Genomic DNA, 57984 nt, shown 5'->3' with positions numbered 1-57984 from the left:
CTTCATGTGGAAGAAAGGAATGCAGTGGTAGATAAAGTCACAGAAAACTGGGTCGCCCATTTCCAGCGATACCCTACTAAGCCTAAACTAGATCTGACCCAAACTTATTTTACCCAAGTCAATCACACGCCAGAAATGTAGCGCACAATGTTCTCTTTTGCAAACTTAGATGTTGTAAAGAAACTCGACATGAAGAATACAGAAGCAAAGGTGGGAAGTAGCGCTTCTGGGTCTTCGTCGATGAAGAAGGGTGGGTCCACGAGAAGGTTATCTGACACTAAACTTGCTCATAGAAGGAAATTAGGACTCTATTTTAAGTGTGCAGAGAAGTTCGATCCTAATCACATTTGCAAGAATAAAAGCTTACAGGTGATGCTTCTGGAATTAGAACTTGAAATGAATGATGAAGAAATGGCGGCAGTTTCTGAAGGTACAGATGATGGTAATGAGCCTAGAGAGGAAGGCGTGAGAATGGAGTTATCTCTAAACTCCATTGTCGGGTTTAGGAGTAATCACACTATGAAGGTAAAAGGTCAACTCGTAGACGAAGCTATTGTAATTCTCATTGACAGCAGAGCCACTCACAATTTCATATCGGAAGAATTAGTAAGCAAGGCAAAGATTGTGGTGAATGAAATCGTTGAATATACCATCATGGTTGAAGATGGATACATGCTCAAACAGAAGCAACAATGCAAAGGTGTGAGGCTAAACGTACAGGGACTTGCGGTAAATCAAACATTCTACCCATTCCCTTTGAGTGGTGTGGATGCTATCTTGGGAGTTGAGTGGTTGAAATCATTAAGAGAAGTGAAGATGAATTGGAGTCGGTTAACAATGAAGATTGGTGAAAGAGAGACAAGGTTTGTTTGTAGGGTGATCCTACCTTATCCAAGAATCAAATGACTCTCAAGTCTCTCATAAGATCAGTGAAGAAAAAAGGGGGAGTGTATCTAATTGAATATAATGGCCTAGTCAGTGAAGAAGGGAGTGAGAAGAGTCTAATTCCAAAAGTTCAGGCATTGTTGAAAGAATTTCTGAAAGTTTGCTGAACCCTTGAGGGATTGCCTTCACCGCGATCTAAGGACCATGCAATTGAAATCAAGCCAGAGGAGAAACCACCAAACATTCTACCCTACTAGTAGCCTCACTTATAAAAAAATGAAATAGAAAATATGGTCAAAGAGATGCTAAATGTTGGGATTATACAACCCAGCAATAGCCCCTACTTAAGCCCTGTCCTCTTGGCTAAAAAGAAGGATGGGAGTTGGCAATTTTGTGTCAATTACTGGGCACTGAACAAAATTACAGTCCCAGAGAAATTTCCTATCCCCGCCATTGATGAATTGCTAGATGAGCTAAAGGGAGCAACCATTTTTTCAAAGCTAGACCTCAAATTCAAATACCATCAGATTCGAATTAAAGCAGGAGATGAATACAAGATTGCTTTCAAGACACATGAGGGTCATTATGAATTTAATGTGATGCCCTTCGAGTTAACCAATGCCCCTCTACCATCCAATCATTAACGAATGAGGTGTTCAAGGAGCAATTGCGTAAGTTTGTGTTGGTATTCTTTAATAATATTCTCATATACAGCATTGATTTATCGTCACATTTGAAACATTCAGAAGTTATACTAACTTGTTTGAAGGAAAGCCGGCTGGTGGTAAATTTAAAAAAATGCAATTTTGCTTAACTGAAAATTGAGTATCTCGGTCATATCATTTCAAAGGAAGGGGTCCAAGCTGATCCTACAAAGGTAGAGAGCATGTTGAAATGGCCTATGCCCAAGAATGTGAAGTCCTTAAGGGGATTCCTAGGACTAACCGGGTACTACCGACGATTTGTCAAAAATTATGGAAAAATAGCAAGTCCTCTTACTGAATTGCTTAAGAAAGATGCCTTCAAGTGGACAACTGAAGCTAGTGTTGCTTTTAAACAACTCAAAACAGCAATGACTACGCTACCAGTGTTATTAATGCTAGACTTTTCCTTCCTATTTGAACTAGAGACAAATGCATCTGGGGCTGGTGTTGGTGCAGTGTTAATGTAAGGTGGTTGACCTATTGCTCATTATAGTTAAAAACTCTCTAACAGGGCACAACAATGTTCTGTTTATGAGCAAGAACTTATGGCTATTATGACGGCTGTTAAAAAGTGGAGGCACTACTTGTGGGGACAAAAATTTTCCATACGAACGGATCAAAAGGCTCTCAAATACTTACTGAAACAATGAGTTCTGGAGGAGAATCAGCAGAAATGAGTTTCAAAATTAATGCGATTTAAGTTTGACATATCTTACAAGCCCAATAAGGAGAATAGAGCAGTGGATGCTCTTTCTAGACAAGAAGAATCACTAGAAATGATGGGTTCTCACTGTGGCAGCACCATGAAATGGAAGAATGGGAGACAGAAGTGCAGAATGACTTTAAATTGAGCTAGATCTTGCAGCAGCTCATCACCAATCAAGAAGAAATTGAAGGGTACAGCTTGGTTAGTGTAACACCCTCAAATTTACAGACCGATTTTTCACAAGTTATTAATTCAACAAATCCTTTTTTTTATTTTTTTTTTCATTGAACCCTTATCATGGTAGAAAAATTTCTACCACGATACATCCAAGACAATATACCACAGGTTTTAAAATATCTAAAAAAAACAATTAGAACCATGAGGGACAGACATGATCCTCATAGCATGTTATTCAAATCAGATCATAAATCAAGAGGGACAGACATAATCCTCTTGGTCATATAAATACTTTTAATAAAAAGGATTAGAACATACCTGAAGAAAAAGAAAATAATCCCCCCTTGTGAGAAAACGCCGAGCAACGTGAGAGGAAGAGAGAAAAATAATATAAAAATGGGATTGTGAGTCCCAAAATTATATTAAAAAAAAACTATAGGTTTGAATTTAATTATTCAAACCTTTGGGCCCAAAGTTGCAATTTTCTCTAAATTGCATCTTAGCCTCTCATGCTTCCTAATGCACACACCCCCTCCTTTTTATACATGAAGGCACCTCTTCTCTTCCCTCATCTAACCAATGTGGGACTTAGAAACAACAACCTTCCACCCCCCCTTTTTTTTGTTCCTTCTACCTTCTCTTTTTTTTTAACACACACATAAAAAAAATTATTTATGTATTATATCTTAACTAAATATTGCTTATGTGGTTTTAAATTTAAATTTTTAAATTCATAATTAAATACCTAATCATAATATTATTTCTAAATAACCTCAAATAATATAAATTCCTATTATTATCATTTTTTTCCTCAAAACCTAAATTCCACAATTTCTTTATTATATAAAAATCAGGATGTTACAATTCTCCCCTCCTTTTAGAAATTTTGTCCTCAAAATTTAATAGATAAGCTTAGAAACTATGTACCTAAGCAAATAAATGTGGATAATCTCGCCTCATACTCTCCTCGGTCTCCCAAGTAGCATCACCTAGGGCTCCACCCTTCCAAATCACCTTCACGAGTCGGATGGTCTTATTGCATAGTTGTTTGTCCTTAAAGTCCTCAATTCGCTCCGGTTCGGATCTAAAGGTCAAATTCTCCCTCAATTCTACTTCTTCAGGTTCAATAACATGGGAGGGATCCGGGTTGTACTTCTTCAATTGTGATACGTGGAACACATTATGGATACCTGCAATCTGTGGAGGTAATGCAACTCTATATGCAGTAGATCCAATTCACTCCAAGATCTCATACGGGCCCATAAATCTAGGTGTCAATTTCTTTGCCTTAATGGATCTACCAATGCCTGTCACTGGAGAAACCTTCAAAAATACATGATCTCCTACTTCAAACTCTAACGGCCGTCTCCTCTTATCAGCATAGCTCTTCTGTCGGCTCTGAGCGGTTAGCAATTTTTGCTTAATCATTGCAATCTTCTGGGTGGTCTGCTCTACAATTTCTGGACCAATGATACTCCTCTCACTTAATTCTGTCCAACATAAAGGCGATCTACACTTCCTTCCATACAAGGCCTCATAAGGCGCCATCCTAATACTAGAATGATAGCTGTTATTATAAGCAAATTCAGCTAATGGCAAATGATTATCCTAACTACCTGGTAGTTCAATGGCACAAGCTCTCAACATGTCCTCCAAAGTCTGGATCGTCCTCTCTGTTTGTCCATCTGTTTGGGGGTGGTATGCGGTGCTAAAACTCAGTCTGGTACCCATAGCCTTCTGTAGCGCACCCCAAAAGTTTGAAGTGAACCTTGGGTCACGATCTGACACAATTCTAGAGGGTATACCATGAAGTCTAACTATCTCCTTAATGTATATCTCAGCAAATTTCTCTAATGTAGAGGTAAACTTGATCGCCAAAAAGTGAGCTGATTTGGTGAGTCGGTCTACTATCACCCAAATAGCATCCTTACTCGAGGGTGTTCTTGGCAGTCCAGTGATGAAATCCATAGAAATATCATCCCATTTCCACTTTGGAATATCTAACGGTTGCAGTGTTCCAGCTGGCTTCTGATGTTCTATCTTTCTTCTGACACGTTAAACATCTAGAAACAAATTCAGTTACATCTTTCTTCATTCCTGGCCACCACCAACCTCGCTTCAAATCATGGTACATTTTAGTTATACCGGGATGAATTGTATATTTGCTCCTATGAGCTTCTTCTAAAAGGATATTCCTCAATCTTGGATCATTAGGTACACAAACTCTACCTTTATACTTCATCACTGTGTCCTCAGAGATGGTAAAATTTGGGGCCTTACCTACCACTATCTCCTTCCTTATATTCCTTAAGTAGTCATCACTCTGCTGTGAGACTCTGAGATCTTCCCAGAATTTGCTCTCAAAGTCTGCTACCTGGAGTGCGGCCATTTGATGTTCAATCACATCTACTGGAACATCATGAAAACTGTTCCATAAATGATATTCATGAACCATCAAATGTGCAGCATGAATAGTCTTTCTACTTAAGGCATCAGCTACCACGTTAGCCTTACCCGGATGGTAATGTAATTCAAAGTCATAATCCTTAGAAATTCCATCCATCGTCGCTGCCTCATATTAAGCTCTTTTTGATCAAATAAATACTTCAGGCTCTTATGGTCACTGAAGATTTGAAACTTAGATCCATACAAGTAGTGTCTCCATATCTTCAGAGCAAACACAACTGCAGCTAACTCCAAATCATGAGTAGGGTAATTTTCCTCGTGTGGTCTCAACTGTCTGGAGGAATAGGCAACCACTCGGTCATTTTGCATCAAAACACATCCTAAACCCTTTAAAGAAGCATCAGTGTACAGATTGTACGGCACCACAGGGTCAGGAATAGTCAATACTGGAGTAGTGGTTAACCTCTTTTTCAATTCTTGGAAAGCAGCTTCACATTTGTCAGTCCAAATAAATGGGGCATCCTTCTTAGTCAGCTTAGTTAAGGGCATCGCAATTTGCGAAAATCCCTTAATAAAGCGACGATAATAACCTGCTAAACCTAAAAAGCTTCGTATCTCTGTAACAGATTTTGGCTGTTCCCACTTCATCACTGCATCAATCTTGCTAGGATCCACCGCAACTCCGTCTCTGGACACAACATGGCCCAAAAACTTTACTTCTTGGAGCCAAAATTCACACTTGTTTAATTTGGCATAAAGCTTATGTTCCCTCAAAACTTGCAAGACGATTCTTAAATGTTCACCATGAGCCTCCTCATCCTTTGAATAAATAAGAATGTCATCAATAAACACTACTACAAACTTATCTAAATAGGGTCGAAAGATCCTATTCATGTAATCCATGAATACCGCAGGAGCATTCGTAAGTCCAAACGGCATCACCATGAATTCATAATGCCCATATCTCGTCCGAAATGCTGTCTTAGGTATATCCTCTACTCTTACTCTCAATTGGTGGTACCCTGACCTTAAGTCAATCTTTGAGAAAACTGCGGATCCCACAAGCTGATCCAGCAAATCATCGATTCTCGGAAGTGGATATTTGTTCTTGATGGTTACTTTGTTCAATTGTCTATAATCAATGCACAATCGGAGGCTTCCGTCCTTCTTCTTTACAAAAAGGACTGGAGATCCCCAAGGTGAAACACTCGGTCTGATGAAACCCTTCTCAAGTAGCTCTTCAATTTGCTTTTTCAGTTCCGCTAACTCTGAAGGGGACATCCGATAAGGAGCCTTAGAAATTGGCCCTGTACCGGGTACCAATTCAATTGAGAACTCTACCTCGCGCTTTGGGGGTAAACCGGAGACTTCGTCTGGAAATACATCCGCAAATTCTTTGACAATTGGGATATTCTTCACGCCTTCATCAATCTCAGCTTGGATAGAGAAGAAAACCATGTAGGCCTGGCAACCCTTCTTCATACATCTATCAACTTGCGCCGCCGACAAGAAAACATGATCTTGAGTCTCGACTGGGGTCACCGATAAAGAAGATAAAGACACACTCCTCTCTCTACAATCTAGGATAGCACCATTTGCAGCCATCCAATTCATTCCCACAATTACATCCATACCTCTCAGTGGTAGGATAATTAAGTCCATAGTTGTTTTCCTATTTTTAAACTCGACTACTAGGTTAAGGCATGTCTTAGCAGTCCTTACAGATTCTCCCGCAGGAGTAGACACATTCATATCAAAAGGTAAAATACACACAGGCAAATCAAGGTTCTTTACACAAGTTTCAGAAATAAAAGAGTGTGTAGCACCCGAATCAAATAGTGCAACAATATCATGATGAAGGATTTTGATGTTACCTCTAATGGCATCTGGGGAGTTCATGGTGTCTGAGTAAGAGCAAACACACGACCAGAGACAGTAGGATGTTGGGAAGGGTTCTTCATATTTGAGCCCTGGTTGTCCCCACAAAACTTTGCAATGTGACCGGGTTTCCCACAAATGTAACAGACCCAGCACTGTCCGAAATGACGACGCCCGCATTTAGTGCACTGTTGAGAGCTCGCTGTACTCGGGGCAGGGGTAGATACTGTTGGGCTCCTCTGTGACCCGTGATAACTACTATGATAGCTCCTCTGTCCTTGGCCCCTTTGAAATGGACCCTTCTGCCTTCCTTGGTTCCATGAGCTACTCGAACCCTGATGGTTTTTCTTCATAATGCCTCCGGTGGGTCGAGGGTAGGTTGGGGGTCTACTATATGAATAACCCCTCTTCTCTCTCTCAACCTCCTTCTTACTGCGAGCTACTACTTGTAGTTTTATGCACATTTCATCATAATCTCGGATATCTAGATGAGCCAATTGTTCCCTCAATTCTGGTCTAGCCTTCTCCAATAAGCGCTTAGCCTTCCATTCGGAATCATCCCTATACTGCAGGTACGTGGAGTATCTAGATAACTCCTGAAACTTAGCAATGAATGTGTCCTCATCGAGGTTCCCTTGCTTAAAGGCATGGAATTCCGCTTCCTTCTCAGACCTTAACTCTGATGGAAAGTAATGCCTGAATAATTTTTCCTTGAATTCCTCCCAGGTGAGTGTAGAATCATCCCTGGGCCCTGCTGTCTCCCACCAATCTCTTGCTCCTTTCACTAGGAGCACTAATGCTACTTGTACTTTTTGATTGCTGGTGCATGTGACTACTCGAAAGATGGATTCGAGTCTCTTCACCCATTCCTCTACCACGGATGGTTTAAGGTTACCATCAAACGTAGGAGGGTTAAACTTCCTAACAGTTTCCCACACATCAGTAATGGTCGGTGGGGCTCTCTGTTCCTCCTGCCTAATTTCCTTCCTTCTAGACTCATGATCTCTCGGAGTGGCAGGATGTGAGGAACTGCCTTCCCCCACATGACTCTAACATGAGCCCTATCTCCATTTTCAGTTACCTTTTGCCTCTTTAGCTCCGTCAACTCTTGTTCGTATCCTTGAACCTTGTCTGTTAATGTTTTTACAAGCATTCTTAATTCCGCCAAGTCAGGCTCCTCATTTGGCAGTGGCGGTGGCAGGTGCTCATGTTGGAATCCTGAGTTACCACGAGTAACAGGCATTTTCTCTCCCCTCCTAAAGGATACAAGATATAAATAATAAAATTAGCCTAGCTATATAATGGCCATACAATGAGAAGCACCATAACAATGTATATTGCCAACCGACTATATGCAATGCACCATACATAATAAATACATATTAAATTCACACAAATAATAGTTTCAAACAAAAATTTAAATAAGTGTTACTCAAATAGAGGCTCGAAACATAATGCTCTGATACCAATATGTAACACCCTCAAATTTACAGACCGATTTTTCACAAGTTATTAATTCAACAAATCCTTTTTTTTATTTTTTTTTTCATTGAACCCTTATCATGGTAGAAAAATTTCTACCACGATACATCCAAGACAATATACCACAGGTCTTAAAATATCTAAAAAAAACAATTAGAACCATGAGGGACAGACATGATCCTCATAGCATGTTATTCAAATCAGATCATAAATCAAGAGGGACAGACATAATCCTCTTGGTCATATAAATACTTTTAATAAAAAGGATTAGAGTTTACATGCTTCACAAAGAAGATATGTCCTAAGTTGGCACAAGATACATTGTATAATCTAAAATAAGAGGCAACGTAAAAGATGGTGTCTCATACACCACAGTTACACCTCTGGTGCTTTCTCGGCCGGACTCGCTCCTGTAAAAATATTAACCACGGGGAATGAGACTTAAAAGTCCCAGTAACCAAAAATTAATATGTAATGATGCATGCGGATGTAACTAATCATGCGATTGCTAAGTGGGCACACAAAACATTTAACCGAACAATACTTTCAAACAAACCGAACAAGTATTTAATTTGCATGACTGCACCTTATATCCTCCTTTCGCCATGCTCGGACGCCAAATCACCCGGCCAAAGGTGAGTTGGACCAAGCGACACGCCACTCATTGGGTCCAATGAGGGCTTACCACGTGGTAATAATTAACCGAACAGAAATTCCCATTAACACCATACATTAAAATACCCTGACAAGTCATGCATCATTCAAATATCCAAACAGGAATATATCCGAACAATAATATCTCATCATGATAAACAAAAATAAATTTTTAACCCACTTGGCAATAATTTCAAACAAGTATATACAGTATTTATTTTCAATAATTCATAATTTTTCCAAACAACAAAACAACACATAACCATTCACAAACACACTCATCACAACACATTAATAATGGTTACCTTGTGTCTTGAATAACAAGTTCCCCTTCACAACTCCTTTTTCACCACTATCTTTGTCAATATAATCTACATAATTATTTCACAATACTATATATTAATTTTACATTAAAATAAATAACTCTAATTTAAAGAGTTAGAAAGTCTTAAATCTATAGTCCATATTAACACTAATTTAAGATTTATGCCTCATTTAACTTCCCAAATTCTTTTCTAAAATTCTCGTACCCTAATGAACTATTTTTTTTATCCTCAATTCACTTCTAGTATCACAATTTCATCCTTCTACATTCTAAAAATTCATCCAAAAATAAATTAAATTTTTAGAATTATCCTGAAGCCTCAAATCACCTTTCTATAACCTCAAAAATACCTATTCATACTTAAATAAATATTTAATAATCATAGGTTTATCCCTACGTCTCAGATTCCACATAAATTCAACCATATAGATCTAGATTTTAACTCAAAAATTCTTAAACATGAGTTTCAACCTTAAAAAAATATTCTATAATATTTTTTATATCCCTAAGAATTTTAACCTATATTTTTAATCCATCATATCATCAGATTAACTATCCTATAGAAAAATCCTAATCAAAATATTTACTCTATCCTACAAAATAATCATATCACTAGAAAGCTAATATTATTTAGAAAATAACTATAAAATTAATTTTGTAATTAAATAAATTTTTAAATGCTAATCTAAACAGGAAAGTTAGAACATACCTGAAGAAAAAGAAAATAATCCCCCCTTGTGAGAAAACGCCGAGCAACGTGAGAGGAAGAGAGAAAAATAATATAAAAATGGGATTGTGAGTCCCAAAATTATATTAAAAAAAAACTATAGGTTTGAATTTAATTATTCAAACCTTTGGGCCCAAAGTTGCAATTTTCTCTAAATTGCATCTTAGCCTCTCATGCTTCCTAATGCACACACCCCCTCCTTTTTATACATGAAGGCACCTCTTCTCTTCCCTCATCTAACCAATGTGGGACTTAGAAACAACAACCTTCCACCCCCCCTTTTTTTGTTCCTTCTACCTTCTCTTTTTTTTTAACACACACATAAAAAAAATTATTTATGTATTTATCTTAACTAAATATTGCTTATGTGGTTTTAAATTTAAATTTTTAAATTATAATTAAATACCTAATCATAATATTATTTCTAAATAACCTCAAATAATATAAATTCCTATTATTATCATTTTTTTCCTCAAAACCTAAATTCCACAATTTCTTTATTATATAAAAATCAGGATGTTACAGTTAGAGGATGTTTGAATTATAAAGGACGGTTGGTGCTTCCAAAGAATTCTACATGCATTCCTCTATTACTAAAAGAATACCATGCTTCCCCTATAAGTGGGCATCCAGGGTATTTGCACACATACAGAAGGTTGGCCAATATAGTGTATTGGGAGGGCTTGAAGAGAGACACCCAGCATTATGTGGCTAGGTGTGATGTATGTTAGAAAAATAAATACCAAGCCTTGTCTCCTGTTGGACTTTTACAGCCCTTACCTATTCCTCAACAGGTATGGGAGCATATTAGCATGGATTTCATTACTGGGCTACCTAAATCTAAGAGGTATGACACTATTCTGGTGCTGGTAGATAGACTTACTAAATATGCTCATTTTTTACCAATATCACACCCTTTCATAGCCAAAGATATTGCTGAAAAATTTGTGCTTAACATTGTGAAGTTGCATGGTTTTCCAAAGACCATAGTATCCAATAGAGATAGGGTGTTTATGAGTCAGTTTTGGTAGGAATTGTTTAAGCAAGCTGGTACACAACTTTGCCTTAGCTCTGCTTACCACCTTGAATCCAATGGGCAAACTGAAGTACTAAATAAGGGACTAGAAACTTATTTGTGTTGCTTTGCAAATGAGAAGCCGAACTAGTGGGCTTAGTAATTACCGTGGGCTGAATATTATTATAACACTCCTATCACAGCGCCACTAGAATGATACCATTCAAGACTGTGTATAGGAGAGATCCCCCCTCCTTTTTGAAGTTGAATGAAGAGCCATCTGCTATAGAAGAAGTGAACAATCAGATTCAGATTAGGAATCAAATCATTGCAATTCTGAGGGAGAATTTGACAATTGCACAGAGTAAGATGAAGCAGCAAGCTAACAAGCATCGAAGGGATGTACAATTAGAAGTTAGGGATTTGGTTTATATAAAACTCAGGCCCTATCGCTTAAAAACTATAGCTAAGAGGGTGAATGAGAAACTCAACCCATCCTTTTATGGCCCTTTTAAGATCATTGAAAGGGTTGGCCCAGTAGCATACAAACTGGATCTTCCCCCCACAGCCCGCATTCACTCGGTGTTTCACATTTCTCAACTAAAAAAAATCAGTGCCAATAGCTATAATGAATCGCACAATACCCTCAGCACTTTCTGGTGAACTTGAACTTCAGGTTCAGCCTGAAGATATTTGAAAATTCAGACAACTTGTGAATGGCCAATGTGAGGTACTAGTAAAATGGCGTGACTTACCTAAGTTTGAGAATTCATGGAAGAAAGCTGACATTATCTCTACACAATTTCCAAATTTTCCCCTTGAGGACAAGGTGAAGCCTTAGGGTAATGATAGAGTTGACAAGTTTATTAAGACCTATACGAGGAAATCAAGGGAGACCAAGAGGGCAGAAAAAGAATTCACCACCGGTTCAAATGTTTATCCCATGGATCCTGATGACAAGGAAAAGTAATGTTAGGTCACTTATGGTTTTAGGGCTACCTAGAGGTATAGTCTATGTTAAGGGATGTGTAAGTCACTTTTTGGAGTCCTTAATGTCTTTCGGATGCGAGGAGACATTCTATGGATTATTTGGTATTTTGAGTGTAGAAGGAGAGTCTAGCCTCTCAAACGCCAGTGGCTGTGTGTTGTTCTTGTGATTTATGTACTGTGGCTTTGTTGATTTTTAGTTGCCATTGTAACAAGGGAATAGGGTTTCAATAGAATTAGCGGACTCTTATAACATTGATTCTGTTTTCCAGCACATTTAAATAGTAGAAACCTCAATATTTTCCCTTATTACTTCCATCTGTTGTCTTTTTCTGGTGTTATTTTCTATTATTTCAGCAGGGTTCTATCACTATGTCATTGAATCAGAGACTACTCAAAGATACTATTTGTCCCATTTGAGAGAGAGGGGGAGAGAGATTACAGATACTTGAGAGTTGATAACATTGGGGAATATGTGAATTTTATAAATTATATCTTTTTTTCAAAAAAATATTTTATATTTTATAAGAAAGTAATAAAATAATTGGAAAATTTGAACGGTAGAAGCTATGATACGTTTCTTTGAGGGGAAGTGTGAGACGCATGACTCATGAGTAATGCAAATGGCCAAAAGCGGAAACCTGTAATGTTAATTTTTAGATTAAAATAAATATATTTAACTTTTTAAGAAAAATGATAAAAAATTTCATTTAAATTATATGAATGACATATTGATCCCACGAAATGGTATAATTTTTTTGAAGTTCCAAGAGATATTTCTGTCATTAAAAAATTATAAGAAAGGACAATTTTATCCTTTATTCATATTAAAAAAATTCACAAGTCGCAACAATTTAACAGCTATTTGTAGGTTTTGGTATATCAGGTGTTAAAAATTTGCAACATTTTATTTACAATTTTTGTTCATATGTTAACAACTTTTATTTTTAAATTCGCAACAATTCAATAGTCATTCACAATTTCACATCTGCAGGTCTTAATATACATCAGATGTTAAAAATTCAAAACTTTTTATTTACAACTTTTATTTCTAAATTCGCAATTATTTAATAGTCATTCGCAATTCTGCATATGTAGGTCTTAATATACATCAAGTGTTAAAAATTTGTAACTTTTCATTCACAACTTTTATTCCTATATAATAACTTTTGTTTTTAAATTCGTAATAATTCAATAGTTATTCGCAACTCTAAAAATTTTTGTTTTATTTAATTGCAATTTGGTCATTTCCTTTAATTCCCTCGTAACAAAAAAACTGTATGGAATTCCAAGAAAATTATACTATTTCATGAGATCAATTTATTATTTACATAATTTAAATAAATTTTTCTGTCATTTTTTCAACTTTTTAACTTTACATAAAATTTAAATTAAGTTAATAATTTTATAAAATGTCTTTTTTAGTCTTTTAATATTGATACATTTAGTTTGTTTTACAAAAAATTCCTACATTTAATTTTTAAATATTGACAATATATTATCAAATAGTAATATATGAAGTTTAATTTTTTTAAAAAACAATAATGATTTGACACAAAATTTAAAATTAATTGTATTATAGTTAGAAAACTAAAAAGATATTTTATAAAATTAAGAGACTAAATTGTAAAATTATAGGACTAAAAGTGCATTCTAACCTAGATCTTTATGCTATAGTATTTATTAAAGAAAAGATATGTAGATCAATTTTAGCTTAATTTCTTATTATTTAATGGTTAAATTAAATGAAAGCATTACTTACAAATCATGTTAGTATGTTAATAAAATACAGTTTTTCTCCGTGAATTTATTTTTCCCCAAAAAAATAATAATCAAAGCTTTTATGTTCAATCCATGAGAGTAACTTCATTTTTTTTATACATTATATTCACGTCAACTTTATACAACATTTGCAAAAATTTGAACTGTATAATCTGAAATCAAACATTACCTTTCAATCAATTAGATCCAAAGAATCATCAAACTCCTTAAACTTGTCATTTGCTTTGTCATGCTCTCTTGATTGCCTCCAAATCTCCAGTCTCTAATAATTTAATTTTGGGAAAATACAACTATTATCCATTTATTTTTGACATACTTTGGTGTTTGTCTTTACACTTTTGTTCATTATTCCAAATCCCTTAAGTTTAGTCTACCTATAATATTAATATCTATATTTTTAAATATAACCATAAAAACTTAATGGTGATTAATATATGCACAAGCCCAATTACTTCAGAACCAAGACATCAAATTTGAATCTTTTAACATACAATGTATGAAGCTTCAAAAAGAAGAAGAAGAAGACATGACAACTAAAACAGACAAAAAGATTAATCATTAATTTTATTATATAATATCTAACTTATCGGTAATTTTACCAAGTCGATAATAAATTTAATAGAATTATGTACACATTAACAAAATTAACTTCATCAATGACAATAAAAATTAACATTGCAAAGAAATAAAATTTATAAGAATTGGAGTAACCAAAAAAAGGTATGGGAACTAATATCAAAATATGCTAAGAATATAGAGACCAACAACTGTATTTTTCCTTTAATCTTCATGCAAAATGAATATAAACCTTTTAGTTCTATCAAATACACGTATGATTTTTTTTTTCAATAGAGTAATAAGAAGAAAATGAAACTAATCAATGGAGCCCTCAATGAAAATATCAGGGGGAGCTTATCCACCAGGCAAGAAGTAAAGACACATCTTATTTTGGGTCTCTTTTTGAGTTGTTGCTAGCAAATTACCCCAACAAAGAAATTTGCAAGTTGCAACTAAATAAGATTAAGGAACATATCGCTGATGAAATTTACACAATCATGTAATATATTTAATTTATACAAAAATGTCAAAAGTGATTACCAAATTTAATTTTACTTTGATGAAAGAAGGTAATCAATATCCACTGTCATGATTGTATCAGGAACACAAATTTCTCCCCAAAAACTTGTCCATGCAACATTAGTCATCTATTTCATCAACCACAATAAAATGTCAATAAGTTTTATTAAGGTTACTTTCAATTGAACTCTGCAATACTCGAATTTGACACAATTATAAACTTTATTAAAGCTATTTTCAATTGAACCTAATAATACTTAAATCTGACATAGTCAGATAATTATATATAAAAAAAACTACGGTAAAACCAAGCAATATAATAATCAATTCATGTTTGCTCAATGAAATGCCCCATTAAAAAATAGGTATCTTTACATGGAATATTCCAACCTTTTTTTTTTTTTATAGAATAATGGAATGTTCCAACTTTGAAATGTAAGGCAGGCAGCCAACAGCAAAACAAGAACAAATTGTAACTTCCGAATTATACAAGCGGCCACTTTATAAAATGTAAGGAAAGCAACATACAATTTGTAAATACTATATTTTATTCAGACTTTTAAGTGTAAATTAAAAATTAATAAAAACATAATAAATAAAATAAAAAAATAAAAGGAATAAAAAAGGAGGAGCTTTTGTGATAATAATAATAATATTTTTTACCCCAAATTTTCTTAATTATGTTCCCATTAAAGTTGACTTTTTTTAAAAAGGAAATTTAGAATATTTGAAATCTGATTTGAGAAAATTATGCCTTGACTAGGATTTGTTTTTAATTAATTAAAAAAATCTGAAATCTAAAATAATAAAAAAGATTCAAAATAAAAAATTGCCTTTTTTGGTTTGATCATATCATTAAATAAGAGAACCCTAATTAGCACCTATAAAAGGAGATAGCTGTGAAGGAGAAAAGGAGGAGGGAACAGATAAGAGATTTGAGGAGAGAAAAAAAGAAAGGAAAGCTGGGAGGAGATGGTAGAAAGCATTAGGCAAAGTGTTGAAGGTGAATGTTTCTTTTTCATTTCTCTAGCTTTGCTTGTTTAATGGGAAAAACTAAACCTTCTCGAGTCAATATTTAAACCCTATTGAAACTTTTCCCCTATGCACGTACAGCCGTTGATTTGTGGACTCCTTATTCCTAAACTTCACATATTTGCTTTTTACCTAATGTTAGCATCTAGTATTCTAAAGCTTAGTTTCTTATACACGTTCTTGGCTTTGCTTCAAATTGACTCTTCATAGTTTATTGTTTTTCTTTTGTTTTGTTTGGTTATTAATTCAAATCACCGTAGATCTTTCACCGTGAGCTTGTCCTAAAATGGTATGGTACCTAGACTCCTAGAATCATCAATTTATATATAAGAAAGTACTATAAACCAACATGACGTTGATTCTTCATTTTTATTATTATTATTATTATTATTATTATTATTATTATTATTAGTTTTTTTTTTTGATAAAAGTTGTGAGAATAATGTTATTATAGTTTATTACATAGTCTTTTTGATAATCAAGTTTCAAAAATTTGAAAAATATTAAAATTTATTGGCATTTTTTTTTTGGATCCACCAGTGATACTAAATCACCGTGGATCAAGAGAAATATCAAATAAGATATCGTGAGTGACATTAAGTCATCATTGGTATCAAACTTTGTATTTTTTAAAATTAAATTATTTTGTTCATTTTGAAAATTCCTTTAGGGTTTGTCATGAGTGATATTAAATCACCGTGTGCACTTAGAGCGTCAACCGACGAACTGTGAGTGATATTAAATCACTGCAGGATCAATACTGGTTACTTTTTCCTTTCCTTGTGCATTGTTAAAAATAATGAAAATAATAAAACTCTTAGCATATTTTAAGTCATGCCATGAGTGATACTAAATCACTTTGGATCCTTAAAATATCAAAAGAAAATACAGTAAATGATACTAAGTCATCATAGTTATCAAATTTCATTCCAAAATTTAATAATTAAACCATTTCATAGAAGTTTTTTTTACTTAGAAATTTCCTGCATGGTTTGTCATGAGAGATACTAAATCACCATGTGCCCTTAGAGTATCAACTAACAAACTGCGAGTGATACTAAATCACCGCAAGTTTCAATACTGATTATTTTCCTTTTATCCAAAGGTACTTCCTCACGATATTTTTTTATAAATATAATTATATAACACAATAATATTCTCTTCACAAAATAAATTAATAAAAAATTAAAAGAAAACCTAAATGATAATATTTCAAACTGCGTGGACTTTGATTCCCATTACAAGATACGTAGATCCTAGGCTTTGATCCTAGATCAAATCCTTCCATATAAATAAATAATTTATTTTCTTTATTTTTCCCGTGAAATAAAGGATAACTAAGATATTATTAAAAGGCCAATTAATTTTATACAATCAACCTAAAATAACCGTTCTTATAAACAAGTATCGTAGGATACCTAATATCTTCCCCATACACAACCGACTCCCGAACCCCACTCTAGTTATTATAGACCATTTTATTTTTTTAAAAGTTTTTAAAATTATCCTTTAAAATTTTGATGACGACTCCTACATTTATTAACTTTCCTTTTCGAGGAAATCATGATTCGGGCGCGACACAATCATACAAACAAAATTCGTAACACCCAAGAACTCCACAGTACGATAACTACTCCCATGTATTCCTGAATCCAAAACTTATCCTTATGCTTAAAGAAACAATGGGTGCAAGTACTTGTTAAATTAAGATAATCAAAAGGGAGAATTACACCCAAGTCTCCCATAATATAATTAAAATATTAAATGCTATAAGGTCTATTAACAATTGAGAATCAGATTCATTGGTCGTATATTGAAACAGAATAGGAGCACCATTCAGCAGCTACCGTTTTAGCGGCCACAATAGAGCACCGCCAACGCCTCCGTTACCTACGTCCGTTGCAAGAATAATGTTTCCATTTCCAATAAAAGTCTGCTGTAACTCTTGTAACCTCTGTAACCCCCATTCACTCTTCTGCTTCCGTTCAGAGTCTTGACAGTATAAATAGGTCCACCTTCTTCCACTGTAACGCACATCAAAATTTGAGAATAACATCGTTTTACTTCCGAAAAGTTCTTCTTTTCTGTTTCTGTGCCATATATTCTATAGAATACCGCAGCTTGAGTCCCAGCGGCTCACATCCATATGGAAATAACCCCTGTTGTCTTAGGCAAAATGACAACTCTAAACATAATTCTCCCTAATCAAAAACCAACGGCCAACCAAGAGTAAAACAACCTCTCTCCCAATAGATATGACTTAAGTGCATAGCCCTCAGCATCTATGATAAGGATTCACAGGACATCTCTGAAAGAGTGTCGAGCCCCAGGAAGATCCTTCTCAACAGTGAGGACCTCAGTCACTGGAAGAAAAAAGAGACAATGCATCAACATATTATCAGAAGTGAAAAAAGGGTCAGAATAAGAGGGGAAGCTACTCAAGCCATGATACAAATGATTCAAAATAATTCTAATGTTTGAAGTTATTTTCAATGGCTGCTTAATCATATACAACCCATTATTTGCATAACCACATCCTTCTATGAGTGTTCGCAAAAAAATAAAATATAATCACCAAGATGCATAAAACTTCCAACTCCAAAAGCCTTCTGACATTCAGGGCATACCAAAATTACCGTTTTACACTCAAAAATGATTTCCAAAGTGATTTTGGCAAGACCTTGCTTCCGGTCCTTTCCAAAGTGGTTTCATCCAACCAAATCTGAAACAAAAATAATATTATCTGGCACAAGTCATATTTCCAGACAAAAGGCTGAATTTTACAACACAGAACCTTTCAAAATCAGTTCTCATTAGTCAATTCTTCCCCCAAAAATAAACTTTGATTTGATATATCATGAAATGAAAGTATACTTTGCTTTCCTACTCGAGCAAATTTTAATTTGTATGCCCATAGCAAGAGCTAAGAAACTATTAGCCCCGAAGGTCTGAAGTATACCATGGATCAACACGGCCATGACAAGACAGGGTGTCTCTCAATGAGTTTCAGACTCCATCATTTTGTCCACAAACAGGACAGGATATTGGAGCTCTTTTATGTTCTCCATCTTCAATTCTTCTTGAAATTGCTTCAGATCTTTTCTTGTTTCATTTTGCAAGATCCTTTACCAGGGACCTTATGAGCAAGCATTTGAAAGGCTTCAATAGAAGCCATCCAGCAGCAATAAAGTAACAAATCAATCAAGGAAAGAGGATGATCCTAAATTATTTTCAAACCAAAATTTTGAATTCAATGGTACTAAACATTGATTGAAAATGCATGAGATCATCACCAATTTCAGGGTCTTGCACAATTCCAATCTCATGAATCAGGTAGCACCAAACAGTTATAGATGTCTTTTTTAAAAAAAAAAACTACTTTTTAAAAAATGCAAAAAATATAACATGCAAGCTTGATCCAACCAAAATAGAGTTATTTCCAGACTTGTGTATGTTTACTCTCATATTTCCTTAAAGAATAGAAAAAGAAAAGAAAATTGGATCACTTCATGTGTATATGTACATATATCTCCTAGAAGCAAACACACCATACCTGTATATCTATCTATAGAGCACATACAAGGACAAAACATAGAGCACAACCTCTACGCATTTGCTATCAATTTCTCAATAACTGTATCTTCCACTAAAGTTCCTCCACATGTTGGGTTTTTATTGGAATAAATGATTGCAAAACTTTAAGTTTTATCCATACAGCAATGCTTTGTCATATGGGATAAGTGTTTCAAGCAACGAAGCAAACATATTCATTAACCTCTTCTGGAATTGATTATAGCATTTTCAAAAGTTACTTAAAACGCATTGTAACAACTCAGGCATGCACTGAACCATCCACCCACAACATTTTGGGTTTATCAAATGCATAATGTGCAAAAAGCTTAAGGGCAATATATTCAAATCAAAAGTACACCAGAATAATGCAATTAATTTAAGGGATAAGATGACAAGGTATAATTTATTGTCTATTCTATTTAACCTTTAATATTACACATATACTTCCAGCATCCAATAGTCAAAACTCATATTTCACTGTTCTTTATAATGTGTAAGAGTACATACCAGCGACTCCAGGTGTTCCTGCCGAAGAGTTAAAGACTTGCAAAACTCTAGCTCCTCCTCTTCAAAAAGTCACTCCAACCAAAGTGCCTTTTCAAACAGGATGGCATTCCAAAGCACTTGATAGAAACTCCAGCAAGCTCTCCCTCCTCAATTTGTTGCTGATAGAAAAGCCACAAGTTGCCATCCAACCTTTTGTCCACATAGTGAGTCTAAAAGGACTTACTTATGGAATTTCAATTTTTTAGCTTTTAGAATGCCACGTTTCAAAGCTGAGATAATATGTGGGTCTAGTGCAACTCCATTAGAAAATATCTCACTAAGAAGCATAACACGCTTATCCATGTCCCCTCTATTACAGAAGCCAGAAACAAGAGCCATATATGTCACGGTATCTGGCTCTAGCCCATCGACAATCATTTCATACAAGAACATAATGGCTTCCTGAAGGTTATTTGCCTTCAAGTGTCCATCAATCAAAACAGTGTAAGTAACAACATCTGGTTTTGTCTCCATCTTCTGCATCTCCCTCAAAATGGTAGAAACGTCCAACATCTCTGTCTTGCTATTATTACAACCCAGGGAGGATTTCTTTCTTAAATTTGATTTCAAGTGCCCATCAAGTAAAACTGTATAGGTGATGACATCAGGTTTGATCCCTCTATGCTGCATATCCCGGAAGAGATTATGGGCTTCTTGTAAGCAATTTATCTTACAATAACTATTTATCATTAGTGTGTAGGTTTTAACATCAGGTGCAAATCCTCTCTCAACAAAAATATCAAACAAAGAATTGGCCACTTTCATATTCCCAGCCTGGCACAAGGCAGCTATAACTTTGCAATACATTATTTTGCTAGGTTCCACATTCAATAACAACAGTGTCTTCAGTAATCCTATAGCTCGATCAGTGTCACCTTCGTCACATAGTTTACATAGTAGCTTAAAACAGGAATCTTTTTCTACAACATTTCCTTCGTTTGACAGCCTAAGATAGAGTTCATAAGCTTCTTTGAGAAAGTTTGCTTCACAATATCCATCTATCATGGCAGAATAGATTTCAACACTTTTATCTTCTAGACTGTTCAAAAAAGCCTCAGCTTCTTCAACCTTGCCTCCTGAACACAAGCCTTCAACGATCATCTTGTGTGTAACAGAATTTGGCTCGACTCCTTGAGTCTCCATATAATCTAAAAGTTGCATTGATTCATAAACATGGCCATTTCTAGACAATCCAGAAACTAGTACATTATAAGTTACAATGTCAGGCATTAAACCCCTTTCCTTCATTTCTTCAAACATGTTAAAGGCAGGACTCAATTTACCCTGTAGACAGTACCCTCTAATAACGGTCGTGTAGTGTTTAATATCTAAAACCATATTCCTAAGTTTCATATACTCTAAAAGTTCTCTTGCATCATCTACTTTTCCCAGTTCACACAAGGCATCTAACACAACATTGTAGGCCACTGCATCAAGAAACATTCCAGATTTTTTAAATTCTTCAAATTGATCCACCACATCCAAATTCCTTCCCACCTTACACAAGCCATGGAGGAGGCAGCTAACAATCACACAATTTGTTTTTATGCCCTTTGAAATCATGTCATCATGCAGGGCTAAAGCTTTCTGCAGATTCCCACTTTTGCAGTATCCCCGAATCAATTCACTATAAAAAAATACATCAGGAACCAACCCTTGATTTTCCATGTCAAGGAAAACACTCTCAGCTTCATCTAATTTCATTTCATTACAAAATCCACGAACAACAGAAGTGTAAGCAAACATATCAATTGGGCCATAGGCCTTTCTCCATGTTTGAAGCACTTGATATCCCAAATCAGGTCTATGATGGGTGCATAAGCCTTCTATATAAGTTGAAAAACAAAAGGAACCGACAGGCATCCCAGCTTCCTCCATTTCTTGCATCACATCAACGGCTTCTTCCAATTTACCTCTCTTACATAGTGCCTTGATTACAATCGTATATGTATATTCATTTGGGCTTAAACCTAGCCTTTTGAGTTGCTTGTATATGGCAAAGGCCATATCCACCTTATCATGATTAACCAAGCGATTTATGAGGAAGTTGCAAGTAAATATGTGTGGAATAATCCCACGTCTTCTAGTTTTAAAGAAAAAATCGATAGCTTCATCAAACAAGTTAACACTGACATATGTTTTCACTAATGCATTAAAAGCTCTGAGCAAGTGCCGATTCCCTTCAACCCCAAAACCATCCAACACTTCTTCCAACAAATCCTCAATTTCAAAAGCTGGACACTCTTTAGAAAGAGCAATGAGATCCACAAACAAAGAATCCAATTTCCTACTCAAGCCCCAATAACATAAAATTCTAATCAGTGCCGCATAGGTTGAGATATTATGTTGGAAACCTTGTTCCTTCACTTGACGAAAGAAGGACAATGCAAGGGCGGGCTCTCTTAGCAAACAGTTCAATGTTTCAACCACCTTGAACGTATCTATCTCAAAGGAATTGTGTACTGAAGGAGAATCCCTATAGCAATCAGACGAGGATGATACAGCTTCGTCACAAGAACTGAGTTGGCTGTCGTCCGCGAAAGTGGTTGAATTCAAGTGGGCAAGTGTCGTTAATGCTAACTTACAGCTATTAGGGAATGATCCGGGGAAATTTGATCTGAGAAAGAAATCACATATAAAACAAGAGCCGTATAGATAGTAACGAAAAAGCACTTAAACTTAAAACTGCCGCCAACGAAACAAAATCACAAAATCAAAGAATCAGTCCCACTTTTTTTTTTCCCCTAGGTGAAGCCGCTTCTTACAAAGCCTTGCATAAAAAAAAAAAACAAAGAAAGGAAGTAGAAACTTAAAACAGAAGCCAAATCATTGGCAAAAGACGGCGATGTTACAGATCACACTGTAAAGCCATAGCATCAAAACTGAGAGGCATAAGCAAAAGTGTAAACAGGGAAACGTAGAACAAGGAATTTTGAACAGAATTGACGTAAACATAGAAAACGAATGTGCGCGCGCGGGCGCCCGGGCGCGCGTGAGAGAGAGAGAGAGAGAGAGAGAGAGAGAGAGAACAACTACAGTGATTGAAGGTGGAAGGAGCTCAGATGAATGGAAGTACCTGCGTACAGAGAAGGCGGAAGCCGATAATGAGCTAGGCAGATACGGCATGGACGGTGAGAAAAGCGAGTGCAGCTAGGGCGAGACTGAAGAGAGACCAAAGGATTTTCGGACGGCGGGTTATGTTTTGAACTGTGCATTAGCTTTACTGTAAAAGTAGTGTTGATGTTTTTTTTTTTTTTTTTGGAACTGTGTCCGTTACTTCGTGCCTTTTTGTGGTTTACTTCAGAGTGCCAGTAACCTGCAAAACACGAATTCGAATATCAACTCTTGCTCTTACCCGTGGATAAGTATATGCAAAATTTGGGATCAATTCATATATCACGTGGACTAAAAGGTAGGAAGGAACATCAAATATCTTTTTAGTATGATAAATGATGTCTCCTTCTTAAATTCCTTGTTAAATATGCATCTCCTAAAACAGATTCTTTTTCATACAAAAGTCTCTAATTTTTATTCTACTTCAAATAGTTAGAAGGTTAATCAATTACGCAGATATCTTACATGATTAATCACATCATTATTGTCCAACCTCCTAATGCTAATGCTGATAATGACATTATTTGTTGGAGGCCTTCTAATGATGGTAGTTTCACCATCAAATCTACTTATAAGGCTATTAATAATCATTACAACATTTCCAACTCTAAGATTTGGAAATGACCAATATATGAGAAGATTAAGACCTTTTTTTGAAAAGCGACTTAGGATTGTCTTCAACTTAAATTCACCTACTCTAATAGTGGCAATACTTGTCCTAGGCCATGCCCTTTTGGCTGTAACTCCTTAGACTCAACTACTCATATCCTAAGAGACTGCAAGAATTCTAGAAAGGTTTAGATAAAATTAGTTAAACAATCTAAAGTTAACCCTTTCTTTTCTCTCCCTCTTTAGGAACAAATACTTTGGAATGTAGATTATGATGCAAGCAATGTTTGTTCAAGAAAGATCCCTTGGCAGAAACTGTTCGCCCACATGTGTTGGAACATCTGAAAAGATAGATGCAAAAACATTTATTCCACTGAAGATAATCCTGATAAAGACATCGCATTTATCAACATTCAAGATATCCTCAATGATCAATATATTCAATAAAAAATTAACTTTCTGACTAAATAGGGCAATAGATCAAAAGCTAAATAGTTATGCTTTAAAGATGGATGGGTTAAACTTAATATAAATGGCTTAATCAATAATTAAGGTGCTACTTCCTACAGTGGATTCATACGAGATAAACATGGCAATTAGATCAAAAGCTTCTCCAAGTATCTTTGGTATCACCCATGTATGGGAGTTGAACTTTTGGGCATCTTGGAAGAACTAAGCATTTGTTGGGCCAAAAAGATTGACAAGGTTCATGTTTACTCTGACTCTATAAAAGCTCTTACATTAATATGCAACGAGTTCTCTATAAATCACCCTCTAACTATAACTATCAACAAAATTAGAGATCTTGTTATGAAAGACTAGACGGTCACCTTTGTTCACGTTTATAAGAAGGCCAACTTGACACATCAAGCTTCTATCGACAATCTTAATGTTCACATTTTTGACACTCTACGTCTCCACCACTTGGGTATAGAAATCTTTTGCATGCTAACATAACACAATATGTCATCTAGCACGGTGTCTCTATGGCCTTCTATTAAAAAAAAACTAGCTAGCATCCCAAAAAAGGGGCCAAAAAAATTCAAAAGGGTAATTATTTAAGAAAAAATGACAATAAAATCCCTTCGAATTATGTAAATGATAATTTAATCTATCGAAATGTCATAACATTAATGAAGTCCCTAGAAGCCTCTTTATGAATAACTTTTTTTAGAAAAAAGATCATTTTACACTTACTAAAAATAACAAGACTCAATCACAACTTTTGTTTAAAGAATTATAATTTTTATTTTGTAAATCACAAGAGTTGAATAAAAAATTATAATTTGTTAAGTATAATTTTTGTTATTAAAAAACAAGCTCAAATTACAACTTTTATTTAAAAAATAACAACTTTTGTTCTGTGTATATAATATAATTTTTGTTATTAAAAAACAAGCTCCAATTACAAATTTTGTATTGCAAGAATTGAAAAAAATCACAATTTGTCAAATATAATTGCTATTATTAAAAACAAGTTTTTAAAATAATAAAATTCATTCACAACTTTTATTTAAAGAATCACAACTTTTCTTCAAAGAATCGCAAGAATTAAATAAGAAATCACAATTTATCAATAAAGATAAAATGGTATTTTCTCTAAAAAAAAGTTATTGACAAATAGATCCCTAAAAACTTTATTGATATTATAGCACTTCGGGGGACAAATTTATTATTTATATAATTTAAAAAGATTTTATTATCATTTTCTCATTATTCAATGTAAGACGATTTAGTCACCAATTAAATAGTTTCCACCTTAATCTTTTTATTTGCAAAAATTATTTAGAAGAAATTAATAAGAGTCAGGTTCTTGACAAAAAATTTTAAAGATGAATTTGAAATATTGATTCAAATTAGAATTTTAATTGTAAATTAAGAATTATTTTAAAATTTAAATATTTTATTTAAAATTAAAATTTTATAATTATTTAAGGATAAAGGCACAGATTTAGTTATATACTATTTTTCGAGAGCATTTAATGGCCTAAAATATTAGATGATGTAAAATAAATCACAAACTTTTAAAAACAGAGCATTCAGTAGCTTGCCATTAACTTTAGCTAACAGATGTTATGTGGGGCCCATAATAACACGCGGCATGACACGTCAACATAGTAAAGGTGAAAATTTAGCCACAAACTATTTTTTAAGGAGCACTGGGTATCCTCTACTATAAAAAAAGAGAAAAAAATATAATATCTTCCCCTCAATTTTGATTAAAAATGTTTATTTTTATATTTATGAGGTCTACAAAGCATTAATTTCTCAAATCCTTTTTCCTTCGTTCTCAATCTCAGCTCAAGAAGAAAAGTTTTAAAGAGTTTTTATCTGAAGACATTCACGAAGACGACACTAACAAAGTAAAAGAAATAATTCATGATTAAATTAAGTTAGAATCAAGCTTCTCCCATGCATAGTAAAATCAAGCTTCTACTTCATTGGCATCGTCAAATGTTTTCAAATAAGAACTTTTTGAACCTCTTCTTTTTGAGTTGATATTGAGAACCAATGCAAAAAGATTGGAGAGATTAATGCTTTGTGGGCCTTACAAATATAAAAATAAACGGTGTTTGGTCACAATAGAGGAAAATGTGTTGGATGGTCCATTTTTTATAGTAGAGACTACCCAGTGCTCCTCAAAAAATAGTTTGTAATTAAATTTGCACCTTTACCATGCTGATGTATAGTGCTCGTGTCGTACCACATGTCATTGTAGGCTCCACATAATGTTCGTTAGCTAAAGTTAATGTCGGGCTACTGGGTGCTCCATTTTTTAAAATTCATGATTTATTTTGTACCATATGATAGTTTATACTACTAGATACTCCTCGAAAAATAGTATATAACTAAATTTACTACTTTACTCATTATTTAATTCCATATTTATAACTTATTTTTTAAAAAAATTCAAGATTAATTCTCTCTTTTAGAATACTTCTTCCAGTCTTTATTATAAGACATTTTCACCTACTTCACTAGATCAAGGAATGATAATTAACCCTTTTTTTAATTGAAAGGAATAACAATTAACTCGTTTAACTATCTCATTGACAATTATTTTATGGTTTTCAAAAAAAGTTAATAAGATCATAAAAGATTGAATTAATAACAATTACTCTCTTTAGCCATATTTATAAGGTGGAGAGAGAATATCTTTTTTTTTGGTTATATTTATGAGTCATCTTATTAAATTGTTATTTTAATTTTTTTGATAAAATATGTTAAAAGTAACTTATAAATCAGATTAGAGGAATAAACCTAAAGGAACACCACCTATAATTTGATAATTACATTGGAAACTTAAATGTTTTATTTACAATTAAAACTTTTAAATTTACAATTTTTTAAATCAACATTTCATCTCATTCTTTAAAACCTTTTTATCAATGACTTAAGTATTATTAATTTAATCTTTTGAGACTTAACGGGCATTCTTTTCCCATTCTTACTTTCTTTCTTTTTAAAATTTTAAAATAATTGGTTATTGGTTACTTTCATAAATACCATGTTCTGTGCTAGAAAATACATAAAACTCTAACTTAAGTCGGCATGTTTATATTACAATTACAATATGTTGAAATATAATGAAACTTTGGTACAGAACCATATCAAAGAGGAAATTTATAGCAAGTAATTTTATCTATTGTCTTGTCATGGAACGGAGCTTGAAGGAAGCATAAATGCCTACCACCACCACCAGAATTGCTGCACCTGCACATAAGAGCTTTTGTTTATCTTCTTCACTGAACTTGTTTTTCAATCTTGTTGCAGCTTGAGAAGCTGAGTTGGCCATATCCCTGATTCCTTTCCCTATTGATGATTCATTATTTACTGTATTTCCATTGTTGACTTTACTTGTTGGAACATCCATTTCTTTATTCTTTTCCTTCTTCTCTGTTATAGATTCTTTTCTTCTCTGATCCTTCTGACGAACTTCTTCCTCTGAATTCTTCCCTAGGGTTTTTAAGGCTGAGCTTTCTTTAGCAATAACCATGGCAGATTCTTCTCTTTCTTCTTTCTTACTTTTTTCTCTTGCCAAATACTGATCATTCTGAAATTCTCCCTTCTCTTCCCTCTTCTCTTGCTTTTTAAAGCCGGAACTTTTATCAGCAACCCTGGCTTGTTCTTCCTTTTCTTCCTTGCTTTTCTGTCTTGCCAAATAATGATCCTTCTTCTCAGATTCTTTTCCTGCATCATAAGTCTTTTGGTTTTCCTCATGCTTTTCATTACCTAATAATTAGAAAGTAGATTAAAAATATATAAAACTCAAGATATATTTAATCAAATGACTTAAGCTATTTTAATAAAATAAAAAATCAACAAACATACACTTCTTGATTTTTTTTACAAGTCACTTATAACTAACTCACCAAAACTAAAGTGAGTTAGAATAATAAAATTATCTTAAAAATAAATCATTTTTAATTTTATTTTTATATTTAAAAAAGATTGATTTGATATGTGGGAAGAATTTTTTTGAAAATTAAAATATTGCTCTTCTGTTTAGAATTTACTGGAAGGTATTTTTGAAATTATGCATCAAATGTTAAAAAAGCAAGAACAAGTGACTCATGTAAAGAGTAAATAAAAAAAAATTTTAATATGTGACTTATAAAAAAGATCGATAAAGTCTTGGTATAGTATCTAAGTGATTTATAAAAATAAAGGGTAAACCTCTTTGAGACTTGAAAAGTATAAAGCCAGGTAAGAAGAAAAAAATAAAAAGAACCTAAATTAGGTGTGTGTATAACTTATATGTCTAACTAAATGATATAGACAATTTTCAACCACACTAAATGTAAAAACTTAACATCACCTTTGATTTTTTCTGTGATTGAGGAATCTTCTCTTGCAGCACTCTCTTTCCTCTGATCATCCTCAAGATGTTTTTGATCATCTTGTGAATCTTTTTGGGGCATTTTAGATTCTTCAGTGGCTTCTTCTGGTGGTGGGGTTGGTGTTTTTTCATCTTTTTTCTCATCAAATTCTCTTTGACTCTCATCCATTTCTGATTCAACTTCAGAAGCAGATTTTGAAGTAGTGACCTGTTTGGATTCTTCTTGTTCTTCAATTGGTTCTGGTCCTTTAGGGGCAATAATTGAAATAGGTTTCTTTGGCATTGTAATGGTAATTTTTGCGCCGTCTTCAAATTTTCCCTCAAGGCTATCACCATCACAAGTTTCTGGAACTATATACTCTACACTGAAGCGTTGACGCTTATTATTTTCAAGTATTTTTCACCAAAAACCCTAATTCTCCTATAAGCTGCTTCATAGTTTGCACCAACTTCTTGTCTAGTAAAACCTGCAGGAAAAAATTATTTATTGGTAGTTTGTGTGCAAAAAAAATTGTTAATTTAATTAAAAGTTGCCTCAGTTAATTAAAATTATGTCTAATTATATCTCTTTTCCATATATAGTTACTGGATAATGTCCTTTTTTTAACAATAAAAAAGGGTCTAATGGTGTAAAAATATAGTAGCCAAAATGTTTTTAATATTGGTTTGTAAATAAAAAACCCACCAAACCTCTTCTCTCTCAGGTCCAACTAACCAACTTCAATGCTCATTGGAGGATAAACACCATCATTCTAATGAGATCTAGACCGTCTAAAATAAATTTGGGTAATCAATTTATAAAACTATAAAAAAATTTAATATTATATTTGAATAATCTAAATTACATCTAGGTTGTCCTGTTGATAATAAACAAATTTATTAAAATTAATTTTTTAGAATTTTTTTATTTTAATAAATATAAAATAAAAAATAAATTTTAAATTTTAAATCCGAATCATCCAAATAATTCAACCGGAATGATCTAAATTTTATCGTGTTGATGACCACCCTGTTGAGCATTGAAAATGTTTCCTTAGTTCTCTCTCTCTCATTTCCAAACAGAAATACTTAGATTTCTCATATTATTTCTCCTTTTTTTAAAAAAAAAAATCAATTCTCCCAGAAGAAACTTGAATGATGGGTTCTTTTTTTTTTTTTTTTGGGCAAAACGACGGGTTATTGTCAACAAGTTAAATTATTTATAATTTATAATTTATGAACAACTATATTTTAACATATTTCATAAAAAAATCACTTATTTTTTGAAAAAAATTATTTTATGAGTTGTTATGTTGTTAGTTTAAACTTTTAAAAATAATTAGAATCTAAAAAAAAAAAGTAGATATCTGATTATTTTAAGAAATTACTTTGAGTAGCTTTTAAAAATAATCTAATGTGGTAAATGAAAGAGAATGTTTTAAAGAGATGAGATATGTGAAGATATCATAAAATTTTAAAATAATATAATAATAAATTATTTTTATAAAAAATCAAGGAAGGTATCATAAAATATAAAAATAATCAATTTTTTTATTATAATCAAATATAAAATAATGTCTATTTTTTTTATAAAATTGCTATAAAATAAATCTCTTTTTATAAAATCTCTAAACTACTTAAAAATCACTTGTTTTTTAATCTTTAACAAATGGGCCCTATATTGCATTCTATCTAAAATATAAGACATTTTTTTATTAATTAGTGTTAGTCTAAAATATATGATATTTTACAATAAAAGGAGTCAATAATATTAAATTTTTCATTTTCACAAATGTCCATATTATTTTATATAGATCATATAAGAAATAAATTAAAGATAATTAAAATAGATTAAGTTTAATAGGAGGTAACTTTAAAAAGCAATGACAATTTGTTGCTATTTTTATTATAATAATATACACCACTTCTAAAATTTAAATGCTTATTTTAATCTTTTGAAGTAACTATATAGACAACAATAACGTAAATTTAAGGGAAAATAGCAATGAAGGACTGCTAAAACAAATTTATATCACTTAAATACTAATTATTATCAAAATTTAGATGAAAAAAGATCCAAATAACTTATTGTTAATTTAAAATTAGTCATTTTTAAAACTCAAATAAATATTTGTTGATAAAATATTAACTCAAATTAACAATTATATATTCAAATTTTGACAATTAGAGATCTTTGACTGATATAAATTTACTCTAGTGATATTTGATTGCTATTTTTCTTAAGTTCAATCAAGTAATTTGTCCCATCAATAGACAGACAAATTTTCTAGATGTTTAAAAATATTTAGATTTTGCTTAGGAGCTCTCCAACATTTTCTTTTAAATCAATACTTTTAATTTTTCCAAGAAACTTGAATGGTAGGTTTCTTGCTAGTCTGGCTTTGGTGATCATTAAGCGATGAGCTTCATCATTTCTGACAAGATCTAAATTATTTAGTGTGTTTGATTTTTAATTTATATTTGACAAAAGTTCACTTAAGAATATAACTATTTGTTAGATTTGATAAAAATACATCTTAAATGTAGTTTGAATATGCTCTTGAGGTTATCGAAACAGGCTCTTAGATTAAATTTTTTAATTTTTAATTTATTTTAATTTTAATAATTCTATTTATTACCATTCTGGACATAATAGATTTAATCTAATGGTTTAATTTAATATTAATTTTTTTATAATTTTTAAGAGTCAACTATGTAGATGCACTCTAAACAATCCATATTTAATAATAAATTTATTAATGGTAATTTTTATTTTGGTAAATATAATATTAAAAATTAAGATAATCTGCACTTCCCAAAAGAAATATTTTTTGAAAACAATTACAAGCTAACAATTTTAAATTTGAACCGTTCATAATAAACCTCGATAGTTAATTTGTAAAAATTTTAATATTATATTTGTACTATCCAAATTAAATTTAGATTGTTTAGATAAATGATAAACAAATTTATTAAATAAATTTAATTTTTATTTTAATGAACATAAAATAAACAAAATTAAAAATTAAAATTTGCTTGTTTGGTCCAAATCTCATATAAGATGATGAGCACCAATGCAAGACATAGTTTCATGCACGAATATTTGTTATAAAATGAAATGATTGGTATCTTTGCCAATCATGTAAGATAAAATGATACACACCAGGAAGATGAATAAGAAGAAGATGAGCGTCAGCAGTTTCTTGGGTTTCCATTTGTGGCTTGAAATCTTCATATTGTTGTTGGACATTGGAACCATCCATTTGTGTAGAAGACATTTCTTCTTGTTTGATGATCTCTTGTATCAGAAAAATATGGCAATTAACTTTATGTGAATTGCATTCAAGGGCATGAACTTTGAATATTTATAGTGGATGCATGATGATGCCTTCTTAGCTTTCTGGGTTTGTTTGTTTTCTTATCAATGAGACTATCCCTTTTTTGGCTGATTCACAAATGTATGTGAGGAAGTTGATGAACGAACGAACGATGAGTTTGTTTATTTCCTCAATGATATGTGAAGGATAGCTTGTTTCAGAAATAAAGGCAAAATTCCTTTGTTTGGCTCGCACAGTTGAACTTCTTTAGTTTTCTTCATAAGAAAAACTACAGGAAGGTTTCTTTTGGGAATTAACTTTTAACAATTTTTTACATAAAAAAATTAATTTTCATGTTTTTTTTTGCAAACAAAATGAAATAAGTCTTAAAATATTTCTTATCACCTTTGCTTCCCCTGCCTCTGTGTGTTTGGGGGTGTTTTTTTTTAAGTTTTTATTTTGTTGCCCGTATAAATTATATTGATGCATTTAAGATTTTTATATGTTTATTTTGTTATTATCAGTAAATGGGAGTAATTTTTTATTTTAAGATTTTTATCTTGTTAGCCTAAAAATGTTTTAAATTTAATTATATTTAAGTTTTTTAATCGAATAATTATTTTCAAATAAAAAAGATTTTTTGAATTAAAATCAATAACTATTTTAATTAAAATATAAAATAAAAATCAATTAAAATTGATTTAATTATTTTAATTAAATTATTATTATAGTCCGTCCTTTTTAAATTAGTAAAACAATCCTCTTTTGAGAAAAAGTACTGTAATCATAATAAGTAAGAAAAAGTTAATATGAAGGTCCTTATATTTTTGCTCAATTTTAAATGAGGTCCTTATATTTTATTTTGTTTTAATCAAGATTTTATATTTTGATCTATTATATATGTTAACCCTTAAAGTTAAAATTAATAATGAATTATTAAATTTCACAAAACAAAAATACTATTGGAATTTACAAAAAATTTAATTTAATATTTTTAGCCCAAATTAAAAAAATAAAATTTGATTTAATTTACTATTTAGATGTTTATTAATTTTTTATGAAAGTTCTATAGGTATGAAAAATATTTAGAAAACAAACTAATTATATAAATTTTGAGTTATAAAAATTATGTAATTAATTCTAAAATCATATAATCATTCAATAAAAATATAAAAGTTCTTAATTTTGTTTGTTTAAAAGAAAATTTTAATGATTTTAACCTTTGGGAATTAAAAAAAATTAATTAATCAAACTATAAGAGCTCAATTAAAATAAAGTAAACAATAGGGACCTAATTCAAAATGGAGTAAATTTGTAAAAATCTATGGATATGTTTTCCCAAAAAAAAAATACAATTTTCTGTAATATTTTGTATTAAACATGTACATAGTACACATAATATAATAAGTAAATTTTAAAAATAAAATTAATTTATATTATTTTATTATTAAAACTATTAGGTAAAAAACGTGCCTTTATTCACCTAACTTTGTAAAGGATTCAGCTTGATGCTTTTATTTTATAAGATATTTTTCAATTTTTAATTCTAATATTGTTAGTTTTTTAAACAAAAAAATGCTGGCATTTTAATTCCTTACAAACATAGTATGGAAATTTAGTATCAGTATATGGTTAGTATCTTGGTAAGTTTAATAAAGTAATCCACTCTCTATGATCAGTTTGATTATGATTAGGTTATGATTTTAACTACCAACTTTTGAACAAATGCCTCAGTGTAACGATGGTTGCATTTTTAAATGCTCTGCTTGCAAGTGAAAAATCAATATAAACTGCCTTGAAAAGGTGCAAATATTTAGTGTTGAATCAGTGAACAATAAAAATCTCTCAAATGAACCTTTTTGCTGGACAACTTGTGCACTTGACATGGAAATGGTGGGGTATGACAGGTGCATTTGACTCGCTCGGATCCGAAGTCCAAATTCTCAACCATATTATCTTTTCAGGACGGTCCATCAAACGCAGGCGGATAAGTAGGATCAAGCTTAATCAAATAAGCTAGCCCACCTTGCCATCGTTGCGCTCTTCACTTCAGTGGCTGGCTTTCTTTCCCAACCTCCTAATTCCCGAGATAATCTTTTCCTGTAATAATAATCGAAGGAAAGCATCAAATATGCTAGCCCGTGCCTCTTCTGGGGCTGCTCTGGGTTGGCGTAGAATCCTGAGAAAATCACTGTTTCATTCTTGGTCTCTTCCATCTTCGTGTGCTCTTCTTGGCCCCGACCTTCCTGATATTTGGGTTCCCAAAAAGAACACTTCTTCTGATACCCATTTCTCAGAGAAACCCAACTATGAGTTTGTAGGTATCCACTTATCAAATTACTGCGCTACTGTCATGTAATCCTCTGTTTTGGTCACTTAAGTTATTTTTTTTGGGGGGGGGGGGGGCGGTTTCTTTGGGGTTAGTTGTCGTGCAAAAGGATGAGCATATTGCCGTGGTTCTTGTGTTCTTTAGAGCTCTGCTTTGGTCTCCTTTGTTAATGGGTTTTGTTTTTTGTTTTTTGTAATGCAAAAGAGGCGAAGTCTAATGCTGCAATTCTTGGAGGTAAATCAGTTGCCCAAGATGTAAAACAAAAGGTGGCTGAAGAAATAGGCAGAATTAAAAGGATAATTGGGAAGTCCCCTAAATTGGCTGTGGTTCTTGTTGGTGATAGAAGAGATTCTCAGACCTTCATCCACATTAAGTTAAAAGCCTGTGAGCAAGTTGGCATTGCAACATCGGTGGCTCTGTTGCCTGAAAACTGTGAAGAAAAAGAACTGCTTGATGTCGTCGCCAGTTTTAACAAAGACCCAGCTGTACATGGCATCATTGTGCAACTTCCTCTTCCTCAAGTAATTTGAATTCCATTTTTACTGTTTACGAATTTACTGTGCTTATTAATCTACAGCCCTGATTCAGAGCACTCGGAGGCTTCGCTTGATCTAAATCAGTTCTAGTACTGTGAATAAGTTGTTTTGGCCTCTCATAGGAATTTTGAGTATGAAAATTCTGATAATAACAATTGATGGGATTATTTGGTTCAATGTGGATGTCATTATTATTGACTTGGTTATTTGAAATTAATATGCAGCATTTGGACGAGGAAAATGTTATCAACTTTGTGAGTCCAGAAAAGGATGTTGATGGCTTTCATCCCTTAAATATAGGAAACCTTGCCATGAGGGGAAGAAAACCATTCTTCATTCCTTGTGCCTCCAAGGGCTGCATTGAGTTGTTGCTCAGACATGGGGTTGAAATTGGTGGAAAAAGAGCAGTTGTAATTGGAAGAAGTAAAATTGCTGGGTTACCCACTTCGTTGCTATTGCAGGTGAGTACATATGTTGTTGCTGAGCATAATGTTCCTGTAGCCACATTGCTAATTTATTGTCTTTGAAGTAGAGGCACCATGCAACAGTAAGCATGATACATGCATTCACGGAGAACCCAGAACGGATAACTTCTGAAGCTGAAATTGTTGTAGCAGATGTTGGAATGCCCAATATAATTCGTGGCAATTGGTTAAAGCAAGGAGCAGTTGTGATTGACATGGGTACAAATCAAGTGAAGGTACAAACTTTCTGTCATTTCAGGTAGGCTAAATGAGCAAAAAGGCATTAACAATTTCAGTTTTATAACTGTCAGATTGCAAGGCTATTTCCAATCAATTATCAAATTTGTCTTGAAAAAAAAAAAAGAACAGAAAATTGATGCAAATGGAAGTAATTACAGCCAAAAGGAAGCCTTGGATTCTAATTTCTCTCTTTCACCATAACTTTTACTTCCTCTGGAGATTTTTTTTTTAATTATAGAAGTGTTTGTATAAGTTTTAATTTCATGAGAGTAGGCTATGCCTACCTCTATTGTGTTCTTATAATTTCACAGTTTAATGTTAGGTTTTACAAATGTTCATTTTCTTTTACTGTCGTGATTGTTCTTGTTGTTGTTTCAGATACGGTTATAATGTACAATGAGGATAAGTCTAACATTTATGTGTAATTTGACTATTTATTTGAGCACTTTTTTTAATAACTACAGTGTTCCTTATTACAAATGAGGGATAGTTAATAAAACTTCAGAATTTCTGTCCTCCTTTCCTTGACCGAGTGCTCGCTTAGTAAAATTCATCTCGAGTTGCTATGATAGTTGACTATGCTCTAACTTCTACAAAAGGTAGCATCCCTATAAACTAAAATGGAGTAGGGCATAATGAAAAAGAAAAAAAAAAATGAAAGGACCTGGAAATAGAACAGGTTAACTAAGAGAACTTCCATTAGTCGTAGGCCTTGAAGGGGCCTCAGGTTATATAAAACTGGTACACTTGCCAAACATGACCAAAATTCTGCTTGCTGGCTTTCAAAAGAGAAGAAAGATGAAGAATTATAAGAGGGAAATACGTGCTTTTGGGTTGAGTAAGAGAGACGATGCTTCTTTAAGTAGGATTTAAACTTTAAATATTATGGTTAGCGCAAAAAAAAAAAAAAAGGAAAGATAAAAGTATAATGAGAGAGCTATCCTCCATTTGGGGCCCGACATTTGAGCAATTTAGATTCACTTGTAATGTTAAAAAACCCAATGGTTATCACAAAAAGGGACCAAAACAAAAAACAAAAAGAAAAGAAAAGAAAAAAGAGAATCTTGCTACGAAGAGATAAGATAAATTTCCTTGGCTTTCTATTCATTTCATGTACTTAATATAACTTGCAGAATCCTGACAAAGAAGGCTTTCGTACCATAGGAGATGTTTGCTATGAGGAGGCAATCAAGGTGGCATCAGCCCTTACTCCGGTGCCCGGAGGTTTGGGACCAGTAACAATATCAATGCTTCTCTCTAATACCCTTGATGCAGCAAAACATGCATTTGGGTTGGTTTGAATCAAGCGGTTGTTCCATGATGTAAGCTCTGTTTTGTGTCTGGCTCTGTACAGGGATACTCCAAGCTATGTAACCGAGCCAAATCAATGTGAAGTTCCTCTTGAAAAGCCAATACATCTTGAATGGATCAGTATGGGAGTCTGCATATTACTGGAGCAGTAAATTCGAGATTAAAGTGGGTAGGGGACCATAAGATTTTAAATATCTCAAGAAATTGGGGTCCATTGCATAGGTTTTGCACATCAATGAGCCATATTCTTATGTAGCATTTGAAAGCTAACTAAAATGCTTTATGTGCTTTGCATACCAATAGGGAGGTGCTTTGTTTCTGATAGCTACTCTTGGCTTCATTTGTCTTAGAAAGTTTGAGCCTTCCGTGCACGACTAGTAAACAAATGGCATTTCTTATTATTTTTTTCTTTTTATAAAAAATGAATATCTGTTTGAGTTGATACAGGAGGAATCAAATTCTGTTTCTTGTCTCTAGCTTGTACAGCCATATAAAAGCATCACTTGGAGGCATTACTTTTGTGGACAGCTAATTTGCTATGCGTTTGTATATCTACTAAAAAAGGAAACACGCACTCATGGACTTTCATCTGTCAATCTATATAGCTTTGAACTATTGCCTGGTGTCGTCTCCTATATTGAATTTTGAGCTGTACCAATCTGTGCATCTATATGCTTAGGAGGTTGGCATATTTTTCTTCTTTTCGAACTAGTTGATTATTTATTGTAATTAAGCCTAGATAAAGGAGGAGGATTGTATTAGGCTCTTGGTAGGAAACATAATACTCTGTTGAAACTCATATAGATATTGATAATAAAAAAGCCATGTAGCTAACCCATCTAATAGAATATGGCTTGTCGTCAAATTTATATATATTTGCAGTCAAGTAATTAAATAATTAAATAAATTTGCATATATTCTGTCTTTTAAGAGTGTTTTTGGTGTTGGTCAAACAAGAGAAAAATAAACAGGCTGAAGTATACTTTTAGTCCTTTAACTTTATATAAGGTTTCAATTTGGTTATTTAATCTTGTAAATATCTTTTTAGTCCTTTAATTCTAACATATTTAATTTCAAATGATTATTTTTTATGTCAATCATTGTTATTTTGAAAAAATTAAACCCAATATGTCAACATTTGATAATATTTTGTCAATATTTGAAAGTTTAATGTAAAAATTTGTTGGAATAAAACTAATAGTGTGAGGGTCAAACGACTAAAATGATGTTTTATAAAGTTAAAGGACTAAAGTAAAATATTGTGTAAAGTTAAAAGACTAAATGTATACTTTAACCAAATAAAAATGAAAACAATTTTTTTTCTCCTACATTATAGCCAAGTAAGCATTATGCCTCCGATTTATAATAATGTTTTTAATCAACAAAGTGCTTTATTTGTATGTATAGGCCCTGTTTTTTGAAGATCCTTTTGTGGATGGAAGCATTATGCCTTACCATGAATTTGGGCTATGGATTTGTTAGTAGAATATTGTATTTCAGGCTAAAGACTTAGAACATAATTGACAATTGTTGTTCTGTAGATGATGAGTTGCTTTTGCGTTAACACAGTATTATGAATAAGCATTTGAGCATAGAACTAGATCTAGGTTCTCTATGAAGAGAACCTATAAAGTGCATAGATTCCCACAGCTGCAAGCACTAGAATTGAGGCACCCATGTTCAAAAGTAAGGACTTGTCTTCATCATCCCATTTCCCTCCTGCAATTCTTGTGAAAGCCTGGGAAGCAGAACTGGTAACGTCTTTGATTCCCTTCCCAATTGCATCAATCATATGATCATTGAGGTTCCGTTCCTCCTGTGGAATTTTTGGAACAGGTCCATCTGTTTTGGGTAACTCTCTTCTCTCTCTGATTTCTTTCTCTGTCACCATACTCTTCTCCTTCGCACCATTCCCAGCCTTTATTGACTGAGAAGGCTTCCCTTCTTCTATAATTTCTTTGTTTGAGATCCCTTCTTTCTCAGTATCCTCACCCTTCTTTTCCCCTGTCTTCTTACCTGATTGGTTTCCAGAAACTGATGTTAATGTGGCACTTTGATTTGTTCCCTCTTGACTTGTCTCTAGTTTTTCATTCAATGGCTTTCCGGGAACCATTTCTGATGTGGCTTTTGGCTCAGTGTCCTCTTGACCCTTCTTCTGAGGCTTTTCATCCGCTGTATTATTTCTGGGAGACATCACTAATTTGGGTTTTGGCTCAATTTCCCGTTGAACCTTTTGAAACTTTTCATCTTCTACTTTTCCTTCATCCAATTTTATAGTGGGTTTTGTCTCAGTTTCCTCTCGAATCTTTTGAGTCATACCATCTGGTTTCTTTTCTGGTGCTGCTGCTGCTATTGCCATAGTTAATTCCTTCCCTGTCTTCTGGCTATCAACAACAGGTCTCTGAGGAGTCTCTTCCTGACTCTTCTGTGCCTTCAAGTCTGCACCAGAGATTGATGATGAAGAAGCAGTTTTCTCATTATCTCTTGGTTTCTGTTGTTGTTGTGTTGCAGATTTTGATGGAGGAATGATGACTTGTTCAGCTTTTTGGGGCCCTTCTGGTGCTTCTTGTTCTTGGGTGGGTTTCACTTCTGCTTGTGAAATGGTCATCTTTGGCATTATAATGGTGAGGATTCCCTGAAAAAAGTTGCTCTGAATTTTGTGTGTAATGCAATTTTGAGGAACCGAGTATGCTTCTCTGAAGCGGCTCCTTCTGTTGCCACCTTCAATAGGTCTTTCCCCCTGAACTTTCATCATTCTAGATGAGTCATCAAATTGAACCCTTATGCGTTCCTTTGTGAAGCCTTCAGAAAGAAGCATGGGAGAAACATAAGTGGATAGCCGGATTTGAATCTCCTATAATTTTAATTCCTTCTTTGTGGATCCCAAGAATCAGCATCTATTCCATGTGGCTTTGATAGGAATTCTGATTCCCGTAGAAAAAACAAGCATGCACATATGATATAATACTTCATCTGGTATAAAGTATAAATATTTTTTAATTAATCTTGATCTAAAATATAAAAAATTCAGTATTTTTAAAAGTATTTTTTTATTTTTTATCCTATATTTATTAATCTAGATTATTATATGTAAAAATTTATGAACTTTTTTTATATCAATAAATTTATTAAATACAATTAAAAATTTTATTTTTTTCAAAATAAAAATATAAAATTTTAAAAATACCATTTATTAATATTTTTTTTATGAGACCCTTCATTTAATATAATAAAAAGAGAGAAGGATGAAAATTAAATAAAAAGGAGATAATATTGAAATAAGTTTATTTAATAAAACTTTAATATTCTTAAATTATCTTATATTTTAAAATGTTGAATTTTAAAAAAATATTTTATAATTGAGGATGAAAGTAGTATATATTCCCTTGGAAACAAGGATTTTATTGGTAATGTAGATTATTATTCAAAGTTGTTTACTTTTTTGACTGGAGGGAGACAATATATTAACTTGGGTAATTGGGTGTCTAAGAGCATTTAAGACCTTAAATCTTTTTTTTAATACAATTTTGCTCTTTAACATTTAAAAATGTTACAATATTTGCCCTTTCGTCAAATACAAGAACGTAGACTCTTCAGTTAAACTTTTTTTTTTTTCTTGTAAGACTTTATGGTTAACGTTCTTATATTTGACCGAAGGGAGCATATTATACTATAAGGATAAAGTTATCATTTTACCTTATTATCTTTGTTAAAGACATCTTTTACAAAATCTAAAAGATGGTTAAAATTTGTATCGGTAAAAAAGGTAGTTAACTTGATTTTCTGTAAATAATGTTGATTAATCTAAGATTCAAGCCTTGTAAATAAAAGAAAAATGTAAGATAATGATAATTAAGTCCTAGAAGAATAAATTAATATAATAATTTTCTATGATTCTTGTGTACAACTATTTGAATTGATAATTGTAACTAATTCTTTAAAACATTTTATTAGAAACCTAAGTATTATTAATTTAATCCTTGGGTACTTTGCTATGATTCTCTAAAAGAAATCACATTAAGAAAGTCCTTCAACTGGCACATCCTCTTCTCATCCCTTTCTCTCCTTTTCTTTTCTTCATCTCATCTCCATTTTTAAACAAAAAATGAATGGTTTCATACTGAACTGTTTTATAAAAACATTATAATAAAAAAAAGACAAATAAATTTAAACTATTAAAATTTCACTTGCCACGGTCCATAACTAAAATAAAATTAATTTATAAAATTTTTTAACAGCAGTATATAACGACTGTGTGGGTCAAATTTCAACAATTTAAATTTATTTATTTTTGTATGATATTATGATAAGAAAAAATGATAGAAAAATTAATTTAAATAATGTAAATGATAGATTGGTCCCAACGAATAGCATAATTTCCTTGGAATCCCATGAAATTTTATTGTCATTAGGGAATTAAAGAAAATAACCAAATTACCCTCAAATAAAACAAAAATTCTTAAAGTTGCAAATGACTATTGAATTATTGCAAATTTAGAAATAAAAATTGTTAATATTTAAAAAAAGTTTTGAATGAAAAGTTGTGAATTTTCAACACCCGATATGCACATCAGGACCTGCATATGTGTAGTTACAAATGACTATTGAATTATTGTGAATTTAGAATAAAAATTGTTAATATATGAACAAAAATTACAAATTTTCAACACCTAATATATATCAAAACTTGCAAATGCGGAGTTATGAATGATTATTGAATTAATGTGAATTTAAAAATAAAAATTATTAATATAGGAACAAAAGCTGTGAATAAAAAAGTTACGAATTTTTAACACCTAATGCATATCAAGACATGAAAATAAAAAATTATGAATAACTATTAAATTGTTACAATTTAGAAACAAAAATTATTAATATATGAAAAAAATTGTGAATAAAAAGTTATACATTTTTTTAATATGAATAAAAGGGCAGAAGTATCATTTCTTATAATTTTCTAATGATAAAAACATTCCTTAAAACTCCAAAAAAATTATGCCATTTTATAAGACTAATATATTATTCACGTAATTTAAATAGATTTTTCTATCATTTTGTCTTATGATAATAATTGTCTCATAAAACAATTAAATATGAACCATTCATTTTGTTATCTAAAAGTGGAGATGGGATGAGAAGAAAAAAAGGAAAAATGGAATGAGGGAGGATCCAGACCCGACAAATTAAGAAGATATTCTTGGGAGAGGAAATATCAAGATAGACAGAAGAAAGGAATATATAGAGATGTACCAGGAAGCTGAATATGCAGAACGTGAGCTTCGGGATTTTCTGTCATGTCTGACTTAGGCTTGAAATCTAGATACACAGGACGAAGAGCAGGCTGCGTCCTGAAACTACTCGGCCTTCTTCCTCTCATCGCCATATCTGCTTTCCCTTTCTTTTCTTTTCTCTCAATAACTTTCGCTCTTTCCAAACAGTATTTTCAATAACACACAAGTCCTTGAATCCAACTCTCTAGGTATATATATAGACACACACAGACATAAATTCTTGAAAGTGTTTGCCTTCAAGAAGTCGATCACCTCAGCTTGTTTCTTTCTTTTCTTTTCTTTTCTTCTTTTTTTTTTTCCTTTTTCTTGTTAAAGAGACTATTCCTTTTTGCATGCTTTGGTTTGTTAATAAACGTGATAGGGATTGAAAAAACTTTCTCTTTGTGAGAGGTTTTGAGGTATAACGTGTTTGGCAGATAAAGTAATTGTTCTTTGTTTTGCATATACATTTGCAGAGAGCAAGGCCATGAATTCAACGGACTTAGCTGCTTATTGCCATGGCTTTTCACCCTTCTTTGTTTTTTATTTTAAATTTTTTGGGTAAACTAGTCTGTTTATTTCTTTTTAGGGATAACATAAAAGGTTAAGTTTTCTGTTATACATATAGTAATGAAGGCTAGACTTTAAATGGATAACAAAATCATAAAGTTAAAATAACAAAGATGAGAACATATTTGAGGTAAATATGTGAGTATACAAGAAAAGAAAAGATAAGATTCATGATAATAATCATATATGAGAAAGAGTATGGCATCTATTGAAAAGACAATATTAAAAAATCGTTTAAGATATATAGTTTGGACATATGTACAAAGAAAGATGTGGGGGACGCTAATAAGAAATGTAAAACAAACAGTATTAAGCCCTTCAAAGAAGAAAAAAGAAAAATCAAAGAGAATACTCAATAAAATTATTAAATGAGACTTTTTAGTTAACAATATATTTAATAATTCAGATGTTTGACTGTTGATAAAATATAATAACATAGTACAATTTATATAACCAACCTTATACGGTAAAATAAGGGTTTATTGTTGTTATTGTATAGGTGTGTGCAAAAGAAATGAAAGTATAATCCGCAGTTCTATTGTAGGAGTCCTCGGACCAGCTGACCACTTTTTTTTTTCCCCTTAAGCAAACTATTTTTTATTACTTATAAATATCTCATTATTGGAAGCAATCATATTCAAAACATGGTTGGATACTAAATATAAGTATCTCTCCTCATAAAAATTTAAACATTAATTTGTCACATTATGAAAGACTAACTCATTTGCTATATTCCCAACTTCATTAGTTCAAACTATCTTTTATTAATAAACAACATTTGCCTAAATGACTTTCAAAAACTGTTTTTTTTTTCATTCATTTAAACTAAAACTAATTTTTTTAAAAAAAAAATTATTGGCGCAGGTGTTGTCTTTTTTTCCCTTCCCATGATTACTGTACAAATTACTTCACATGCCTCAAATAAGATTACATCCAATAACAAGATAGTTGTGTATAATAATAATAATAAAAAAATACTTTGACGTTTTTAGTTCATTCCGGAGCCACATGTAATGCCTCCCCCTTGGAGAAAATTGTACATATACCAGATACATATGTTTTTATATTTTTCACCTCTTCTTTTCATATTTTACACATACGTCTCATAAACAATGTTTATCTATTACTTGCATCTTGCCATCATTTTTTAGGTAATGTTTATCTATTACTTGCATTTTGTAATCATTTTTTATGTAACCGTATATATTATACTTGGCAGGAAAATTCAATTTACATATGACCTTTTCACTCATTAGGTAAAAAGGAAAAGCAATATATATTTTCAAGAGAATACAAAATTTATTGGTATGTGGATAATTGCTCAAGGCTGCTTATATTTTAGATTGGAAGTAGTGCTTGGTTCACAAGGAAAAATAGAGATGAGAGAAAATGAAATAAAAAAATGGAAAGATATAATTTTCTTTCCATGTGCTTGGCTGAATGAGAAAAAATGGGAGAAGAGAAAAATTATAAATTGGATTTGGACAATAAAAACATTATTATTTGTAGAAAAAGATATAATTTTATCAGATATTATTGAATGAATAAAATTAAAATATAATTGTAAATTATTTTATCATATGCTTGCAAAAAAAAATTATTTTTTCCAATTTAAGTTTTAGTTCTAAAATTATTAAATATATGATAATATGAAGTTTAAAGTAAAGGAAAAATTAAGATGAAAATAGGGGGAGGTAATACGCGAGGAAATGAAAAGTTTTGTTGGTAAACTTGAAAATTGAATTTTTTCTCTAAAATCTCTCAATATTTGGAGAGAAAAATTGAAAGAAAAGACATGTAAATCTCACGTGTTATTTTCCTTTTAATTTTTTCTTTCTCTCATTTTTTTTTTCATTAACCAAGCGTGAGAAAATGTCATTTCCCCTACTTTTCTTTCTCATTTTTCTCTTTCCCCAACTTTCTTCTCTCCCAAGCATAGGTGAAGTTCAATTTACAATTAATAATTAAATGACAATACTTCCTTTCAAAGGTGGAGACATGGGGCACCGAGGGCTATGATCCCTTAATTTTTTTTAATAAATTTAAAAGTTATATATTTTTACTTCCTAAATTGACACATTATAAAAGTTTAAAGACACTAAATAAAGTTCCCATTTCAATTCCATTTGTAGTTTTTTATGCATGTATTGTGCAAATGTTTCAGTTTTTGAAAATATTAACTATCATAGAATCTATCTACTTATTTTCAAAGAGATAATGTTATATATGTTTTTAATGTATTGATGTAATTTGATTTTACTTTTTATATTTGGTGAAAAAATTATGAGAATTATTACTGATAAACTTTATAAAGTATTGCAATAAAAATTTCAAAATATATTGAATGTTATGTACTTAATATATAATATGAAATCACTTATTCAAAAATTAAGAGATTATGGTCAGGATGTTCTTCTAAAAAAAATTTATGTTTTTTATAATAACAAAGCAGTTGAAATTTATGGTCAAATTTTACATTCAATGTTCAAAAGGAAGATAAAATTTTCAACAATTTAATGATAGTTGATTTTGAGAAATAAATTGATGAAAAGTTTATTATAGACAAGATAATTAATCATTTTTATGCCATAAAAAATCAATGAGCAAAATTTAAAAAATGAAGATGCATATTTATTTTTGTTATATATTTGTAAAATTAAATATAAATATATGCATTGAAATTTTGTTATCTAAATGATATATATATATATATAACTTTTCTTCTATTATTATATATGCCTTGTTATTGTGACCCCTGAATACATATTTTGTCATTTTAATCATATTTATAAGTTACATCATTAATTTTTTATAACAATGTTCTCATTTTACCTTTATTACATGTTGGTAAGAGATATGTGCCATTAAAAATCTATATTTAATAAAGACAAATTTAGAGAATTATTAAAATTTTAGATAAAGTTAATAAGTTTTAATATTTTTCTTAATTTTGATGAAATGTTGTAAAAGTGATTTATAAATAAAACTAGATGAGTACTTAACATCTATCCCAACAATGATCAATAATTTACATAAAGAACATGAAAGTTGAGAATAATTCTTATGATTAATTTCAATTAACTTTTCATAGAAAGGTTGTATGAGATTAGTTAACGATACTTCCGATCTGATTTTGGAAACTAGCATCCGTGCACAAAAAACATAACGAACAAAAAAAAAAAAGACTAACATCTTTTGGTTTCTTAAACTTATCTTTCTATTAAAAATAATTCTATTTGAAGCACTATTAGATACTAAATACGAGCATTTCATTTAGTGAGAATTCAAATTTTGATTCATTACATTGTTAAAGACTAACATCTTTTGCTAGACTCAACTCATGTTAATATAGTGCAATGAGATTTAATTACAAACAAGTAATAATAATAATAATAATAATACTAATAACAACAGAAAATATAAATTTGAGACCCTACACTTTACTTGCATTTTGCTATGGTTTCTTGCACTTTTTTTTTTAATATTTTAGGCTCTTGTACTTTTATTTTTCAGTGTTTTAGATCCCTCTATAAATAAAATGTAGAGACCTTGAAAGAATATAAAGCACAAAAAATAAAAATAAAAATATAGAGATATAAAACATCAAAAAAAAAATATAGAGAATAACAGCAAAATAGCAATGAAGTGTAAAGATTTAAAGTTATATTTTTTAATAATAATCACTATTAATACTTTTATCAATTTTTTATTTTAAAAAGCATAAAATAAAATAAAAATTAAAATATCAATCTGGATCATCTAAGTTTATAAGATCCAAATCTATTTCAATAGCGGTGGAGGGGGAGGAGGGAAGCCCAGACCTCATATAGAAACAACGTTTTCATGAATTCTATAAACCAATAACAAGAGGAGATGGTACGCAATAGAGCTAGCCCTACAAAATCAAGAGGACTTGGAAGATTACTATAACTAACAATTCCGTAATTAAGTAACAAAGCACTGGAAAATCCAAGAGCCCAATAGCATGCCCTCTTTGATCCATGAAAAAGAAACTGAAACACCTTCATAAGTTCTTGCCTGTCCGTCCATTTCCATTCCTCTCTCAATCCTGGCAATGGCTTCGTGATCACAGACCTCATCCTCAGTGCTGAAACCAAACACAACAATGGAAATGGAAGTGTCATCATGGTGAGCGTAAAGATCTCAACACTTGACATTCTCAACAGATTCTTAATCACCCAGAATGAGGAAACCCAGTAAACCACATTGAGAATAATAGTCCCTCCAAAAACTATCGTAGCAACATAACAAAACCCTACGAATTCCGTCAAGAAAGCATCCCGTGTGGTCATCTTCAATGAGCTCATTTTCTTCATACAATGGCGAATCATGAGAATCATCGACAGCTGGATTCTAATGATCCGAAGCTCTGCACTAGAACGCTCGGATAAATTTGATCGGTCATGTAAGCGATCCAAGCTCCAGAGTTGATCTCAACCACGCTAAGAATCGCCAATGCGTTTTTCAAACCCTCAATGTTCTTCGCCAAATTTAAGAATGACTCTCGCATCTCTCTTTCCAGTAATGAATTGTGGCTTTGTCTGGGGAATCGATCCTCACAGATATCAGATTTTGAGGGGAAGCCTTTCCGATTAACTGGCGAAGACGTAGGCTTCCTTGGTCCCTTGGAAGAAGAAGTACCAAACGAAGACGATCTTAGGAAATTATGTTCCGGGATTTTGGGTTTCTGCAGAGCGGTGATTGATGATGGGGATGAAGCAATTATAGAAGCAAGAGGGAGAGAGAATTGATAAAGTGATTTTGTAATTGTGTCGCAAGGCAGAGATTGTGAGCGGAGAGAAAATGAACGAGAAGATGTTAACAGCTTGGAGCCAAACCTTCGTGAAATCAACGATGCCATGACTGTAAAATTAGTGAGATGCGGTTTCTACAATCAAAAGATATGAAAACCCTTGGTACGTCTTGAAGAAAAGGTGTCAATGAAGAAAAACATGATAAAAGAAAAAAGAATACGGGTAAAAGGCAACTATTAAGAAGACTGGTGAATTAATGAAATAGTTCTATGATTAATTGAAAATTTTAAATGAGTTTATATGTTATAATTTTATTATAAGGTAAAAAAATAAAAATACTTACAAAGTCGAGGAGCATTCACTAGTTTAAAATAAAAAAAATGCTTGAATATCTATAAAATTATTTTTTGAGGGGCATTTATGACTAAATTGTTAAATTTTATACTCATAACTTAATAGTCAACATTGTTAACTTTTAATAGTTTGGTCAAAGATGTCTTAAAAAAATAATTTCACAAGTGCTCATGCACTTTTTCTTATTCTAAATTACTGAATGCTCCTTACTCCTGTGTGTGTGTGTGTTTTAGGTAAAGTATAAATTTAACTACCAATTATTTTTTAAGGATAAGGATAATTAGATAACTTATACTATGAGGTGATACAAAATAAATATTAAAATATTAAAAATGAAGCACCCAACATCCCCCATTAATTTCAAGCTAACAAACGTTTATTTTAAAATGGTGAGATCTGCATTCATCATCTCTCTTTGTCTTTCCACTGCAAAAACTTCTCACGAACCTCATCTTCCCCCTAAATGAAAAGACCATCAAGAATCTTATCTTCTCTACCTTCATCGTCACTATGTGCTACTCTGCTTCTTTGATTTCTCCTCTAATCTGTGACATCAAACTTTGTTTATCATAAGAATATTGCTAAAGATTGGTCATATAGTTAGAGAAAGAAATAGTGTCACCTTATTATGACTCTTCCAACAAAGTTCTAGTAGGCACCTGTATAGGCTCTTCACTTATTGTACACCTTAATTGTCTTGTTGGAAAGATCTCTAGGGTTATCAATGTTGAACATGAGTGTCTCATTCCACTAAGGATTCAAGTCCTTGAGCTTAGTTTGAGTCTTTTGCTTTTGCTTGTCAAATTTTACTTCCACAAAGGGGCTAGTTAAGCCTTCTCCATCTTTAGGTATCAAGTCACTCACATCTAGAACTTCCACCACAAATGAGGTAGATTGATGCTTTTATCCCTTGTTATGATGATTAATGGCCTTATTATCATTTTTGTGTGTCTTTGTAGCACTCTTGACTCTGATGTTCAGACACTAAGCATTCTTTGCCTAATATTAGGCATCCATTAAGTTCATTGATGGGGATGTGGTCTTCAATCTTTTTATTTGACTACTAAAGTTGATATTTCTTAATGAGGGAGCAATGGTATCAATGGCGATCAAAGGAAGGAGGGAGGAAGGAGCAGTGGCATTGATGGTAACAAAACCAAGTCTGTGTGAGAGAGACAACTCAAATTTGAGGGAGGAAGGGGGGGGAATCAAAGGAAGGAGAGAGTAATGGCATCAATAGAAGCGACATGTGTGAAGTTGACGAAGAAGAAGAGGTTCACAATTTAAGCAACACAAGGGGTCTGTGGTACAACCATTTGTGTATTTTGAGTGAACCTCATCATAACAATAAATATTTGTTAGCTTAAAATTAATAAAAATTATTGGGTGTTTTGTTTTTGATAATTCAAGATTTATTTCACACTATCATGAGCTATTCAGTGATTCTTTAAAAATAGTTAATGAGTAAATTTATATTTTTATCCTTTTTTTAACAATCAAAATAAGAAAAACTACTCTTGTTCTATCTCTTCTTATTATTGATTACAATTTTTCATAAAATGCATTCAAGAGTGAGCTAAGATAAATAATTCAGCTATTCTATAGACGATATTTTTAAAAATATATGTTCTAATCATAAGAATCCATAATGCTGTCTTGGTCTGACACGTGTCCCGGGGGCATGTAGATGTGGCCATGCTAACTTTCAGCCGTCATGGCTGATTTGGACAAAAAACAAATTTAAAGTGACTTTGTACCCAAAAAAATTCAATTTGAACTCACAAGCAAATTATCAATAATGAAATTAAATTTAGTTAATTTTCAGCATAATTCAAATTTATTAACAATTAAATGTCCATCCCTTTTTTTTAGTAAAATATTATGTAGTTTTAATAAATACTAAACTGTTAATAATTAAATTGATGTAGGCTAGCAAAAAAAAATTGATGTAATTTTCAACATATTCAAATCGACACCATAAATTTAAGAGACGACTAATTATTTTCAGCCTAAAGAAATGATCAAGGAAAAATATGATAATATTATATTTTTTTTAGTTCTTATAGTTTTATTGTATCATGTCTGGTCCCTTAAATTTAATTTGCCTATAATGTTAGTCCTCATAATTTTAAAACAAATTATTGTTGTGTTTTCTCAATAATCAATTACACATGTCGGTTTAAAAAAAGAAATAACTAAGAAAATTGAAGGAAGAAAAATTAGAATACAAAACCATACAAAATCTTTCATGTTTCATATTCTTCAATTTAAAAAAAAACTAATATATTGAGAAATAAATTGGGTCAATAATACTGTTGTTCATTTTGTTCTTAACAAGCAAAAGGCATTGGAAACCGAAATCAATTGGGCCTAAAAGCCCAGTACAGGCCCATAACTGATGAAAGAGTGAGTTGGAGAAAAGGACAAAAGATTCTAACTGACCCTGTTGTGCACAGTGGAATAGCTCCCGCCACCTGATTTTTCGCCTTCTTCCGTTATTCTGCAATCCTGAGTTGGCGAGTGTGAGTTCGTTTATCTGTCGTACCACAGCGAATGGAAGAGGACAAGAGGGATTCGTCTGCCTCTCACGGAGGCGGCAAAACTGTGAAACAATGCGAATCAATGATTCAAAGAGGCCGCCAAACTCCAATCGCAAGGTTTTTGACGGAAAGCATGGAGAAAGCCGGTTGTCCTGTGGGGAACAATTTCTTCAAAGCTGTAAATTGCACGAAGAACGTTTCCGGTGGGTACGTCCCTGGTTATGGGATAATATTGTGTATGAATAAGATTCATCTACAAGATGAGGTCAACCAGGTGATAGCTCACGAGCTGATTCATGCGCTGGACGAGTGTCGTGCTGCCAATTTGGATTGGACTAATTGTGCTCACCATGCTTGTAGTGAGATCCGAGCTAATCACCTGAGTGGAGACTGTCATTTCAAGCGCGAATTGCTCCGAGGGTACTTGAAATTACGCGGCCGGGAGCCGAATGCGTGAAACGAAGAGCTCTGTCATCGTTGTCTGGAAACCCTCATTGCTCCGATGAAGCAATCGCCAAGTACGCCATGGAATCCGTTTGGGATATTTGTTACAATGACACGCAGCCCTTTGACAGAGCTCCATAAAGTTATGTGTAATATCACTGTTTTAATTGCTTTGGATAATTTTTAACAAGAATTACGTATAAATCCCATACAATACATTTAAATATTACAACTTTTATTAAAATTGTCATTTTTCATTGTTCAAATGTCAATGAACTTCATAATATTTAATTAAATTGTCATTTTTCATTGTTCAAATGTCAATGAACTTCATAATATTTAATTGTATTGTCTGAAATTTCAAAATAATTCTCTCTAATTTTTATTTGAAGAGTAGTCATGTAAGATTGTCATTCACCAATATGTGGAGTGAAATGTCTCCATCATTTGACAAAATCAATCAATTTTTTTTGCCTTGGTGTAATTAATCTCATATTAAAGAGTCTCACAAGTGATATGAATTTTATAAATTTAAAGGATTCTCTTTTTAAATGTGTAGTTATAATATTAATGCTTTCATTAAGAAAAAAATCTAATGAAGAGTGTCACTTATAAAGCTTTCTCACCAATAAGACTTTCAATGAAGTAGAGTTATCAGGAACATTAACTTTTAAATAAACTGACATTGTAATGAGTCATGCATCAAAAAGTGTCATAAATGATGTGGCCAAGTTTATGAGCTCATGAGTTCTCCCACCCAATAAAATCTTTTAGAATAGACTCTCAACTACATGCTTGGGCTAACACTTCCTTGCATCCCATTCAAAGTGAATTGTTTCAATGGACGTTGGTCAATTTGGTTTTCACAATCCAGCATTGGTGAATGTTGTTTTGCATGTAGGGCTCAGTATGATTCAGCTTGCATTTACAGCATTCATTATCTGTTTTTATACTTCATAATTAGGTTTGGACTGTATAGTGGAGAAGCATATCAAAGAAGCTTCGAACAGGTAACAGGGGTAAAAGTTGAAACGGGACCTGATTGGAAAGCTAGAGGACTTTTTTCTTTTTTCTTTTTTTTTCGCTTGTAGCTGCTCTATTTTGCTGTTGCTAAGTTTTCTTTTTCCGGTGTTGCTGGATTCATATCAACTCACTTCGGGAATTTGACAGGTGCTTTTCATTTTACTTCTGAGAAAAAATTTTATTAAGGTCTCTTGAATGTAATATTATTTCAATCGAATCCCAAAAATTTTAAAATTTTACTGTAGGCCCAGAACATTGAAATAAGATAAATTTTCTTGCTTGAATGAACAAATTGCCCTTCAATTATAATTAAGATTTATAAAAACAGTAAGTCAAGTTATAATTTTTATAAGTAACATAATTAAAATAGTAAGTCAAGTTATGATATTTATAAGTAATATTAGTAAAATAATAAAATAAATTATTTTTATGAGTAGCACAGCTATAATATTAAGTCAAGTTATAATTTTTATTATTAATATTATTAGAATAAAAAGTCAAATTATGATTTTTATAAGTAATATTATGAGAATAACAAAAAATTATATTTATTCTCTTAATATTACTTGTAACACCTATAACTTTGACTTGTTATTTTGGTAATATTACTCATAAAAATTGTAAGTTAATTTGTTATATCAGTAATTCTCTTCACTGTTAAATAAAATAATAAAAAATAATAACAAGCCAAATTTTATAAAATAGATTAAAATAATAATCACTTTATTTTTCAAAAAAATTGTAAATCATTAAATCATCAGTTAAATAATAATATTCCACCTCATGGTCTAATGGGTATTAATTAATCATTCTCAGAAGATCTAGAAATAATCATCTATGGAAAGAGCAACTTTATTACTATTTCCGGCACATCATACTATAAAGTATATTTTAGATTCTACTTGATCCGAAATATGTTATCCATTCAATATTATAAAATATTTTTAACTTAATTACACCCTCAATAAATTAATTAATTATCTTTAAAATATTTTTATACCTGCCCTTATTTAATAAAATATTTTAATTAAAAAACTTAATTAATTACAGCATTATTAATTAAGGATATGAGAGTATAATTAAAAAAATATAATTTTTTTTAAAATTAAAGTTTTATCTAAATTTTATCTAAAACTGTAAAATAAATACCAATACTCTATATCGTAATCTAAAAAGGAAAAAAAAAAAGAAAGAAAGAAAGAAAGAAAGAAAAGAAAACAATGCTTAATGTTTGAGCTTACTGACAAGGAAACATCCATGTCCAAATCAAAAGGATACATGCATGCAAGGTTGGCTGTATGAAATAACAATGATTAAAATAACGCCTAAGGAACCCAAGATACCAGTGACATGAAATATTTGCTCATTTAAGTATTTCCTTTTGAAACTTACTTGTATTATATGTGTTTGAAATCATTTTTATGAATACCAAAATTTAGTTTCGTTTAATTAGTAAAAAAGTTATATTAACTTAATGAGTTAAGGTTTAAATTTACCCCTATATTTATTTTTTAGAAGTATTAGGCACCCTATACTTTTTAGTGGGGCAGTTTTTCTCTTGAAGTATTTTTATGAGGTCTAGAAAAGCTATTTTATTAGGAGGCCGTGAAATCCACCGTGATATCATGACATGGCAACTCATGGGGCCTAGGGAAAATCTAAGGTGGCTTAATAAGTGTGGATTTTGACTTTCTAACCATCTAAGCCAGCATCTAAATAAGAGAAGAGGACACATAAGGGAAAAAAAAGAAAAGAGCACTCCATGCACGCACAAAAGAAAAAGCAAAAATGAAGAAAAGAACGAAGAGAGTTAAGGCATTTCAGACTTTAAGAGAGAGTAATCGATGAGATTACTTAGGACCCATTGATGATTAAGGGTTGAGATTGTGCAATTTGGACGAGAGTTGCAAAGAGGACGATGCGATTTGGATGAGAGTTGACACGTCATGATATTATGGTGGATTTCATGACATCTTAATAGAAGGGCTTTTCTGGACCTCATAAAAATACTTCAAGGGCAAAATTGCCTAACTAAATATAGTATAGAGCTTTTCTATTTTTTTAATCTTATTTATAAGTTACAACATTAATTTTATATCATAATTTTTTTACCCTCCCTTAAATATTGGTAAAAAATATATTATTAAAAAATATATATTTAATTAGTATAAAATTAAAATTTTATTAACTTTTGAGATATGGTTGACAAATTTTATGATTTTTTTTTTTAATTTTATCAAACCTTGTTAAGAGTATCCATCCAGCAACCCAACATCATTATCGTAACGTAAGATTGGCTTCTGGAGCATGTTGAAATGTTCAAAATCTGGCTCGTTCCCTACGGAATGGTCATTTTTTTTTTTAGTGTAACTATAATTATAATATACATAAACACGAATTAAAAAATGAACCCATACAATACCAGGAAAAAAATTATTCATTTATTTAAAGTAATTAAACTTATTATATAATTATTTAAAAATTTCATATGCCAGTCACTGTCATATTTCAATTAAAGAATTGGATAACAAATTATATAAAAAAGGTGTTTAATTCTGCTAAATTTCCAATAGTATAATGTGAAGTCAGGTCAATATATACTACTCCATAGTCATTAATCAAATACAATGAACTCAGGCACCCGAAGTATTTAATTTAAAAAATAATAATCATTTAATTTTTATAATTTTAACTTGATTATAATTTAATATTTAAACATTAATTTTATGTAATTTTGTCCCTATATTTTGTACTTGATTGAAATTAAATACCTGAACTTTTATTTGGTTATTGGTAAAACTTGGTCAATATAATTATAGTAATTCTTTTTGTCCAGAATAATTTTAACATTTTTAAAAGATTAGTCTATAAATTTTAAGAAATAATTTTAATATGGTACAACTTAGTTACCATAATTTTAGCATTAAGTTCTGAAAGATGCTTGGTTCAACTGATTGAGAAAGTTGAATCAATTTATCTTAAGGTTTTAAGTTTAAGTTCCTGTAATATAAAATCTTATTAAATAAATACCATGATATCATTAGCATATTATTGTGTGTGAGTGGTAAGGACTCTTATCACTTACGCAAATAATTAAATATTTGATTCTAATGCTTATGTATGTATTAACTTAGTTGAAAGGTAACTTATGCTGTTGGAGGAGTTTACTTATTATGCTATCAAAAACATGATGAGTTGCACCATATAAGGTTGTGAAATTTATAAATTTAAGTAAATTCATGATAGAAATGTAAATTCGAACGTAAATTCATAAGAGTTTATATTTATTAATAAATAGCCATTAAAAATATATAATTAAATAATTAAAATATAAAATATAATTATTATTTTATTTAAATATATTTTGAATACAAATAATTAAAATCAAATCCATTTATATCGATAGATTGTTATGCTTAATATAAAAATTTTAAATAAGACAACTTATTTTTATATTTCTTATTTTCTCTTTTATTAATGTTAGTTTTTGATCTTTGATTTTTATTTTTATTTGAAGGTCTTACTATTTTATAAACTTAATTCTACAAAGTATATATTGCCTTAGTTTTAAATTATAAGTTAATTCAAGACATGATTATGCGTAATAATAAAACACAATCATGACACTTCATAAACTTATTTTTTTAAAATAAAATTATAAATTCTCAAAAATGCCCCCTCTACAAACTTAATCATTACTATGTTTTAATATCATTATAATTTTTTCTCCATTTAAAGGGTGATATTTAAAAAAAAAAATTTATGAAACCTTATGTTTTCTAATTGTGTTATTTTTTTAGATAATGAAATTTCTTCAAAATTATTTAAAATTTGAGATGAAGGGAGTACTTTAACTTACTCAACTCGATAAAAAATCTATAAATTTAACAAGTTTAACTAAATTTACATTAAGTTTATAAATGAGTAACACAAATTTTTAAAATAGAAACATAAAAATAATAAACTCAGGAAATTAACTCAAGAGTCTAAGAACAATAATATTAAAATTTAGAAATTGAGTTTTAATTGAATTAACATTATGATAATCAAATGATTATTAGTATTATTATCATTATTTTATGGTCAAAGTTAGACCGTGGACCAATCTTCGACCGAGTCCGTTTGCAGGCCATCCCAGTTGCTCGGGTGATATCCGCACACCATTTTTTAAATGTCTTATCTTAAAAAGCAAGACAATTTCTTGCTCTTTGCATGCTCCACATTTTGCAACTCACAAAGCAATATTGAATGTCGTTGTATTCATAGCAATCTCTTTCCATGTCATTTTCATGTACTCGTTCAACTTTGCGAGCTAAGTCACCATAATTCGTTTTTTTTTTTTAAATGGTGATGTAGTGTACTGGTAGAAATAAAGTGGTGTTTGGTTGAACATTTGAACTCAATCTTATGACACTTTTGTTTAATATTAAAGAATAAGTACATTTTAGATAATTTAAAATTTTTTGAAAAGAAATTTATTTTGCAGATATTTTATAAAAATAGAAATATTATTTTACATTTTGTTACAATAATTAAAGAATTATTATTATCTAGCTATTTTGGGATTTTATTATATCTCAATGTATATTTTTTTATTAAAAAATATTTCTTATTTAGTTATTTTCTTATTTCAAAATTTATGGTATTATCTCCATATTTTGTTGACATTTTTTTTATATATGGAATCAGATTAATTTTAGAAACTAATTAAAATAGTTTCTCAAAACAATCAATTTTTTGAATCAATATTGATTATTTTTAAAAGTTTAGACAAATATAATAAAAAATTTACTAATAGATTTTTTTAAAAAAGTAAATAATTTTTCCATGAAAATTTTAAACAAACGTGGCCTTCTTTCCTTTTCATTTTGCATCATTAATAGCCACCATTTAACCTTTTTCATATGTGGAATAATTAAGGTATTAAAAACTAAATCGATCATTAAACCGGTCAAACTAACAGGTTAGTGATTCAACCTGGGTTGAACCAGAGGTCAACTTGGAGGGCAAACTAATCATAATTTAAATAATATAATTTAAATAAAAATATATTAATAATGAAAATATTCAATCAAATTCAAGATTAATTTCTAATACAAGATACAAATACAACAATAATTATAGAATTACAACCACCCAAAAGTCTAACAATAATAAAATATTACTTTCTAAATATTCATTCTTACAATTACAATTTACAACCCTTCAATCATTAAAAAGTTCAAAACTAATCATCACTAACACTAAATTATCAACAATGACAATCATAATTCATAAATACTAAGCAACAATAAGACATATGAACAACAACAAAAATGAAAGATTAAAAAAATTCAGGTACAATTAATTTAAAAGAATATTGAATTTTTTAAGTTCGAGCTTACAATTAAGGCTCTATATTCAAAGTTCAAACTATGAACAATGAAATCTAGTTTAATTATCTTGCCCTCCATTGCCTCACTTCAAGTTAAATTTTTCACTTCTTATTTAGTTTTTACAATTAAAAAAATTAAAAAAGTGACCCGGCTGACCTAGCAATCCAACTACCAAATTAGCTAGGTTATCTCAGGTTGACCTCAGGTTAGTCAAGTTACATTAGGTCAATGGCTAGCCAATTTAGATGGAAACCCAGATTGAAAAAGAGATTGAGTTATTGGTTTGGTTTGGATTTCCGTACAATGGGAATAATCTTTTACCCTTTTATGTAATCACACTTTATTTTATTATTGAAACTAATCAAATTTGAAATTCAAATGGAACAAATCGACAAAGTAATTTAAGGAATAGTCATCAACCATATCTAAAGAGTACTCCCTTCATCCCAATATGTCAAACATTTTTAGAAATAATTCAGTATTTCAAAATATAAGTCATCTTGATAAAAATAAGATTTCATTTATTATACTTATTTCAATTTACCCTTCTCCTTTTTATTATATTCTCTTTCTATTTAATATTTCACAAATAAAGTTATATTAAATGAAGAGTATTTTTAAAAAATTATATTTATGTTTTTTTAAATAAAATTATAAATTATAAAGTATATTTAATAAACTTTATTAGTATGTACAATTTTGTCAAAAAATGCCTTATAATCTAAGACAGAAGAAGCAATATTTAAATTAAAAGAAATTAATCTACAAGTAAATATACCATTTATATATAAATGACAAATAATTTAGCAAAATAGAGTTTTTAAGGCATAAATCCAACGTACAACTATATTTTCTTGTTTTTTATAATTCAAAATAATATCATTTTATGTTAATATAGAAAGAAAAATATAAAAAATTCAATCCAGTCTACTTGTCCA

The 57984-nt window shown here is 31.3% G+C and overlaps 4 protein-coding genes and 1 long non-coding RNA gene across 21 annotated transcripts; 2 read left to right on the top strand and 3 right to left on the bottom strand.

The window, feature by feature from the left end:
- Positions 1-8375: 8375 nt before the first annotated feature.
- Positions 8376-10088, bottom strand: LOC129315039 (uncharacterized). Its single transcript, XR_008594364.1, has 3 exons — positions 9927-10088; positions 9198-9263; positions 8376-8648 (listed from the first exon to the last, which is right to left on the bottom strand). It is a non-coding gene; the product is annotated as an uncharacterized LOC129315039 (long non-coding RNA).
- Positions 10089-17547: 7459 nt separating this feature from the next.
- LOC129315889 (pentatricopeptide repeat-containing protein At2g26790, mitochondrial-like) lies at positions 17548-23149 on the bottom strand. 11 transcript variants are annotated; one of them, XM_054960035.1, is made up of 5 exons: positions 23033-23149; positions 19918-22573; positions 18797-18996; positions 18465-18559; positions 17548-18200 (listed from the first exon to the last, which is right to left on the bottom strand). In XM_054960035.1, exons 1-2 carry the CDS (start codon positions 23080-23082, stop codon positions 20137-20139), a joined length of 2487 nt encoding a protein of 828 aa, XP_054816010.1. In that variant the 5' UTR covers positions 23083-23149; the 3' UTR covers positions 17548-18200; positions 18465-18559; positions 18797-18996; positions 19918-20136. The 11 variants fall into 11 exon arrangements, with proteins under 11 accessions (XP_054816010.1, XP_054816009.1, XP_054816005.1 ...); XM_054960034.1 differs by having other exon boundaries at positions 18474-18559; XM_054960030.1 differs by having other exon boundaries at positions 18413-18996.
- Positions 23150-27190: 4041 nt separating this feature from the next.
- Positions 27191-31804, bottom strand: LOC129315896 (uncharacterized). Of its 2 annotated transcripts, none has more exons than XM_054960048.1 (3): positions 31662-31804; positions 28499-28986; positions 27191-27912 (listed from the first exon to the last, which is right to left on the bottom strand). In XM_054960048.1, exons 2-3 carry the CDS (start codon positions 28800-28802, stop codon positions 27323-27325), a joined length of 894 nt encoding a protein of 297 aa, XP_054816023.1. In that variant the 5' UTR covers positions 28803-28986; positions 31662-31804; the 3' UTR covers positions 27191-27322. The 2 variants fall into 2 exon arrangements, with proteins under 2 accessions (XP_054816023.1, XP_054816024.1); XM_054960049.1 differs by having other exon boundaries at positions 27191-27870.
- A 1999-nt stretch (positions 31805-33803) lies between these two features.
- Positions 33804-39576, top strand: LOC129315894 (bifunctional protein FolD 1, mitochondrial-like). Of its 6 annotated transcripts, none has more exons than XR_008594632.1 (7): positions 33804-34136; positions 34349-34665; positions 34905-35141; positions 35213-35403; positions 36518-36619; positions 37353-37377; positions 39207-39318. XR_008594632.1 is itself a non-coding variant. In XM_054960044.1 (7 exons), exons 1-7 carry the CDS (start codon positions 33947-33949, stop codon positions 39332-39334), a joined length of 1167 nt encoding a protein of 388 aa, XP_054816019.1. In that variant the 5' UTR covers positions 33804-33946; the 3' UTR covers positions 39335-39576. The 6 variants fall into 6 exon arrangements, 4 of the variants coding, with proteins under 4 accessions (XP_054816019.1, XP_054816020.1, XP_054816021.1 ...); XM_054960044.1 differs by having other exon boundaries at positions 35213-35380; positions 39207-39576; XM_054960045.1 differs by lacking the exon at positions 39207-39318 and adding an exon at positions 38103-38293 and having other exon boundaries at positions 35213-35380.
- Positions 39577-50192: 10616 nt separating this feature from the next.
- On the top strand, positions 50193-50796 carry LOC129315898 (mitochondrial inner membrane protease ATP23-like). Its single transcript, XM_054960050.1, is given in 2 exon segments — positions 50193-50647; positions 50650-50796. Coding segments are annotated over 2 exon segments (570 nt in total). The 5' UTR covers positions 50193-50217; the 3' UTR covers positions 50790-50796.
- Positions 50797-57984: the final 7188 nt, after the last annotated feature.

This window comes from Prosopis cineraria, unplaced genomic scaffold (genome assembly GCF_029017545.1).
Source record: "Prosopis cineraria cultivar Desert tree isolate PC_DT_omini unplaced genomic scaffold, ASM2901754v1 PC7, whole genome shotgun sequence".
Lineage (NCBI taxonomy): Eukaryota > Viridiplantae > Streptophyta > Magnoliopsida > Fabales > Fabaceae > Prosopis > Prosopis cineraria.
Note: the sequence above shows the minus strand (reverse complement) of the source record. Positions and strands in the feature narration are given on the sequence as shown.

Excerpts from the sequence above, each read along its gene's own strand:
- LOC129315889 (XM_054960027.1), bottom strand. The coding sequence starts at position 23,082 with ATGCCGTATCTGCCTAGCTCATTATCGGCTTCCGCCTTCTCTGTACGC. Across the intron at positions 22,574-23,032 it reads TCCGCCTTCTCTGTACGCAG|ATCAAATTTCCCCGGATCAT; the intron begins GTACTTCCATTC and ends TTTCTTTCTCAG.
- LOC129315896 (XM_054960048.1), bottom strand. The coding sequence starts at position 28,802 with ATGCCAAAGAAACCTATTTCAATTATTGCCCCTAAAGGACCAGAACCA. Across the intron at positions 27,913-28,498 it reads AATCACAGAAAAAATCAAAG|GTAATGAAAAGCATGAGGAA; the intron begins GTGATGTTAAGT and ends TCTAATTATTAG.
- LOC129315894 (XM_054960044.1), top strand. The coding sequence starts at position 33,947 with ATGCTAGCCCGTGCCTCTTCTGGGGCTGCTCTGGGTTGGCGTAGAATC. Across the intron at positions 34,137-34,348 it reads ACCCAACTATGAGTTTGTAG|AGGCGAAGTCTAATGCTGCA; the intron begins GTATCCACTTAT and ends GTAATGCAAAAG. Across the intron at positions 34,666-34,904 it reads TGCAACTTCCTCTTCCTCAA|CATTTGGACGAGGAAAATGT; the intron begins GTAATTTGAATT and ends ATTAATATGCAG.